This window comes from Amphibalanus amphitrite, unplaced genomic scaffold (assembly GCF_019059575.1).
Source record: "Amphibalanus amphitrite isolate SeventyFive unplaced genomic scaffold, NRLGWU_Aamphi_draft 001226F_arrow, whole genome shotgun sequence".
Taxonomy (NCBI): domain Eukaryota; kingdom Metazoa; phylum Arthropoda; class Thecostraca; order Balanomorpha; family Balanidae; genus Amphibalanus; species Amphibalanus amphitrite.
This window is the reverse complement of record NW_024882720.1, coordinates 87,194-158,432: the sequence shown is the minus strand read 5'-3', so window position 1 is coordinate 158,432 and position 71,239 is coordinate 87,194. Positions and strand designations below refer to the sequence as shown.

The 71,239-nt window shown below is 50.6% G+C and overlaps 2 protein-coding genes and 2 long non-coding RNA genes across 4 annotated transcripts in view; 1 reads left to right on the top strand and 3 right to left on the bottom strand.

The window, feature by feature from the left end:
- LOC122371278 overlaps positions 1-1,873 on the bottom strand; it is a 6,705-nt gene extending 4,832 nt beyond the window's left edge. The window contains exon 1 of the long non-coding RNA XR_006254707.1: positions 1,491-1,873. This is a non-coding gene — a long non-coding RNA (uncharacterized LOC122371278). The remainder of the gene's footprint in view (positions 1-1,490) is intronic.
- Positions 1,874-3,935: 2,062 nt separating this feature from the next.
- On the bottom strand, positions 3,936-7,363 carry LOC122371279. Its single transcript, XR_006254708.1, has 2 exons — positions 6,792-7,363; positions 3,936-5,215 (listed from the first exon to the last, which is right to left on the bottom strand). It is a non-coding gene; the product is annotated as an uncharacterized LOC122371279 (long non-coding RNA).
- Positions 7,364-21,665: 14,302 nt separating this feature from the next.
- On the top strand, positions 21,666-51,051 carry LOC122371283 (alpha-1A adrenergic receptor-like). Its single transcript, XM_043347464.1, has 2 exons — positions 21,666-22,637; positions 50,246-51,051. The coding sequence occupies exons 1-2, from the start codon at positions 21,716-21,718 to the stop codon at positions 50,503-50,505; spliced, it is 1,182 nt and encodes a 393-aa protein (XP_043203399.1). The 5' UTR covers positions 21,666-21,715; the 3' UTR covers positions 50,506-51,051.
- LOC122371284 (lysosomal acid phosphatase-like) lies at positions 26,914-30,560 on the bottom strand. The gene is made up of 2 exons (XM_043347465.1): positions 29,646-30,560; positions 26,914-27,265 (listed from the first exon to the last, which is right to left on the bottom strand). Exons 1-2 carry the CDS (start codon positions 30,549-30,551, stop codon positions 27,041-27,043), a joined length of 1,131 nt encoding a protein of 376 aa, XP_043203400.1. The 5' UTR covers positions 30,552-30,560; the 3' UTR covers positions 26,914-27,040.
- Positions 51,052-71,239: the final 20,188 nt, after the last annotated feature.

The window sequence follows — 71,239 nt, the reverse complement described above, 5'->3', positions numbered from 1 at the left end:
GACTCAGAATTGACCGCGCTATCAAACTGCTATCTCTGATTTTCAAAATTTTGAAAATTTCGAAAATTGTATATAATAATATTCAAATTTATATTTTTATATTTTTTCAAAAAGTTTTTGACTTTTCGAAAAAACCGGAATATATGTGACAGAATGCATGATTATGACTAACTCTAGCAAGTTTTAGCTAAATATCTTCAAAAATGGCCAAGTTATACGCATTATTGCAAAAAATTAACAATTATTAATTTTTCAAATCAATTTTTCAGTACGTATTTGACATCGTACACCAATATAAATGGCACCATCGTGTTCCTGAGCTCAAACTGCATCCAATAGACACCTTTTTTGTTGAAAAATGTTAACTTCAAAATTTGACCTTTTTTGACCTGAAAGTGACCTGACCTAAGCTAAATTCGACTCCAAATGACCTCGAATGACACAGACGACATCAAATTCGAAATCTATGGCCTAAATGGACCATAAAACATGTGTCACGTGACCGACGCATGATATAATATTTTCGTGACCTGTGATGACCTGACCCTGACCTGAAAATCAAAGTACAAGTTTGGTACCCTCAAGGTATCTAGAGCATCTGTTCACGAGTGTGGAAACCAAAAATGAGCCTGATCTGACTTGTAAGACGGCGGCCAGAGCCCAAAATGTGAACAAGCCAAAATGCTAATAATTTTTACTTTGACCTGACCTGTGACGTCATCGGTGACCTCGAGGTCAATGAAATTAGGTTTCGCTCGACAGTTTTTCCGGGGCTATCAGACGCCGTTTGAATTTTGACGATCGGCCCAGTAGTTTCGGAGTTAGGAGGGGGGGCTATGAATAGCCCCCCCCCCCCCAGTAGGGCGTGTTATACACAGACCCCAGTGGGGCGCGGGTTAAATGCCTATTGATGCTTTACCTAATATTTTGAAGCCTGAAATCTGATTAACCAAACATTTTTTTTTTCTTGTGTTGGCAGTCTAAAATTTGGCTGGCTTGAGCGCGATGCTATTGCTCTAGCAGAATCTCAAACGGATGTCTACCAAGTGCCACTCCCAAGAAAGTTTTTCAAGATTCTAAAACCACAAACTTAGTTGATGCCTGATCATGTGATGGTAAATCAAATACCTAATAGCACTCCATCTGAGGCCAGTTTTACAAACAGAAAATAGCCACCTGCCGGATTATTTTGCCTAAAGGCTAATTCACATATGGAGTATAAATGGTGAAGCCCTCCCTGCTTACCTACATGCCTATCGCGTTTACCCTCTGTATGTTGTACCTACGTGGAATGGATATATGAGGAGAAAAATTCCAGGCAGCTATTTTTGTTGGTAAATCGGGTAAAGTAATACTGGCCTCTGAACGAAAATTTGGACTGAGTGAGATCTGTCGTTTCTTTGGTGGTTTGGATAGGAGTTGATGATTTTAATTGGAAGATTAAAAGGAAAGGGTTTCAAGACAATCGGCATGACAAACCAACACCTTACCTGCAGTTCAAGTTTGTCGATTTCTTCATCAAAATCTAGTCTTCGTCTAGTCCACAAATCAAGATAAAATTACTGGATAGGTACAACTTCTTCTTCTTCTCCTTCTGCACCTCACCTGCCACCCCCTACACTTCTACCTTATTCTGATAAATATCTTTACATAATTTTCACAAGAATGCCACTCAACTGGTTACGGGGTAGATCTAAAAGAGTGCAGGGCTTCAGTTTTGAGCTATAGAGTTCTCAGTGATTTTGAGACACCCAATATGTCTTTGGCACGCCGTATTTGTCTCTCACCGCCTGCGAATTCGGCGATATGATTGGTCGAAGGCCGAGGCTATGGGTCCAAGAAAAGGCCAAGATTCCTGCCAAGATTCTTACAGATAGCCAAGGTCGATGACTGACGTGACTGACGGCATGTTACTGCCCTTGGCATATTGCCAATGCACTGCTCCGTCATATCCGCAGTAATGTCAACAGTCATATCGGAAGTAATATGGTAGCTATACGCAAAAACCATTTGATGTATGGCTACCATACTTTTCCGATAACGAGACATTCTAGATCAATCTCTCTACTGTTGGCGACATCTGCTGAGAAATCCCAAGACCGAACGCAAGCACATAAAAGTAATGCACTCTATGGATGCGTTCGAAATCTGGGAAGTGACGGATTTCATTTCTCAATGCGTGTCCCAGCCTTCCCCATGCTGTTCGTTCCGCCTGCCGCCATCTATTGCCATGTTTCGCATTCGCACTTCATGAATTGACCACCCCGCCAAGTAGGTTGGTATCAAGTTGGTATAGGTGTCGCATTGCTCTGGTCGATCAGGCTGAGCCAGCTGTCTGGAGAGTGGAGCCGATCAAAAAAAAAAAAAAAAAAACGCAGAAATTCAAAAGACCGACTCCAAAGCAATGGCAGCATGCATATCAATAGAACGTAATTCTGTCATGATTGCGTCAGAAGCAAACATAATGGCAAGAGTTTCTTGTGTGTCGGTAGGCGCGTGTGGAGCCGCTGGACCGACCGGGGACGTACAGAAGGGGGGACGGACGGGGTGCGCCTCCCTGTAGGGGTTTTCAGGGCCCATGCTGGCAGAAGGCCCACGTTGGCCAAAATCACGTCGGAGACGAACGAAATTCATGGGAATCCCCAAAAAAATTACGTCAGGACAATCAAGGCTCTCCGACTCGCCTGCCACCTAGGGTCCTTCAATTTACTACATGGGGCCTCCTGTGAATAACCGCTAGTGTCTGTGTCTGACCACTAGGGCCCCTCTGACTCCTCGGGTAGAGGGCCCTCTGTAGGTAGGAGGCTCTCTCTACGGGATTCCTCCGCTCCCCCCCCCCCCCTCGGCCAAATTCTAGGTTATACGTGCCTGCGCTAAGCCGGAGTCGGAGAGAGGAGTTGACGACCGAATGACAAGGAGTAGGGTAGCCTGGGGCAAGACGCCCCAGATAATTTATTTTGCTGCATAAATTTTGTCCCACATCACATGGAAGGCCAAATTTGTGCGCAATGCGTTCTTTGGACATTTTACTTTAAATTGCACCCCTCAAATTCATTCACTTATGATCGGACTCCAAGCTAGGAAGTGATTTATGAAGCAACTGCAAATGGAGCATTTTGCCCCAACCCCAGGGCAAAACGCCCCACGGCCTGGGGCAAGTAGCCCCATACTTTAGATTACAGATTTAACATGGTAGTTGGCTTAATCTTATGTGAGAGGTCCGTTAGACCTCTGGAGGCACGGCTCTTAAGTTAGCACATTCCATCCTGTCAGGTGTTCAGCTATGACACTATTGTATGAACAGGTTTTTCACCTGCCTCATAAGACCAAATAATAAATTATTGCAATGCAAATGTCTACAGAATGCTTCCTTTGCCATCCATTTGCTGAGAAAAATACACATAAAGGCATAGAAACTTACTGTTCGCCAGCTACCGAACATTAGAAAGTGGGTAGCCCAAACAACACATGAGGTAAAACGCCCCATGGGGCTTTTTGCCCCGCGACCTACTGGGGCGTTTTACCCCATCACGTAGTTCGATCAGAGAACAACGCTTTGCACTCCAGCAAGCCATAATTTAACACGAACCAACCCGGCATGATAAGCGTTAGACAATAGTTATTCAAAATACATAAAAGTCGTTAACCTGATGTGGACCATAAAAGAACGCCATGATGCATAATCTGACAACAAAACATAAAAATCGCTCAAAAAACACATTTTTGGCTATATCTCCCGAAAGAGTCATCACAATTTCTTTCCAGTCTGCTCATATAATGATCATATAGTGCACGTTTTATAGAAGAGAGGATGTTTCCCCAGAACTCTGCCAGTTCCGAGAAACATCGGTGAGGCGTTTTACCTCGGCGGGGCGACTTGCCCCGGTCTACCCTACTCGTCCTGAAAGTAAACATTTGGAATACAAACAATCCAAAGCTGTTCAGTATTTATTAGTGAAGTCAATTATAGAAAATATGAATACCAATTCCAAACCAAATACCAACATAAACCGTGAAGAAATACCGATACCGAACCAACTTCATAACATGAGGGAAATACCGACTTTTAACCAATTTCTCAGCCTCTTATACATAAGTGAGGGTTCATAATACCAAAAAATACCAAGTACATTAGGATTGAAATACCAAATACCAAGTTGGTATCGGTTTGGTATCGGTATACCAAAAAATTGGCATCCGATTGACATCTCTAGTATTTATATCATTCGAGAGCAGTGCCTTCAATTTGGATACACTTAGCATTCATTTCCCACACCCGTGTACACTCCACGAAGGCTTCTCCGCTGCGGACTCCCGCTTCCGCCGATGCGTCAGTTCATACCCTGATGGCTTGCTGGGGAGGGTGGCCAAGTGTCGCTGTGCCGCCAGGTGTAGTTCATCAGCCGAGGCGTCGCGCTGCAGTGTCCCGATGTCCAGCCTGAAGGTGAAGTCTGGGAAGGCGGCCACCTCCCTCGGCGGAGCACTGGCATGCAACCAGCGGGGTCGAGCGGCAGGGCGATCCCAGCCGCTCGCCAGGTTTCGTGCCCCACCCCACGCCAGCCCGTCATCGACTTCAGTCGGCTGGGCGGCCCATTTTCCGCGATAGTCCTGAGGGCTTGCCCTCGGGGAGCGCGTGCGCCTTGGCGAAGAGCTTCGCTACCAGCACGTCTCGCCGGGCGGCCAGCGGGCACCGGCATCAGTCCGGACTCCGCCGTCACTGCGTGGGCTGGGGGTAAACAAGGGGCAGCCGGTGATATACGGGTCACCGCCCGCATCTCCCTCTGGAGGAGTTCCACGTGGGATTGTGGCGTCACCAGGAGCCAGGTGGCGGCCGCGTGCACCAGCACTCCACGGACGTATCCAGACGCTACAGCGCAGAGCTGTCGTTCCTCTAGTCCCCAGCCCCGCGCTGTCAGCTTGCGAAGCTGCTGGATGCCGGGCGCACTCGGGAGCGGAGACTGCGGCAATGGGCCCCGAAGTGAAGGAGCAGGTTGAGGGGGTGGCTCCGAGTAGTTTGAGACGGTCGGCTGCTGGAGCCGACTTTTCGTCGACTTTGATGGCGCAGTCCACGGCGTCCGCGGCGCTCTAGGAGACGACGAGCAGCTGCGTATTTCACCCGCTACCAGCATCTTGGACTGTTTTGCCCAGCGCAACACAGCGTACGTCGCCTGCCGCGTCCGGCCCCAGTTCAGTATCGTCTGTTTCCATTAACACTCTGAAATGACAAAATAATTAGCCATTAAAATCAAAGTTCAGCACTGACGAAGTTTAACCAAACTTGCCATTTCAACATAACACAGTGAGCTGTCAGAATGCTGTTCTTTTGTGCTTTGACACAGTTGCAAAATAGGTACCTTCATACGTATATCATAGAAGTAATTACTGGTTATTATTATTGGAGGATTTTTTGCAGCATTCTCGTCAAGTAAAATACATTATCTTCTTTATAAGGACCATAGTGTGAGGTGTAAATACAGTCTGTAAGGTTGTCCAGACTAATTGTGCCCCTATTTGTACGGCCTGGGCTGGAACATGTACTGTTCGCATGTTTGCACGTTCACTTTGGATTAATCTGGCATGCTAAGCGAATGCGATGGCAGCGCCTTGCATTGCTTGCATGCGGTGGTTGGCATTGTTGGGAAGTGTTCTAACTATCTGTTTGTCCCGCTTTGCCCACAGCGTCGACTGGGTTGAATATACTTGTATTTCTGAGTGAACAGTTTCTCACATTTGGAGGCAGCCATTCAACCCAGTCTAGAACCCTTTCTTGCTTCCGAAGACGCTTGAGGTGGCAGAATTCCAGCAAGTCAATGAGTTTTTGTGATAGCGTGGAGGAAAAAGTTCACTCTCTGTAAAGTAGCGGCCAAGGAGCCACGGACACAGGACATGGCGTGTGCCCCTGTTAAGCCAGACAGATTTAATGGATCTGGTGATGTGGAAAGATTCTTGGCCCATTTTGAAGTGGTGTCAAAAGCCAATGAGTGGTCAGAACAAAAGCAGTTCCTGCAGCTCCCTGCCTGCCTGACTGGACCAGCTTTTGATTTTTATCGCCAGTTGCCTGCCATGGAGTGTACTGACATTCACACACTGAAAAAGGCGCTCAAAGCTGAGTATCATACACCAGCTCTCCCTACAGATTATGCCATCATGCTGTCCAAGCGTTCACGCATGCCTGGAGAAACTGTCATGCAGTATGGCGAGGCTTTGAAGAGCCTTGGCAGGAAAGCATATGCTGCCTTCAGTGAAGAACAGTTGGGAACTGTTTGTCGCTCCACATTTCTGAACAATGTTGATGAAGCTATGAGAGTGCAGTTGCTACTGACCCTGAAGGAAACAGAAAGTTACAGGGACCTACTGCAAGGAGCTCGACAGCTGGAGCAGGTAATGGGACCTCGTGTACGTCATATTGAGGAACAGTCTCAAGAGCACCGCCTGGAGGATGAGGTATCCAAGCTGTCCCTGGTTGTGGCGAATCTGGAGAAGAAGGTGGATGCACTCCAGGCAGGACGACAGGAAAGGACTCACAGACGTTCACCGCCGGGGCCGTGTCCGAACTGTGGCCTGGAGGGACACTGGCGTAGGGAATGTACCAAGCCCAGTAAGGATCGACAGCAGACAAGTGCTGCAGAGGTTATTTGCTTCAAATGCAATACGCCTAGACATTTTGCTAAGGGCTGCGCGGCCCATTTTCAGTAGGCGCGGCTGGCGGGGGTGGGCGGAGAGTGATTCGTACCTCTGTACGTCCGCTTTACCCCGAGTCGGCCGCGCCTTGCAGCTGGAGCGCGGATTACCTGAACGGTGATGTTGTGTCGTCCTCCGTATGGAGGCCGGCCGCGGCGGCCCGCGGCTCGTCGGTGCGTGGATCTTGGAGCCGGCCCGCTCCGGCCGGCGGCTCGTCGGCGCTGGAGTCCAGTAGCGCGCCTGCTGCGGCCGGCGGCTCGTCGGTGCGTGAATCCTGGAGCGCGCTCGCTACGGCCGTCAGCTCGTCGGCGCTGGAACCCTGGAGTCCGCCCGCTGCGGCCGGCGGCTCGTCGGCGCTGGAGTCCAGAAGCGCGCCTGCTGCGCTCGGCTGCTCGTCGGCGCCGTACCCCCGCGGCGCGCCTGCTGCGGCCGGCGGCTCATCGATGCTGGAACCCTGGAGTCCGCCCGCTGCGGCCGGCGGCTCGTCGGCGTTGGAGTCCAGTGGCGCACCTGCTACTCTCGACTACTCGTCGGCACCGGATCCCCGTGGCGCGCCCGCTGCGGCCGGCGGCTCGTCCGCGCTGGAGTCCAGAAGCGCGCCTGCTGCGCTCGGCTGCTCGTCGGCGCCGGACCCCGGTGGCGCGCCTGCTGCGGCTGGCGGCTCATCGATGCTGGAACCCTGGAGCCCGCCCGCTGCGGCTGGCGGCTCATCGATGCTGGAACCCTGGAGTCCGCCCGCTGCGGCCGGCGGCTCGTCGGCGCTTGAGTCCAGTGGCGCGCCTGCTACGCTCGACTGCTCGTCGGCGCCGGACCCCCGTAGCGCGCCTGCTGCGGCCGGCGGCTCAACGGCGCTGGAGCCTCGGGGCGCGCCTGCCGCGGCCGGCGGCTCGGCGCTGGAACCTCGGGGCCCGCCTGCTGCGCTCGGCTGCTCGTCGGCACCGACCCCCGTGGCGCGCCTGCTGCGGCCGGCGGCTCATCGGCGCTGGAGTCCAGTAGCGCGCCTGCTGCGCTCGGCCGCTCGTCGGCGCCGGACCCCGGTGGCGCGCCTGCTGCGGCTGGCGGCTCATCGATGCTGGAACCCTGGAGTCCGCCCGCTGCGGCCGGCGGCTCGTCGGCGCTTGAGTCCAGTGGCGCGCCTGCTACGCTCGACTGCTCGTCGGCGCCGGACCCCCGTAGCGCGCCTGCTGCGGCCGGCGGCTCAACGGCGCTGGAGCCTCGGGGCGCGCCTGCCGCGGCCGGCGGCTCGGCGCTGGAACCTCGGGGCCCGCCTGCTGCGCTCGGCTGCTCGTCGGCACCGACCCCCGTGGCGCGCCTGCTGCGGCCGGCGGCTCATCGGCGCTGGAGTCCAGTAGCGCGCCTGCTGCGCTCGGCCGCTCGTCGGCGCCGGACCCCGGTGGCGCGCCTGCTGCGGCTGGCGGCTCATCGATGCTGGAACCCTGGAGTCCGCCCGCTGCGGCCGGCGGCTCGTCGGCGCTGGAGTCCAGAAGCGCGCCTGCTGCGCTCGGCTGCTCGTCGGCGCCGTACCCCCGCGGCGCGCCTGCTGCGGCCGGCGGCTCATCGATGCTGGAACCCTGGAGTCCACCCGCTGCGGCCGGCGGCTCGTCGGCGTTGGAGTCCAGTGGCGCACCTGCTACTCTCGACTACTCGTCGGCACCGGATCCCCGTGGCGCGCCCGCTGCGGCCGGCGGCTCGTCCGCGCTGGAGTCCAGAAGCGCGCCTGCTGCGCTCGGCTGCTCGTCGGCGCCGGACCCCGGTGGCGCGCCTGCTGCGGCTGGCGGCTCATCGATGCTGGAACCCTGGAGCCCGCCCGCTGCGGCTGGCGGCTCATCGATGCTGGAACCCTGGAGTCCGCCCGCTGCGGCCGGCGGCTCGTCGGCGCTTGAGTCCAGTGGCGCGCCTGCTACGCTCGACTGCTCGTCGGCGCCGGACCCCCGTAGCGCGCCTGCTGCGGCCGGCGGCTCAACGGCGCTGGAGCCTCGGGGCGCGCCTGCCGCGGCCGGCGGCTCGGCGCTGGAACCTCGGGGCCCGCCTGCTGCGCTCGGCTGCTCGTCGGCACCGACCCCCGTGGCGCGCCTGCTGCGGCCGGCGGCTCATCGGCGCTGGAGTCCAGTAGCGCGCCTGCTGCGCTCGGCCGCTCGTCGGCGCCGGACCCCGGTGGCGCGCCTGCTGCGGCTGGCGGCCCATCGATGCTGGAACCCTGGAGTCCGCCCGCTGCGGCCGGCGGCTCGTCGGCGCTTGAGTCCAGTGGCGCGCCTGCTACGCTCGACTGCTCGTCGGCGCCGGACCCCCGTAGCGCGCCTGCTGCGGCCGGCGGCTCAACGGCGCTGGAGCCTCGGGGCGCGCCTGCCGCGGCCGGCGGCTCGGCGCTGGAACCTCGGGGCCCGCCTGCTGCGCTCGGCTGCTCGTCGGCACCGACCCCCGTGGCGCGCCTGCTGCGGCCGGCGGCTCATCGGCGCTGGAGTCCAGTAGCGCGCCTGCTGCGCTCGGCCGCTCGTCGGCGCCGGACCCCGGTGGCGCGCCTGCTGCGGCTGGCGGCTCATCGATGCTGGAACCCTGGAGTCCGCCCGCTGCGGCCGGCGGCTCGTCGGCGCTGGAGTCCAGAAGCGCGCCTGCTGCGCTCGGCTGCTCGTCGGCGCCGTACCCCCGTGGCGCGCCTGCTGCGGCCGGCGGCTCATCGATGCTGGAACCCTGGAGTCCGCCCGCAGCGGCCGGCGGCTCGTCGGCGTTGGAGTCCAGTGGCGCACCTGCTACGCTCGACTACTCGTCGGCACCGGATCCCCGTGGCGCGCCCGCTGCGGCCGGCGGCTCGTCGGCGCTTGAGACCAGTGGCGCGCCTGCTACGCTCGACTGCTCGTCGGCGCCGGACCCCCGTAGCGCGCCTGCTGCGGCCGGCGGCTCATCGGCGCTGGAGCCTCGGGGCGCGCCTGCCGCGGCCGGCGGCTCGGCGCTGGAACCTCGGGGCCCGCCTGCTGCGCTCGGCCGCTCGTCGGCACCGGCCCCCCGTGGCGCGCCCGCTGCGGCCGGCGGCTCGTCGGTGCTGGAGTCCGGTGGCGCACCTGCTACGCTCGACTACTCGTCGGCGCCGGACCCCGGTGGCGCGCCTGCTGCGGCCGGCGGCTCATCGATGCTGGAACCCTGGAGCCCGCCCGCTGCGGCCGGTGGCTCGTCGGCGCTGGAGTCCGGTGGCGGGCCTGCTGCGCTCGGCTGCTCGTCGGCGCCGGAACCCCGTAGCGCGCCTGCTGCGGCTCCAGCCGAGGCTGTACAAATAGGGGCACAATTAGTCTGGACAACCTTACAGACTGTATTTACTCCTCACACTATGGTCCTTATAAAGAAGATAATGTATTTTACTTGACGAGAATGCTGCAAAAAAAAAAAATTCTCCAATAATAATAACCAGTAATTACTTCTATGATATACGTATGAAGGTACCTATTTTGCAACTGTGTCAAAGCACATGTAAAACAACCATTCCCGCAATTGCTCCTTCTCGGTGGAATTGGGAGTGGAAAATTGGGCTTGAAAACTGGAGTTGAGAGTGGAAAATGATTTGCATTTGGATGTCGTTTCCCACCCACATCTACAAAGTTTGGGACACTGCGCAGCAGTCAATGCACATTATGGTTCAGTCGCAAGCCTTGCTTTAATCAACGAAAGAAAATTATTTGCTCTATCATGCATCATGAATTAACAAAATTTTTGTTCATTTTTTTTTTACCTTTTCTCATAATTTCATGCACACCTTAAAATCATGAAACTGTAGCGAGCAACTGATTTGAAGATAGAAAAGTCCTTGCTACATTTCTCGACATTATCAAAACATCTTTTTCCAAACATACCTATCAACATCCTGGAAATATGAGACTTAGCAATATATTGAGGTTCCATACCCTTGACAAGGCAAATGCACCAGCTTTTAAACCAAAACAACTTTACCAACTTTTAAATAAATTTGTGACTTCCATTGATACTCCCTTACAAAAAATCATTGTTGTTGCCTGCTGGATCGAAAAGCGAAAGAGCGCCCTCGCCCCTTCCGTGAGACCTGCACAAACTTACCAGGAGTCTGCAGTCAGAACACGACACCGTAATCATATTGAAAAAGGGCATAGCGTATAGAAGAGTAGCAACTAGCGTCTCACTGACCTTAGACCAAAATATTTCTCTTTATGACATCCACGCAAGACCAATGCAATGTATGTAGATAGGCATATCAATACAGAAATGATATGTCCAAATATGTCTTTGCCGCGTCATAGTTGTAACGCACTACGGGGATCTCCAGAGATCTGATTGGCTAATATTAGCCAATCAGTAGCATATGTTACTGGAAACTGTCATAGTGGAAGTAAATTGGTAGCTGTTTCAGCTACCAAATTGATGAAGGAAATAGGGAAAATTGCTTATTTTACACGAACACCAGTCATACGCTAATCAAAGTAGAGCTAATGAAAATGGCATTTTTCCACGAAGGAAAGCCAATTTGCCACGTAAGCCACCATGAATAGATTTGCTGAGCTTGTCATCACGTGTTTTTAACAAAAAAAGTCAATGAAATCATGTAATTTACGAATTTCTAGCACTCACATGCATATTTTCGTCTGCACACCGAATTGCGTCCAGGATATTGGCCATGGCGTATTTCTCGGGAACCCTCTGTTAGTGGAAATTCCACTATCTGGCAACTAGCCCTATGTAAACGCGGCTATTGACAGGGAATGTATATTTGACATCATTATTGCATGATATTTGCCGCGTACAATTAGAAAACTAACATTTTTTTTGGTAAAAAATATCTGCTCTGCTTATCAAGGGTTTTGAAATATTTGTATTGGTTACAAAGCCGAAATGATGGTAAGATGTGCGCCTAGGTAATCGAAATCCGTTATCGCTTCCGCTTGTTGTCTTATCTTCGTTTGATATGTCCACTGATACCTTGGGCCTAAGTTATTGCGTTATTATCTGACAGTTGTAGTCATTTCCTCGAAACAAACATGTAAAATATGGAAAATATAATGTATTTCACGAAAGATTAGCCATAGGGCATCAACAAAGTATAATTACATAAATAAAGAAAAGATTCTTGCAAGAACACTGGAAAATTTACGTTAATCACTAGGAATATTATGCCTTCTTCTTGTTCTTATGTCGTGGCAAATTATTCATGTATTATGTTCCTGGGATATTCCAGTTGTGCCATTCTGAGTTGATATTTTCACACACGATTCTTTTTGAAGTAAGGTGTTTTGATGCATTTTCTTCTATCAATTTCCTTTAGCTTTATCCACAGCAGTAGCGCAATCACTGTTGGGAAATTATGGACAAAACAATTGTATAAAAGTGTCACCAAAACCTGTCGAAACTACTTAGCATGCGGCATGTAGGAAAAATCTTACTGACCTCAGCCGTACGAAATTATTTGGAAACTCGGTTTGCAAAATTCGACTCCGGCCCTCGTGCTTCGCACTCGGGCCTACGTCAATTTTGCAAACCTCGTTTCCAAATAATTTCGTCGGCCCGGTCAGTAATATATAATACTGAACGAGGCCGGTGTAAATAAATTTTCAAGACCGAGGTCCTTACTGAATTTTTGAACGAGGCCGAAGGCCGAGTTCAAAAATCAGTAAGGACTGAGGTCTTGAAAATTTATCACCGGCCGAGTTTGGTATGTATTTTACTGTATGCCAACGATAAATTTATTTTCTGGACCGAAGCTCTTAGCCGACTTAGGAACGAGACCATCCCAAAATGTTGGCTTAAGTGCATTCTGGTAATGCATTTTTGACCGTGGTCAATTTGCTTACACCAGTTATTACCACACCCCTCTGGCTAATGTATTTGAATAGGCCAGGCATACAGTAATATATAAGAATCCCTAGGTATTCTATAGAATCCCTGACTGCTTAGGCATTCTATAGAATGCCTGGCTTAAGCTCCCAGGCATTCTATAGAATGCCTAAGTATTTTGATTGTCCGAAACACACTTCGAAAATTAGGGGTCAGTGGCAGTAATGCTATTTGTTTACCTAATTTTCATTGTTGGCCTATAGGCCGGTCGTCACCTCACACCATTTCAGGGCAATGAGCTGAGAGGAAGCGAGGGAAGTATTGGGCTATGCCGACCACCAAATGGTGCGCCGCAAGCAGCAGCTGATCCAATTCCGTTGGCACGGGAGAGCCACGGCGCAAGGCACGCGGGAGAGTCACAGACAAACCAGTCGCTTAAAGGTAGTGTGCCATCTTTGAAAGATTTCCCATTTTATTTTTCCTAGGATAAGAAGCTTCTGTTTTTACCTAATATCGCAAAAAAATCAAAAATGGGCCTGGAATAGTGCCTTTTTCGCCTAAAAGTTTTTCGGTTTTTAGATATGTATAACAACTGTAGTGGGCTCACCTGCAAACAGGCGTCGGGCAACAATCGCGAATGCGGCGCACTTGTGACAATAAGCAAAGGTCATTATAGTGTTACGACCATACGACGTACGGGAATGAGTTATCAGCTGTCTAATCGTAGACAACACAATGTCGAGCCTTAAACTGTAAGCCCGTATTGGTATTGTTTCTTTTATTTGGCTGTCGAACATTATTTATGGTTTGAAATATGATTTTATGTAAAATAATTGATATGAAAAAGCCGTCTTATAAGTTATGACCCCATTTCACCACACGCAAGTGGCAGAAATGACAATGATCAGCTGACGCATTTTTCTTGGCCGAAGTCAGAGCGCGCGGCCCGACGCACCACGCGTATTTGGAAATTCCGACCTCGACGAGCATCAGAAGCCACCTAACAGGCGTGTTCGAAACCGCAGGAGATGATGATGAACGGTTTTATCGAAACTTGATTGGATGAGCATATCGGTAATAGCGATTTCAGTGAGTGCATTTATTGTTCATAGTGGTGTGAAATGTGGTTGGGGTACGACCGACAACCCGTCGGGGCGAATTTCGCACTGGGGTACTCAAAATTTGAAGAATTTAAGACGTTTCCATGAGTTTTGAAGGTATGGATAAGTTCTAAAAATCCGGTTCTCCTTATCTGGGCCATTAACTCCATACGGTCCAAGAAAGCTGGCACACTACCTTTAAACGGTTACCCTCGGAGGATTATGCTGCTACAGATACGAAGCTGCATTAGAAGAGTGTTGGCTGGGAGGGTGGACCGTAGGCTTGAATCGAAAGTGATTGCGAATGACGATGGCTTTGTTCTGATGTTAGAAATGAAGGTGAAAAATACACCAAAGGTCACATTTTATGTCGTCATAAGCACTTTGTGTAACGACTCTCAATATACATACATGGACAGCTCAACCTACACCGTAATGTCAGGGAATAACCTGAATAAATGGTTCATTATTCCACGTCTGGGCGGTGGCCCGGCCGTAACAAGAGCCGGATTAGGTGTTGTTCGATCTCCCCTTCCAGCTTGACTTCTGGGCCATGCGGTATTCGAAAGGTCGTCAAAGACTCAAAATTATGAAATTTTACTTCAGTTCTTCTTTGGCAATGTTCGAAAGGGTGCCATTTCTAAAACAAATAGCTAAGCTAATTTTTAGGTCAGCCCAATTTTTGTCCATTTTTGGCTCGTAGCCGTTTTCTCCAGTTTGACCTTAAATCAATTCCTTAGAAGGCAAACACCTCCAAAAATGGACGATTTGTCAATTTTTTCTGTGTATTTTTTTTTTACCAAAGGCGTTTCCGATATTGACATTACCACCATCGTCTTTCTAGCGTTAAGATAAATACTCTGTACTCTCAGAATGAAATCCTGATACAATTTGACCTAATAAGGTCAGATTGAATACCTGACCGGAAAATTTGACTGAATGAACATTTGACTGAATGAACATAAATAGCTGAACGCAAGGTAGCCTGGCAGAAAATAATAATGTTACATGTCGGTCTGTGCTCATAATCTTATACAACATACACTTATATGTTGGAAAGATTCGTGTATTTCCTAGGCATTCTATAGAATGCCTGAAAATCAGGCATTCTTTAGAATGCCTAGGGATTCTATAGAATCCCTGGTGGGTCAGGCATTCTATAGAATACCTAGGGATTCTATAGAATGCCTGGTCGGTCAGGCATTCTATAGAATGCCTAGGCATTCTATAGAATGCCTGATTCCACACATTGCCTGTAACATATATAATGATTGTGAATGGGGTCACGATGACATTCTTCTGGTCAAATGGAAAACATTGATTGTTGTTGAGAAAGACGCACACCTACTGAATGCCCTTGCGCTTATCACATTGATGTGCTAGTGGCTGATTTCACATCGCAGTGTCACTCTATTCCGTTCCGTGTTGTCATCATTCGGTTTATGGATGATTTCGTGCTTTCAAAAGATTTGCTCATGAGCCTCATCCCTTTCAAGAAGCGTCAGTTTTTTTGGCTACTATAATTTATCTCCGACTTTCCTTTCCATATTTCACGAACGTTGGTCATAAACTACCGAAGGCGGGCTGCCAAGTTCGGCTAATATATGGTATGTTATAAGATTCTGCGCCCTTTGCAACCAGCTGGTTTTCCAATTTTATGCTCGTATTTGACGTTTCTGAGCGCGCCTTTGACTGGTAGCAGCTTTCCCTAGTATGTTAATTAGCTCCGGGCACCCACGATGTGACGATTCAAGTGCCTTCATTGGGCTCACATGATTGAGCTTGTGTGATCACGATCATGTGTCAGTGAAATGAATGTGTGATATCATGATAATGCACCTCAGATGAAACAACTTTCAAAGAGCTACACTGAGAAAAAATATTCCCTGGGAGTCCGTTAACCCACGCCGTGCTGGGGGGGGGGGGTATTTTCACGCCCCCCCCCTCAGGTTCACGGTCTAACGGGCCGGCCATTTCTGCCGTTCTCCACAATCATGGGCGTAACCACCGCGCTGGAACGCTGGAAATTCCAGCCCATTTTTGGGATGCTGAAATGCCGCCCCTGGTAGAGGAAGTCTGCAATTGGGGGGTTTAGTTTAGGGACTTCAAAACGAAACAAAAGAAACGGCACTGCTCGGTCCACTATACGCCTGACCTCAACGTGCCGTTCCTCACTAAAATACCTAACCTCTATACATGCCGCCCCTCCCAGATGCCCTGCCGCCCCTTCGCACCGACTCTCCTTCAATTTCCTCGGAGCTCTCTGTGCCGCCCCTTACAGAACCCCACCGTCCTCAATGTGCCGCCCTTCCGCATAATGCTCTATCGCCGTCTGTGCCACCCTCCCCAGATGACTTGCCGCCCCTTCCCAGAGTACCTCGGCGCTCTCTATGTGCTGCCCTCGCCACAACTTCCCGCCGCCCTCAATAAGCCGCCCCTCCCCACAATGCTCTATCTAGCAGTCGGCGCCGCCCTCCCAAGGCACCTTGCTGCACCGCTTCGTGGCGCCCCTCCCCAGACACCTTTCTGCTCTTACACGCCTCCCTTTCCCAGAACGTTTTATGATCCGTCCCTCCCAGGGGCGCGGGAACTACTTTCCGACTGGGGGGGGGGGGGGGCACACCATAATAGAGATTAATCTAGGGTACCCCCAAATCTAGTTTTCTCATCGGTTTTAGGCCACTTATTTTTCACCCCTCGGCTTTTTCAACAAAAAAAAGAAAACATTTGCAAAAAAAGTGTGGTATTCCGTCTCAAAGCTGTGGGGGCACCGCCCCCACGGCCCCAGAGTTGGGGGGGCAAGCTGCCCCCACTGCCCCCCCGGCTCCCGCGCACTCCCTCCCTATATAACGCTGTATTATTTCGCGTACGTACCTATCTATTATCCAGGGGCGTAGACAGGGGGGGGGGGGGCACTGGACCATGCCCAGCACCATTTGCGATTGAAGGCGCCGAAGGCGCCCTCCAATCGCGAATATGTTTACAGGGAAAATGCGGTTGGAGGGCGCCCTTCGGCGCCCTCAACCGCTTTGTAGGCTGTAGCGCTCTAGTCGTAGTGGTAGTCGCCAATTTAAGCCTGTTGATCGCAGCCGTCCTACCTACTGGCGCCCTCATTTTGATCGGAATACCCCTACCTATTGGCCTACCTGACCTTCCGGTGACCTTGACACCCACTCTTATGCATGGAAGCACCATCATATCCCATGTCTGAACGCATGAAACCACGAAAGACCGCAAACGCGCGGCTTATGCGAGCCGACATACGCCGAATCGCAATTCCTGCCAAACATGGTGTCGAAAAGTGGGTCAAAGGTCATTAGGGTCAGGGTCATGAAATTTTCAGGGCAGGTGTAAACTTCATTAACGCGAGGGTACTGAAAGTTTCGTCGCGATCGGCCGCTTTTTACGCGAGTTATCCGCGAAAAACCGAGGGGTGGTCCGTTCGACCCCCCCCCCCCCCCCGATGCGGGCGAGGTTAATACACAAACACAACGGCCCTCAAACACTCACCTCTGGCTCCCAAAATATGAGTGCCGCCCTTCCCTTCGCATTTGATGCCGCCCCCGGAGGGAGTTATTTCCAGCCCATTTTTTAAGGAGTGATTACGCCCCTGTCCACAATCACGATGAAGAAAACTGCCTGGAAAATCCTGCCATTTGGCGAGAAAAATGAAACAGTTTGAAAAATAGTCCGGTGTCGCTGACGACAATCCGCCGTTACTGGAGCGGTCTACAGAAGAAAAGCCACGGATGGCTCCGTTCCCAAGAGTAGCCGCGAGCGGGAGGGTGAGCTCGATTTCGTTGGAGTCGCTTTGACGTCAGATTCGGTTGTGTCGTGGCTGAGATGTTGTGCCGAACGCATGCCAGGCAAATGTCAAAGTCAGACGTGGACGCATGGCGGTGATAAAGTCACGCCTTTTGTATTCTAGCAAAGCTCTGGCGAATTGTTCGCTGTTGAGCTTTTATGCCAAGTCAAATCGTGTCCATATTTGGGAGCGCCTAATGTGACTCCGAGATATGCCACCCAACCGGGCAATAGGCGTTTTCACGATGGCCATCTGGTACACATTTGGTGTATATTAGGTGCAGCTTAGGTGATGGTTTGATCAAATTAGGTTCAGTGTATTTCTTAGTAGCTATCAGCTAGGGTTGCACTAATTGCTTGTGTACCTGCCTTGTCATATCATTAGACATAATCATCGATTAAAACACCGAAATAAACTCAATATATGAAGATATTTGTTAACAAAGAGACTAGATGCAGATTTGCTGAGAATTAGGTGCATTCCACAGATAGCCCGTCGTGAAAACGGCTAACATGGGCTTTATCAGAAATATGTGTTTTTAATTTGAACATTCAACTTGTCTCACCGAAAGAAACAGTGTGCCCAAAACGTCATATTTGCATGCGTCATATATACTTACTGAGGGAAATGGCAGGTAGTTAGGTCGGACTGCGCTCTTAATTTTAGGTCTACGAGTCATCCCACCTCGATAATGCGAAATTGCCAGTCATGTTGGCCGATTAGTTGTCACAGGTTTTTAAAAAAAATCTTATTTTAAGATATTTTTCGTATATGATCATTGCCATCCATAGCTGCTGCATCAATTCACGAAATATGTGTTGTAGAGGAGACCGTCGAAATCGTCAAAGAATGTGCGTGTAATAATTTCGGATTTATTCAACAGTTAACAGTTTCTTGCCGCTAACAAGAAGTTTGATAAATTGTGTGTAATTTCAACGATGCAGTCGGACAGCGTAAGTGATCTCGTGTGCGTGTGCTGTGTTATGATAAGTGTATAATGTGCGAGTATGTTTGCATGTGTGCTGTCATCCCTTCATCATTTAATGACTCGTGGCATAGAATAGCCGCCGCTTTCGGTGGATGTGCCCTTCAATGTGAAATAAAAAAGTCATTGATAAATGCTGATGGTGAGCATAAATCACTATCCGTCGTTTACGAATACTTTTTATATGTTTAAGATAAGAGTATGATTAGTTTGTTTCTGTGATCTGGCGCATTCTTGATGCAATCTCCGCGCCCACACTAATCATGAAAGGATCAACTCTGCTTTTTCGGTGCCATATATCACTTCGCCTTGGACGTATCCCCGTGCAACAGCGTTCATTTATCAAATCCAGCGCCCCGGAGCGCTGGAAGGCGTTAGCCCGGCAGCTGAAATCGGTCTGGGACTAATGTCGTAGTGATAAGACTGGCGCGGAGATTCACAAATGTCGGTAGGGATGATCACTCAAGGGCGTGGGCTGTCGTCACCAGTAGCAGGCGTGCCTGGGAAATAATAAACGGTCATTCCAATTTCCAAATGAGCCAACAGTCGCGAATCGTGAATCCGCCAATGAGTCTGATTTTGATGGCGATGCCGGAGCCAGTGGGCGTGGTCGGCGGTAGGGGCACTGAATAGCTCAGGTTACCTACAAGTAATTGACGCTAAGGTATACAGTCAGTCTAAAAAAAAAACGCGCATCGGTGCGGTTCTTTCAAGACTGACTGTACCAATCGTGCCTACATTTGAATGTGCTGCTCTATTTGTTTCTCAATTTCGGCGGTATCTCTCTGTCACGGGTTGTCAGCTCATTTTAAAAACGATAGATAATATAGTTCGTTTTTTTTCAAAAGGACGCTGGCTCCAAGTTCCTTATCGAAGCTCTCACGTGAGTTTTGGCAGCTTCAGCGTCTGGACAAGAATTTCTTACCGAAAAAATATTCGATTTCAAATTGTGCACGGTAAGTACCTGGAAATTGTGTCTTGAAAAATTAGCATACTATGATGACGTCACTGGCGGCAGCAGGCACTTAATGTCCGTACGATGGGACAAAGTTTCGACGAATTTGGGGGAAACTTCGTTTTTCACTGTTGCCGAGGTTATAATCGAGTAAGCGGTTTCGTCCATGATAGTTATACGCTACATTGCAAAACAAGTTCGACAGCATTACGTCACCACTGTTCTCAAATCTGGTTCCAAAACGCACATATGGAAATTATCGGGAATAATTCACATGTTAAAATAAGGCGACGCTCGAGTTTCTCAAGTTCAGTTTTTGCTCGTTTTGCTCGCTAAAACGCGTGCTTTTTCGAAAAACATACTTGGAGCCAGAGTCCTTTTGAAAAAAAAACGAACTATAAGTTTTTTATCACCAATGCTTCTCCAAAATGAGCGTTAGTTGGATCCATACTCACCCAATTAGTTAGAAGACAGGCTCATTACCAAGCCGATTAGTCGTGGACGAATGAATATACCTAATCTGTTTTTAACAGCATCGGGCTTATGCCAGGCGTGTCAGAACAGGGTATTTCATGAAACTGGTATTTCTGATCCTGGAGCCACTCAAAATCCGCTTAGATTCACGGATCGGCATATGTAGACTGGAGTGGATAAATATCCCCACCCCCACCCCACAACGCTACGAGCCCAATACATGGGACCAGCAGCATCACAGCCTGACCCGCTTGTCAGTTGTGTCAGCCTGTCAGTTGTCAGTTGTGTCGCCTCGCCCGTGCGTTGTCGGGACTCGGGAGTACCTACCTGTTGTCAGATGTGTCGGCCTGCACTGTGTCTCTCCCAGGATGTCGGCTCGCCTGTTGTCAGGTGTGTCGGGTTTGTGTCAGTCCCGACAAAGGCCTTATGTTGTCGGGACTCGGGGGTGCCTGTTGTCAGGTGTGTCTGCCCGCCTGTTGTCAGATGTGTCGGCCCACGATGTGTTGGTCCTAGGGTGTCTGCCGCGGTGCTGAAGCTCTCCTGTTGTCACGTGTGTCACGCCTGTCAGCCGGCTGTTGTCACGCGTCAGGTGTGTCGGGTGGTGTGTCCTCCCGCCTGTTGTCAGGTGTGTCGTTCTGCCTGTTGTCAGGTGTGTCGGGTGGTGTGTCCTCCCGCCTGTTGTCAGGTGTGTCGTTCTGCCTGTTGTCAGGTGTATCGGGTGGTGTGTCGGCCCGCCTGTTGTTAGGTGTGTCGGATGGTGTGTCGGCCCACCTATTGTCAGGTGTGTCGGGTGGTGTGTCGGCCCGCCTGTTGTCAGGTGTGTCGGGTGGTGTGTCGGCCCGCCTGTTGTCAGGTGTGTCGGGTGGTGTGTCGGCCCGCCTGTTGTCAGGTGTGTCGGGTGGTGTGTCGGCCCGCCTGTTGTCAGGTGTGTCGGGTGGTGTGTCCACCCGCCTGTTGTCAGGTGTGTCGGGTGGTGTGTCGGCCCGCCTGTTAGGCATGTCGTCTGTGTCCACCCGCCTGTTGTCAGGTGTGTCGGGTGGTGTGTCGGCCCGCCTGTTGTCAGGTGTGTCGGGTGGTGTGTCGGCCCGCCTGTTGTCAGGTGTGTCGTTCCGCCTGTTGTCAGGTGTGTCGGGTGGTGTGTCGGTCCGAGCTGTTGTCAGGTGTGTCGGTCCGAGCTGTGTCTCTCTCAGGGTGTCGGCCGCGGCTGAATGGGACAACAGTCGCCGTGGCGGCCGGCGCCGCGCGCTGGGAGGAGCCGGATCGGCCAGAGGCCAATATTGACAGAGAGGATTGACCAGCGTGGCGAACCCGGCGCAAATAACGCGCCGCCTATCGCCGCCACTGCTATGATATCCGGCCGTGCGAGAGGCTGCGTGACTGACTGGATGCACTGAGTGTACACAAACTGCCAATGAACCGCCCGATAACCCGTATAATATCCTTAAATATTAAAGGGAAGGTGAAGCAAACCAAAGAGTGGTATCCCTCGATGTATTGGAAACACCTGCCGAGGGCCTTATGACGCATAGATGGTGGTTTCGGGGAGGGTGTACGCCTTATCCCTTTTATTCACTTGCTGGATACTGTTACTGTTTACTGTTACTGTTTAGTTTGGCTTTACTTGATGATCATACCTAAGCGGGCTTAAGTGCTGTTAAATGTCCTTAAATGTCGCACAAGTCAGGTCCTACAGAAGAAAATTTTGAGTGCTATTTGTGGTTCCTTTTCCCTAAGCGTACTTCTAATGAAAAGCATGTCATAAAATCTAAGCAATGTACTACATCAAGGGCACGTATCCCTTGCAGATGAGTTGACCACATCTCCATGTGGCGGCGAGGTGACACGTCTGTCCCTCTGTCTGTCCACAGGCCACACCACTGCTCTGTATGAGCTGACGTCCGGCGGCGGCAGCGGCCGATAGGTCGGGGATGGAGTGGAGCACGGCCAGCTGGGCGGCGCTGAACGCCTCCCTGCCGCCACCGCTGGAGGAGGCGGCGGTATCCGCCGGCCCGGCGCTCTGTCTGTCCGTGGCCAAGTCGGTGCTGCTCGGCCTGGTGGTGGCGCTCACCATCAGCGGCAACACGCTGGTGCTGCTGGCGCTGGTGCGCAGCCGCTCGCTGCGCGACAGCACCGCCTACCTGATCGGCAGTCTGGCCGTGGCCGACCTGCTGCTCGGCCTGGCCGTGCTGCCCTTCTCGGCCGTGCTGGAGGTGTCGGGCCGGTGGTACTTTGGCGCGGCGTTCTGCGCCGTCTGGGCGGCCGCTGACGTGCTCTGCTGCACGGCTAGCATCCTCTCCCTGTGCGTCATCTCCGTGGACCGGTACATCGGCGTGACGCGTCCGCTCGGCCACGCGCACATTATGAGCGGCCGGCGCACGATGGCGCTCAACGGCCTGGTGTGGGCCGTCTCGCTGGCCATCAGTATCGGTCCGCTGGTGGGCTGGCGCGGCCCGCCCGACGCCTCCGGACAGCGCTGCACCGTCAACGGCGAGGTGGGCTACGTGCTGTTCTCGGTGCTCGGCTCGTTCTACCTGCCGATGCTGGTCATCCTGTGCGTCTACTGGCGCATCTACCGGGCCGTGGTGCGCGAGACGCGCTGCTGGCAGAACGGCCTCAAGGTGACCGACTCGCAGGTGGCCCTGCGCGTGCACCGCGGCGGCCGGCGGCCGTCGGACGACAGCGGCTGCAGTGCCGCCGACGAGACGCGCTGCACCGACCTGGAGCGCAGCGCCGTCGGCAGTCGGCTGCAGAGCAAGTTCCGCGTGCAGACCAGGGCGGCCAAGACGCTGGGCATCGTGGTGGGCGTCTTCCTGCTCTGCTGGTTCCCGTTCTTCTTCATCCACCCGCTCAGTGAGTGGCTGGGTGTGGGACGGGTTGCCCATACTGAGAGTTGATTGAATGGGCGAGTCAGCAGCCTTTTGTGGGCCCTTTTGTTTTGGAAAAGGCGGGTCAATCAAGTGACCTTGGCCAACGCTTCTCAGTGGACGTTCAGTGACGTAGTTGGTTGCGGGTCAGCCCTTTTGTGTAGGACTTCGATACGAGTTAACTTTTCCACAAGTGGTTTTTGGGGACGGGTCAACCTTCCCGTAAACGCATTTTTATGACTTCATATCCAGCATGCATTTACCACCGCTGTGTCGAATGTCATCGCCCAGAAACCAGTCTCCACAGCGGCAAAGACTAACGCTCACATCAGGAAGAAACATTAACCGTAGAATGAGCCATCCCGACAAGTCGGGGGCGTCAGGATCTGTATGGTGAGAGCCGGTACTCCTCTGACTTGGCAAGCTGCCATCATAGCCCAGATAAGTACACAGCACCGTACCACTGACAGGCAACACGGCTTATGGTGGTCTTAAGCTTGTGCGTCAAGATAATGGCCATTGAAAATGACCATAGTATATTGTTACCGTAGATGACGATGACGTTAACCCGTCGCCAATCCAACTCGAAGTACTTGGCTAGCCTATCACTAAAGGTTTTCGAGAAATTGTACAGTTTTATTATTCATACCAATTTGATCGTGACAGTCAAACCCTTTGGGATGGAGTTAAAATGTAATTAAACCCCATTGAAAGGTGCCGTCATCAATCGTGTCTCAAATTTTCATGAACACTTCGCTTACTTATTTCGTAACAGTATGTTTTCGGGACACGGATAGGTACCGAATGTACTTAAGTGTCAATATTGGTGACCAGTAATGCGACAAAAAGTTCAAAGTTAATGTTCGTAGATAATAAGTTTCAAAGACAAAGGTCACCAGCCATCTGTAATCAATTATTTGCTTATTACTCATAAGGCTGCGGACCAATGACATTTACTTATCGCATCGCACTGGGGTTTTTGTTCATTATCTATCATGGATTCATGTCTGTTAAATAGCTGTATTTCCTACAGGTCACTTAGTGTGTTTTCGTTGTTTTTTTTCCCTGTATTTAGCTTCACATTCCATCAAAGTGCTGATCACTCTGTCTATTGATTCATTATTGTCATCTTTACACGACAATTATAGGCTCCTCAGTAGGCATAATTCCGTACAGACGTGACGTGCGCATAATCAAATAATGCCCATAGTCTGTCCGGTTCATCACTAATGATGTGGCGTGCTCCTTTGTGCCGTTCTATTGTTGACTTTGTTACACAGACACCCTCGCGACACGTGATCCCCGGGAAATGCGTAGTTCTTTTGGCTTGTGATGGTGCCCTCGCCCCTCATTGTGGTTCGAGGTATTTTCGATGCGATTCCAACATAGGGGAGAGTGGGGCAATGGCGACACCATAAGCATTTTGCTCAATAGCTTAGCTATTTGAAGCTATTTTATGGTGATTTTGACTGTGGTTGTAGCCAAAGGAATAGGCTTTCAGATAGCACCCAGTTTTAGTATCTCAGATCACTGATGACAGATTCAGAGCCTACGCAAAAATGTGGTGAAAAATGGAGGTGCAAAAAAGCGAGGGGTAATGCCGGCCACTAAGTGCAATAGCACAAAAGTCGAAATATCGTCACTGGTATTCATCCTTAAACCGTTCTTTCGATGGAAATGTAAGTGAGAATTAAGAAACGACAACTGTATTCAGCAGTTAACAGTACACTGCACTGCAACACATCACTGCACTCGCTGCAACACAACAGCGCGGCGCCAACAGAGCAGCAAACTTACACAACCGTAAACACAGCAAGCAAACTAACACAGCCGTAAACACAGCAACCCGAAACGTTGAGCGTTAACGACAGAAGTCGCAAACAAAACCGCGTGGAGTCATTCCGGACACGTGTCCGGTATTACCCCGAGGTCAGCTTTATTTTAAGAAAGCAGGCAGCAGTCAAAGGCATTGCGCCGCAAACGCCTCACATCCAGCAGTCGCCTAAGAAAGGCTTAATTGAAGGTCATTGCAAAGCAGCACTTCTGAAAATGCGTTAACACATTTCACAGTCAGCAAATAGATGCAACAAAAATTAAAAATCAGATACGAAAAACACATTTAACGCTATAAAAATGAAAATAATGGAGCTACCGTGACAAACTTGCACCACGTGCTAGAATGGCGCTCAACTGAAATGTAAACAACATCAGCTGGTTAGTGATGGCCAAAGTACTCACTAGAGATGGGTGGCCGGCATTACCCACCGTCCGCCATTGCCCCACTCTCCCCTATTTATGGGTTCCTTTGATAAGTTAGTCAATTATCTTTTTGTCATACTATGCCATTTCTTATGCATTTCATCAGTCATGCACTGAAGGAAATAGTCCCCATCAGCAGCAGCAACTAAAAGTTCACTTCCCTGAAATTAGTTTGTACAATTGATTTATGATTTTTCATGCTCAAAATGATCAGAAACTAAAATGAAACCTTTTTATACAATGGATTTTTTCTATATTTTAATAAAGGAAGAACTATTTTCTATATAAAATACTGTTTGGCATGGAAGCTTTTTACGCGTAGGCCGTTGACCAATCATCTTGCGCAGTTCAAACCTACGCATGCTGCATTGGCTGTAAGCAGCATGCTGATTGGCTGACGATAACGTGGCTGCATTCCTCTACAAGGGAAACATTTCTCTACAGGGGATTTTTTTTCAGAACGAGAAATGAACGAGGGAATTTTTCAGAACGAGAATATCTTTGTCTAGTGTGATCGCTGGGATGTAAAAGCTCCTGATTTGTGCTAGCCTCAACTCAAGCTTCGAAACTGCTTATAATTAGAATACGATTTTAAGTCCGTAATCTCCCTCGAGCCTCTATTTTTCCTCCAAATCACTCATTCTCGGGTTTTTGATCACGAGAATTCGCGCGCGATAAAAATGCTGCGCTTTTCCTCACAAACAAGATAATAGAATGCTCGGCACTCGGCACTCGGCAATTTCCTTTAAGGGGTTTCGAATAAAATTTACTGGGGATTTTTTTCGTGATTCGAATTACATGTAAGTAGGAATTTCTGACAAATAATTTGAATATTTTCCCTTTATCCTCTTGTCGCTGTCTTTATTTCATTTCTTTTTGCGAATGAAAGGACATCGACTGATCGGTAAGTTACTTCACTTCAACCTACTTTTCTCGCGCAAAATGATCACAGCTTATTTTCTTTTATTTGGCTTGATCATGCCCTTTTTGTTGAAAAGGAGAGATGATACATATCCCGAACATTTTTACACATTTTTTGTCAATGGTTATTGCTTCCGAAGTAAGTAAAATATGAGAAAAAAATATAAATAGGATGAAGCTGAAATATGAAAAATGAAAAATCGTAATTAATGCCGATTTGGCGACAATGGTCAATGGTGATTGGTATCCCCAAAAACAATTAATTGCTTGCAGTTCTGCCTCTCTTCTCCTTCTGGCCTGTCATCAAGGCTTATCTCGCCATTTTAGAGGTCACCCTGTCTCGATCCGTCCAGTCAGACCACACTGCCTGTCCGCCAGTGTGGTCCACGTGCTAAACGACCACACTCGCCGCGCACAATACAAGCCACATTCAGCGCACACAGCAGACCTCTCTCGGCCCCTTCTGTGCAATATACAGACCACAATCTTGGCGCCCGCGATCCTGCAAACCACACTCTTACAGGCCACACTCGGCCCGTCCTATACAGGCCCCACTCAGCTCGTCCCACAGACCACACTCGGTCCGTCCTCGGCCCGTCCTTTAGACCACACTCGGTCGGCCCGTCCTACAGACCACACTCGGCCCGTCCTACAGGCCACACTCGGCCCGTCCTTTAGACCACACTCGACCTGTCCTACAGACCACACTCGGCCCGTCCTACAGGTCACACCCGGCCCGTCCTACAGGCCACACCCGGCCCGTCCTTCAGGCCACACCCGGCCCGTCCTACAGACCACACTCGGCCCGTCCCACAGACTACACTCGGCCCGTCTAGACCACACTCGACCTGTCCCACAGGCCACACTCGGCCCGTCCTACAGACCTTACTCAGCTCGTCCTACAGGCCACACTCGGCCCATCCTCGGTCCGTCCTACAGACTACACTCGGCCCGTCCTACAGGCCACACTCGGCCCGTCCTTAAGACCACACTCGACCTGTCCCACAGGCCACACTCGGCCCGTCCTTTAGACCACACTCGGCCCGTCCTTAAGACCACACTCGACCTGTCCCACAGGCCACACTCGGCCCGTCCTACAGGCCACACTCGGCCCGTCCTTAAGACCACACTCGACCTGTCCCACAGGCCACACTCGGCCCGTCCTTTAGACCACACTCGGCCCGTCCTTTAGACCACACTCGGCCCGTCCTACAGGCCACACTCGGCGCGCACGTCGCCGGGCACCACGTCTGCGGTGAGCTGGACGAAGCTGTCCCACGGGCAGCTGAGCTGGCAGCCGGGCAGCTGCAGCGGGTACGGCTCGGCGGTGGTGTCGTTCCGGTAGAACAGCTGCACGGTGGGACCGACCTCGGGCTCCTCGTGCAGCTCCACCAGCACGGCGCAGGCCAGCGGCGGCGCCAGGCCGTTGTAGAGCTGATGGGGTGGAGATAGAGGGGGATGTCAGTGGCGATCGGAAGCAGCGGCTCAGGGTGTGGGAAGCTGGCGGACGGAGGCCGACTGTGATAACGTTTGGAGCAGCCCATTGGGTAATGCTGAAAACAACCAATTAAAGCAAAATCTTTGGAGGTGCAGAAGAAACTGCTTTAAAGGTAGTGTGCCAGCTTTCTTGGACCATATGGAGTTAATGACCCGGATAAGGAGAACCGGATTTTTAGAACTTATCCATACCTTCAAAACTTATGGAAACGTCTTAAATTCTTCAAATTTTGAGTACCCCAGTGCGAAATTCGCCCCGACGGGTTGTCGGTCGTACCCCAACCACATTTCACACCACTATGAACAATAAATGCACACACTGAAAACGCTATTACCGATATGCTCATCCAATCAAGTTTCGATAAACCCGTTCATCATCATCTCCTGCGGTTTCGAACACGCCTGTTAGGTGGCTTCTGATGCTCGTCGAGGTCGGAATTTCCAAATACGCGTGGTGCGTCGGGCCGCGCGCTCTGACTTCGGCCAAGAAAAATGCGTCAGCTGATCATTGTCATTTCTGCCACTTGCGTGTGGTGAAATGGGGTCATAACTTATAAGACGGCTGTTTCATATCAATTATTTTACATAAAATCATATTTCAAACCACAAATTAATGTTCGACAGCCAAATTTAAGAAACAATACCAATACAGGCTTACAGTTTAAGGCTCGACATTGTGTTGTCTACGATTAGACAGCTGATAACTCATTCCCGTACGTCGTATGGTCGTAACACTATAATGACCTTTGCTTATTGTCACAAGTGCGCCGCATTCGCGATTGTTGCCCGACGCCTGTTTGCAGGTGAGCCCACTACAGTTGTTATACATATCTAAAAACCGATAAACTTTTAGGCGAAAAAGGCACTATTCCAGGCCCATTTTTGATTTTTTTTTGCGATATTAGGTAAAAACAGAAGCTTCTTATCCTAGGAAAAATAAAACGGGAAATCTTTCAAAGGTGGCACACTACCTTTAAAGGTAGTGTGCCAGCTTTCCTGGACCGTATGGAGTTAATGGCCTAGATAACGAGAACCGGATTTTTAGAACTTATCCATACCTTCAAAACTCATGGAAACGTCTTAAATTCTTCAAATTTTGAGTACCCCAGTGCGAAATTCGCCCCGACGGGTTGTCGGTCGTACCCCAACCACATTTCACACCACTATGAACAATAAATGCACACACTGAAATCGCTATTACCGATAGGCTAATCCAATCAAGTTTCGATAAACCCGTTCATCATCTCATGCGGTTTCGAACACGCCTGTTAGGTGGTGCGGTAGACCGCGCCCAAAGCCAGGGCCCCGGTAACGTGAGGTAGCCGAGTCGGGGCAGCGTGCGCTGACCCAAGCCGGGGCCGTGCGTCCTCCCGGTGTCATGTGATAGCCTGGGGCTGCCCGCGGGGATGCGGTAGACCGCGCCCAAAGCCGCGGCCACGGCTTGGGTCAGCGCACGCTGCCCCGACTCGGCTACCTCACGTTACCGGGGCCCTGGCTTTGGGCGCGGCTTCTGCTCATACTTTGTGGTGCGGTGGTGGTGCGTCGGGCCGCGCGCTCTGACTTCGGCCAAGAAAAATGCGTCAGCTGATCATTGTCATTTCTGCCACTTTCATGTGGTGAGATGGAGTCATAACTTTAGAGACGGCTGTTTCATATCAATTATTTTACATAAAATAATATTTCAAACCATAAATTAATGTTCGACAGCCAAATTAAAGAAACAATACCGATACAGGCTTACAGTTTAAATTCGACATTGTGTTGTGTACGATTAGACAGCTGATAACTCATTCCCGTACGTTGTAACTCTATACTGACCTTTGCTTATTGTCACACGTGCGCCGCATTCGTGATTGTTGCCGACGCCTGTTTGCAGGTCAGCCCACTACAGTTGTTATACATATCGAAAAACCGATAAACTTTTAGGCGAAAAAAGCACTATTTTAGGCCCATTTTTGATTTTTTTGCGATATTAGGTAAAAACAGAAGCTTCTTATCCTAGGAAAAATAAAATGGGAAATCATTCGAAGGTGGCACACTACCTTTAACCCCGTGTTGTAAATACTACACATCCAGTAAAGAATGATAAAAGACTTAAACTCAGTTAAGGAAAATTACCGTTTGGGATAAAACCTGACGAACATAAGGCACATTATATAACCATCATGAGAGGTGCGTAGGGATGAGAAATGAGAGTCAGAAACAAGAAATGAGATTCTAGCAACTGGTGAGCGGACGGCTCTTGAAAATGTGGTGAGCGCCGAATTCAGTGAGCTTTTCCCATGGTGAGCGATTCAGTGAGCTTTGAACAGCCTACCCCGAGTGTGGTGAGCAGACAGGCCACGTTGTTGTCGTGGCCCGAGTAGGCAAACAGCTTCCTGCTGGGCGGCTCGAGGCGGCCGTCCACGCTATCCTGCATGTGCTCCAGCATGTCCTTGAGCAGGGGCCCGCCGCCGAGCCGGCGCAGGAGCGGCGTGACGCCGTACAGGGCGAACTGCAGGTCCCGCAGCGGCCGCAGCAGGTCCGGGAAGGCCGGCGCCGCGCAGCCCGGCGGCACGGCGCGCGCCCACTCGGGCACCGTCCGGTTGTGGCCGTCGTCGATCCACAGCGTGTCGTACAGGTCTCCGGCGGAGTCCACGCTGCTGACGTCCAACCCGCTGTACTCGCTCAGGTAGGCGTACAGCGCGCTGTTGTCGGCGTCGATCGCCGCCATCTCGTCAGAGGCGAACACCCGGTCCCGCTCCTGCAGGTACACCGGGCACGAGACCTTGTAGGTCTTCAGCTTGAGGTCGTCCTCGACCGGCACGGTGTGCACGGGGATCGGCTGCCAGGCGATCTCGGCGTCCCAGACGTCCTCCCCCTGCGGCGGGAAGAGGCCGGCCAGGTTGGCCTGCGCCGACATCAGACACCGGTCCACGTCCGTGGCCTCCACGCGGGTGTAGTTCATGTGGTACAGCTCCGGCAGAAAGCCGTCGTAGCGGCCGCGCAGGAAGCGGCCCAGCTCGAGTTGGTTCTGCTTGCCCTCGTTGGTGAGCTGGCCCAGTCCGATCGGCCACGGGTCCGGGTTTGGGTCGGTTGGGTAGTCAATGACGGGACTGCGCGCGCCGTGTCGGTACAGCACGTGCACCAGCCGCAGGGTGTCGGGGACGCCGGCCGGCGGCGGCAGCGGGCCGGCGGCGGCCAGCAGCGGCACCAGCGGCAACAGGAGTATAGAGGTCTGCATCGCGCGACCCGGGCAGGGCGACTGGGAGACCGCTGCGGCGCACCGCGACTTGTAGTCGACCACACTGTGGACAGAGCGATTACGCTCGTGGTCCGCCTCCAGGTGTTAGATGCGCGACAAGGGACGGAGCTCCCTAGTAACGAGGAAGTTTCGACACGAGTTCCGAAGAAATGAAGATACGCGTGTTCACACCGTATGGTATAGCCAGTCATTGTGAGTTTTGGGATTTATGGCTTGCGAGTTGCGCTTATGTAAGTTATCATTGGAGACTCCACACAGAAATGTTGCTTTGATTTACACCTTCCTCTTGGTGCGAAGATGTAAGAATCTGCTAAAATGATGGTGACTGCGGAGCTATTTTTGTGTTCGTATTATGTCTCAGTAACCTATTTTGCCTTGTTATTGCCCATGCACGCGACCGCGCAGCTCCAGCCTCCTGTGGCCGCGGCTAATATTATACCTACTCGTGACAAATCAGATGGACGCATCACGTGCCACGAGCTGGTGTTACTCTCTGTCTTCTTCTGACGTCAGGCGGATCAATATCAATAGCCAGCCTCCCGCCGCGCGGACGGTCCTATGGTGGGGATTCGACTATTGTCGGACAGCCGTCCTCCAGTGAACGTTCACTGCATTTATCGTCACTGAATAGTGCGTCAATCATACGGTTGTCACGTGGTAGAAATCCAGTCACCATAGTGCAACGATCGCTTGTTGAAGGTCGAATAACTGCTGCACAATTATACCACAACAGGCAAAGGCCGTGCGACGGCCAGCGTTGGTCAAGCCACTGTTGCAAAAGCGTCACTACAGCCGGAGATCTCAAAACGACCTATAGGGAATGGGATTGTCGTACAACAATCACATCGTGGTTGTTCAACGATCGTCGTTGAACTGTCGCATGTTAGAGATATCAGCGGTTGTCGTGCATCTGTTACGTGGTATAAATTTGTCTCTTGGCTAGTCCTTTGTTTTACTAGCGGGTAAGCAAAATTCCACCGGCTGTTTTGTAATTACCATAATGTGCAGGACAGGCCACTGTCGTACCACCGCCATGTGGTGACGATTGGTCGACGGTAGTTCGTGTAGCAGCTGCCACAGGGTGTACTGGTGAGCTTATTCCTTTAGCCATTATCTTTTCAACGGTTGGTTATGTTTGACACGATTAGTTTCAGAGACTATTCTGTAGTGCTTTGTGCAAGAAAAAATACTGCCTAGCGCTCATTTGCTCGCAGCTTTGGTGCATATTCTTTTTTTCGTACAAGTGCGTATCAAAAAGTCTGGAAAAGTTGTGACTTATTTTGAATGGGCCTGAGATAGTCACCCGCGCCGTGCTGGTGGCCTGAACTTTCCGCCGAGTGCTGGGGGGGGGGGGCGTTTTCACGCCCCCCGTCTAACTCGGCTCCTGGTTCACGTAGCGAAACGTGGTAAACGGCAATCGAAAGAGAGTCAAAAGTATAAAGGAAGATTCTTTACTTGATTCTAAACTTGCGAAGCAATTCTAAGGGACTTGGAGCGATGAAATTGGTTTAGTCGCTAAGAATTACGAGCGGAACATTATTGAGTGAGATTACAAAAGGCTTCTGATAACCATATACCAAACGTTTATACATAACCGGCTGTTGCGGCATAAGAAACTAGATGCAAACATTTATGGGTGGTTTTAGAATTCAGGCCTATTGTTTCGCCAAAGTTTCTTAAACAGTTTATGGATAGGCATGTTTCGGAGGCAAGCAAATATAAAATCATACCTCTTTGTGGTTGATAAGAGCGTGTGAGGTATCCAAGAATACTGTTTAACTCATAGTTCATTTTTTGCCTAAGCAGTTTTCCCAAAAATGCCTATCACGTACTGTTGTTAACATTATATTTCGCTTTTCTTCTTTGAACATCATGGATGGCGGAAGCTTTTTGTTTTAGTATTTCTGAACTTAAGTGAATTGAAAAAATCGTCACTTCATTTTGAAGCAGTCAATTTTAGTATCTACAATGTAGAAGTCAGCTGCACCAGACTTGGTTAAATCACATCCGTTTGGCGGCATCGTGAATCGGCCGCTCTCCTAACGGCGGCCATTTTATCACCATTAGGCCGCGCGCGGTGCCAAGTTTCGCTCGTTTTGTAAAGCGGCGCGCGCGAGTGACCGCCGCTGTCGGCTCCGGAGCTGGCGAAGTGAGCGAGAGGAGGGACAGCTGGCGTCGCTCCCAGGCGGTGGACGGTCGAGGTCGGGCCGCCACGGCGCCCTGTCTACAGTGGCACCACGGCGCCGCTGATGAAGACAGCGCGATACACGCCGGGTGGAAAACGATACGATAATCATAAATAAGCTGCGAGACTAAGCAACACTTACCTCATTCAAAATTAAACGTGAAATGATATCGACTTCTTAGGATCTGGTTTAGTTGCTGTCGTTCACTGATCTGAGCCCAATAAAGTCATCGTGGCCAATCGACAGAGCTTGCCTGGACACCGAAGTCCGTAACTGAGGCGAAACGTGATTGTGTAATACCACACATCCCCGTTATCATCGGCCTTTTTTATCGTGATCCTCACATGCTTGATTTATTCGTAACTTAAATATCCTTTCAGTAGCTCAATGGGAAGAGCGTTGGACTCCCGGTAGACAGCCCGGATTCGAGTCGCTCCGGCTCTCGAGAAGTGAGAATCACGGGGGTGATCTGCGGTTGGTGGGAGCAGCTGCAGCCAGTTGAAGTCAGGGCTCTGTTTCATGGCACGCTGCTATAGCCGTTACTGTAGGCGCTGGATAATGCTTTACGGGTGGCTTGAGCTGAGTGATTTTACTCTGATTTATTTCAAACTAAAGTTGATCGGGATGTCGTAATATTTCGGTAATAAAATAAAATATAAACTCAGGCACAAAACAGCACACTTCACACCGGTTCTTATCACCGTCTTTCTCACAGGTTCTTCTTCTTTCACGCACACAATCTCAACGTCAAAAGCGATTTTTGGTCCGCGGCTACATGAAAGGCTTATCTTATTCTACACCACGTAAACTTAAATATCGCTTAACTTCTTCTTTCCTTGTCGTGCGGTTTCGATACTTATTTTCAAAACCCTTCTACTAAGCCTATTTTACTTGTTCAAAATTATTTCTGTCCTACCTTTCTACTTCAGCAAAATTTTATTTGGTGTAGCTCGTGCCCGTCACGAATGACGCCGCCGACATAGAAACGGCATCTACACCCCCGCCCCCGTCGGCGCACGTTAGCCCGAGCGTCACTTAGTGTTCGCTTCGACGGTTGTTATTCTCCTGCTTCCGCGAGGAGAACCAGCTTAGTCACCGGACGCTTCAGCACTGTGCTTTTCGTCTGCACGTCCGCCGCACGAACGGCTCCGCCCGCATCTGGAAAGACGCGTGTCACGCGCCCGATGCTCCATGTGCTCCTAGGAGCGTTCTTGTCTGCGATGATAACTACGTCTCCGACTTGTAGGTTTCTTTCTTCCCTCGTCCACTTCTGCCTGTGCTGCAGACTCTGCAGATATTCTTGGCTCCATCTTCTCCAGAACTCTGTTGCCAGGTGCTGAACCTGCCGCCATCTTCTTCTGGTGTAGTTGTCGCTGTCGCTAAACGCACCAGGCGGTAGGCGAGGACCGGCTCGAAGGAGAAGAAGATGGTTGGGCGTCAGAGGGTCGAGATCCAGTGGATCGTCAGACGCTGGTGTCAGTGGACGGCTATTGAGAATCGACTCAACTTCACACAGCAGTGTCGATAGGCCTTCTTCGTCCACGACTTGACTGAGCACTAGTGAGCTCAGTATCTTCCTGACAGAGCGAATCTGTCGCTCCCATACTCCACCATGGTGAGAAGCGCCAGGTGGGTTAAACTTCCACTTCACGTGATGCTGAAGCATTGCTTCATGGATCTGCTGCAGGTTCCATTTGTCTATCTCTTCACGCAGCTCTCTTTCGGCCCCGACGAGGTTCGTTCCATTGTCCGACCGTATCTCTTCAGCTTGACCCCTCCTGGATACGAATCGGCGCAGGGCATTAATTAACGAGTCCGTGGAGAGGGTGTGAGCCACTTCAATGTGAACCGCTCGGGTCGTTAGACAGGTGAACAGCACGCCATACCGTTTGACCATACTTCTTCCCTTCTTCACGAGCAGGGGGCCAAACAGGTCTACCGCCGAGAACGTGAACGGCGGCCGGTCGGGCGTAACGCGATCCACCGGCAGGTCGGCCATCTTTTGCGTCAGCGGTCTTCCTTGAAGTCGTCGGCATGTGAGACAGCGGGACAGGACCCGCCGAACAACTGCGTTTGCACGCACCACCCAGAACTTCTCTCTGAGTGAAGCTAGGACATGCTGACGGCCTAGGTGACCCACTGATTGATGCACGTCTTGGATGATGAGATCCGTTACGTGTGACTTGGCCGGCATAATAGCCGGATGCTTCCTTTCAAATGCTTGTGTAGACCGACCGAGACGCCCTCCGACTCGTAACACGTTCTGGTCTAGAACGGGATCGAGGCGGCTTATCGGGCTGGAGCGCTTGACATTTTGCATCCCTCTCAGTCTGCTTATTTCTTCTTTGTAGCTTTGTGATTGAACATAGCTGATCACGGCCGTCTCTGCGTCGTCAATTTCTTCCACAGACAGGAGAGCTGGTGTGGTCGGCTGATCAGCGCGAGCAGCTGTCCCCTTCTTGTTCGGCTTCTTCTTTTCGTTGGCCGATGTACTCGAGGCACTCGATCTGCTCCCGTCGTGTGCTGCTGTCCTCGTCTGCAGAGCCGAGAGCGCCCGCTCTGCCTTGGCCTTCAGGAGGCGTCTCAGCCGCAGGAAGAACGCCACCGCTCGCTTCAGTCGGTACCATGATGAGTACTGCAGTAGAAGTCTGTCTGTGGGGTTCTTCTCTGAGGTGCTTGTGACCGAAACTATCGCAGGTCGCTTCACTTCTGCGTCATTCTGGTCCAGTTGGACAGGTAAGTTCAGATCCACAGGCCAGTGCTCTTCGTTTTTCCACAGGAACTCCGGTGCTGATGTCCATCTCGAACGATGGAGAAACTTCTCCACAGAAACCCCACGGGAGGCTTCATCAGCCGGATTCGACTTGCCATCTACGAATCGCCACTGACTTGGGTCTGAGTGCTGCTGTATGACCTGGACTCTGTTGGCCACGTATGTATGAAAACGGCTAGTTCTGTTCTTGATGTAACGGAGAACGGTAGAGCTGTCCGTCCAGAATGTAGTGCTGTCTACCGCTACTTCTAGCTCCCTCTTGAGCTGTGCGTCTAGACGTACTGCTACCGTGGCAGCTGTCAGCTCGAGGCGTGGAATCGTGACAGTCTTCAAGGGTGCTACTCTTGCCTTTCCAGCCAAGAATGAGCAGTGGGTCTTCCCTTCGATATCTGTCATCCGCAAGTAGGCTACTGCGCCGTATCCTGTCTCACTTGCATCGGCAAAATAGTGAGCCTGGCAGGAAGTGATGGCCTTGAAGCCTGGGGGCTTGTAACACCGTCTTATCTTGAAGTCCTGAAGGTGATGAAGAGCCTGCGTCCACTCTATCCACTTCTGTTCCAGGTGCTGAGGAATGGGGTCGTCCCATCCCAGGTCCAGCTGACAGAGCTGCTGTAACAGGATCTTCGGAGCCATCAGAACGGGTGCTACGAACCCCAGAGGGTCAAAGAGCGAGCTGGTTGCCGATAAGATGCCTCTTCTTGTTGCAGGTTTTCTCATGTCCTGAACTTGAACTCCGATCGTGTCTGATGAGACATTCCAGAGGATACCCAGAACACGTTTTTCGGCTGAGTCCGTCTCCAGTAAGCTTTTACTGGCTGCTTCTACCGCTCTGTCTTCTTCTGGGATGTGTTCCATGACTGACTTGTCATTCGAAACGAACTTCGTGAGGTGAAAACCCCCCTTCTGACATGCTGAGCGGAGCGACTCGGTTAACTTCACAGCTGAATCTACGTCTGGCACGGACTTCAAGCAGTCGTCTACGTAGAAGTTACGTTCTATCGTGTTCTTCACTTCCGAGTGGTCTTCGGTCCCTATGTCTTCTGCAGTTTTCTTGAGGGCAAAGTTTGAGCACGCTGGCGATGACTTGGCTCCAAAAAGGTGCACCCTCATCCGGTAGTCCTGTGGCTCCTGGGATGTGTCACCTTTAGGCCACCACAGGAACCGCAGTAAATCTGCATCTTTCTCAGGCACTCTGACCATGTGAAACATGCTTTTGATGTCAGCGGCGAATCCGACTTCTTCCTGTCGGAATCTTATCAGTACACCGAGCAGACTGTTTGTCAGATCAGGTCCTTGTAGCAGCTGATCGTTCAGTGACACGCCGCCGTACTTTGCTGAGCAATCGAAGACGACTCGCGTCTTTTCTGGCTTTGCAGGATGGCTGACGGCATGGTGGGGCAGATACCATGTCTTGCTAAGTCGATGGAGCTGTTCGGGAGGGACAACTTCAGCGTGACCTTCTCGGATGAGTTCTTCGACACACTCAGTGTATCGCTGATGTAGACCTTCGTCCCTCTCGAGTCTTTTCTTGAGCCCTTCGGCTCGTCTTTCAGCCATCTTGCGATTATTCGGTAGGCTAGTGTCTTCGTACTTCAGTGGTAGAGCTATTGGTCTTTTCACGTCAGTTCCGTGCAAAATACATTAACGCTTGGCGTTAGAGGTGCAACCGGCCCCCCCCCCCCGTTTCCTGGAGGTGCCCGGCATATGAGGGAGCCGGCCACCAGAGGGTGCGGGCGCCAATAGGAGGCTAGATAAGCGCCAGCGGTCGGGTAAGCAAATACGGCCTGCACGACAGATGCGTCCGGTATATCGCTGCTCGTGACAGGGATCTTCTTGATTGTGTATGTACACGGCAGTTTTACGCTGCCGCTCCCGTCCAGGCTTGATACTTGAAGTCCGGTTAGGGCTTCGCTGCTGATTTTTAGCTCGTCTTGCTCCACGGTCGTTATAGCCAGTGACGTTTCTTCTCCCTTTAGCTTCAACTTCTCAGCGAGAGCGTTGGTGATGAATGTTGCCGAGCTGCCACTGTCAAGAAAGGCGTACGTTTTGCTTTTTTTCCGTTCCGGCCCGTGACCAGCACGGGTAGTATGGACATGACAGGTCCGGCTCGGTCCGTCGTCGTTCCGCCACATACTTTACTTCTTGGCTCGGGCAGCGGACCGGGTCTTCCTTTTTCTGAATTTCTTGGGTCCATGTGAAGCAGAGTTGTGTGACGAGAGCCGCACTTCGAGCATGTCTTCCTTTTGCGACACTGTCTAGAGCTGTGCCCGTATCGGAGGCATCCAAAGCATAGGCCACTTTTCTTGACCAGCTCCAGTCTCTCGCTGGTAGTTTTATACAGCATCTTCTGGCACGCTTCCAGGTCGTGACCTTCCTTGCAACACGGACAGAGTTCGCCGTTTGCTGCATCTTCCGTTGTTTTCGTCACATGAATTTTCGATTTCTTTACTTTTACATCTTCTCTTCTGTTTACAGGTGATGACTTTGTTCCACTGGAGATAGCAGCCATCTCAGCGGTTCCAAACACGGGATCGGCCGCCACTTCCACTTCCTTCTCCACGAACTCCACGACATCTTGAAAGCTGGGCTTCGCGTCCTGTCTTGTCAGAGAGAAGGCTAACCGTCGCCAGCCCTCTTGAAGGGCGGCTGGTAGCTTGCCAACAATCTTCTGCAGGTTCTTTGGGTGGTTTACCTCAGTTAGACTGCTGATGTCTTCCATAGCATTCAAACAGCCTCTCAGTTTGATAGCGAAGTCTTCCAGCCCGTCTATATCCGTGGCTCTGATCGCGGGCCAGGTGAGCAGCGTTTCCACGTACGCCTTAGATATTTTGTAGTCATCGCCGTATTTTCGGTCGAGAGCCTTCCGAGCCTCAGCGTAGCCCTTTACTGGATCAATGTGCATGTAGCTCCGCACTATGGTGTTGGGCTTTCCGTCTGTGTATTGATCCAGAAAGTGCAGGCGCTCCGCGCAGTCTTCTGTCCTTTTGGCTATCCTGCTTTCAAATGCGCGGATGAATCCTTTATACTCCAAAGGATCGCCTCGGAAAGTCTGAATCTGCAACTGGGGTAGCAGAGTTCTCTTCTGTTGAGTTAACAGTGCTTGAATAGCTGTCAGTTCTCGTTGCGAATCGTCACTGTCATCGCCATTCGCAGCTGAGCCTTGTCGTCTTGGAATGGTCTCTTCATTGAGGACACTCGCGCTCATCTCAAGTGCTTTTTCTCTTGCTTCAGCAAGCGCCATTTCTTCTCGCAGCTGTAGCCTCTCTCGTTTCATCTTAAGCTCCATTTCTTCACGAAGAAGTCGTTCTTTTCCTTCGAGTAGAGCTACTTTGGCCTCTAGCTCTGCCCTCTTAAGAGTTTCTTGGGCTCTTTGGCTTGAAGTAGAGGAACTTGAAACGAGAGATGCATGTGACATTGAGCTTCTGCATTCAATTGCCTCCGCTTGCTCTTCGGCAGCTAGAACTTTCTCCAGTCTTTCTATCAGAACAGCCTTGTTGCCGCTTGTCGACAGTCCTCTTTTTCTGAGTTCTTCCCGTAGGGACTTTGCCGTACGTAACGGTAGGTCGTTTGGAGAGTCAGCTCCCATCTTCTTATGTACTTTGACTTACACTTGCGTTGTTTACGTTAAATGATTCTTACGTTAAACAAACTTCATATCTTCATATCTTAAACTTGACTAAAAGTAAGAATCATAAACGTAGAAAAGCGCTTTTGACTAAGTGTAGGCGCTGGATAATGCTTTACGGGTGGCTTGAGCTGAGTGATTTTTCTCTGATTTATTTCAAACTAAAGTTGATCGGGATGTCGTAATATTTCGGTAATAAAATAAAATATAAACTCAGGCACAAAATAGCACACTTCACACCGGTTCTTATCACCGTCTTTCTCACAGGTTCTTCTTCTTTCACGCACACAATCTCAACCACAACCACCGTCAAAAGCGATTTTTGGTCCGCGGCTACATGAAAGGCTTATCTTATTCTACACCACGTAAACTTAAATATCGCTTAACTTCTTCTTTCCTTGTCGTGCGGTTTCGATACTTATTTTCAAAACCCTTCTACTAAGCCTATTTTACTTGTTCAAAATTATTTCTGTCCTACTTTTCTACTTCAGCAAAATTTTATTTGGTTTAGCTCGTGCCCGTCACGAATGACGCCGCCGACATAGAAACGGCATCTACAGTTAGGTACTATTAACCCGGCAGTTGCTGGGGTATTTCGCCACCCACCGTTTGCTGGGGGGGGGGGGGGCGTTAAACGCCCCCAGCCGATAACTCGAGAACCAATAGGCGCAGCGAAACGCACGAGGCGGCAAACAAAAGAGCGCGACGAGACGCTTCAGATGAGTACTTTAAAGTTGAGTTTTGAGGTCACAGGTCGGGTCAAGGTCAGGTCAAACACCTGAAATCGGCCTTTCAGTAGCATGGACTTCAGGACTTCGCAATGGGCACCTCTCGTCATAAACTCTGTCAAAATGGTGCACAATCCATCGTATAAGGCCTACAAGAGTGTCAGCTCCATGTAGGGGTCAGTCAAGCATAGGTCAGGGTCAAGGTCAGGTCAACCGGGTAGGCACATATCCCCGAAAATCAAAACTGATATTCGCAGCCCGTGACACATGTTTTATGGGTAATTTGGGGCGTAGAACACGATGGTGATATTCATTATATCATATGTGTACGTGTTTGGCTAAAAAAGTTTAATTTAAGAAACGCATGTATCATAGTCGTGAAGTAGTCACGAGAAATTGTCAAGATGCAGTTCAAGATTTTGGAAAATGCGGAACGATAATCAATAATCGAAGATAGCCATTTGATTGTTCATGGTATTGGCAGTCTAATGGCGTTTACGGCATGTCTGTATGTCTATTCTGTGATTTTATATGATTTTTTGAACATACGCCGTTTTTGGTCGAAAATTCAAAAATCATGACGTCACTAAAACCTCGATATCTCAGAAATGTTCCGACCGATTTTTTTGAAACTTTGTCACAATAAACTTCAATCAATTCCCTACAGGTACCAAAAATTTGGCGCGCCTGCGGCGCGCCGTTTTTATGCTATGGCCCGGCGAAAAAAGTGGGGGCGTTAAACGCCCCCCCCCCAGCAACTCGCGGGTTAAAGCGCTATTGCGCTTTGGTTTCCATAGAAACATAAACAAATTGACGTTTATAATAAAAATAAAGGCTAAATAATGAAAACCAAAAGCCCAAATAAGTATGGTACTGAATAACTGATAAACCGGCATTTCCCTGAGACATTTCGTCGAGTAGCTGTGCTGCTAATATGGTTACCTATTGGTAATTGGTATGGTAATTGGGAATGGTAACAGAGGTAGTTGTGCTTTGATACGATATTGAGGACACAATTTTAACCTGCTTTTACCAGAACTGACAATTAAATATGGATATTCCTACCGGGACTAAATAAGCTCTTGGTTTTATCAATGTGGGTACTTGAGTAAATACATGCGTGTCATAAAAAGTGCACCAATTCAGCTCTTCTCTGTCCATTTGTCTGCAACATTTGCTCATTATTTTGCTGAAAGGTCACCTGTACTCCGCGATCGTAATGCTGTCTCCCCATTCACGGTGGATGATTTCAGGCTTCCGTCGTCCTTTTCGGAGTTCCGATTTTCACATTGGTTACCTATTGAATGGGAGCGTTGATATACCGCCCTGACATCGACCGGGCTCCCGTAAATGTCACAGGGTCAGTCATTGATAACACGGACTGCTGTGAACTCTTGCTCATTTCACGGTGAGCGCAACGACAGAGGATGACTCGGACTGGTGTGAATTCCTGTTCATTTCACAGTGCGCGCTGTGACGGGGGCGGCGCTCGTCCCCTGACACGCGCTGTCACTGCTGCGTCGGTACCGTCTCTCTCTCGGCGGCCCGGGCGCGTCGGTAATGTCTCTCCTGGGCGCGCGGCGGCCGCGCGAGGACCGTTTTTCCGGCCGGCCGACCTGTCGGACTAGTTGGGATGGATGGCGCGCCAGGAGCCAGCCACCCGGAATAGTGACGCCGTGCCGATAGGCGGGCGGCGCGCACGGCGCGGCGTGCTCCGGCGTACCCCACGTCATCGACCGACCACCTCGTATATACGTCTGTATTACAGCGCGCAGCGGGCCCAGCTTTATGCCTGAAACAGACTCTTTCCCCAGTCAGGAAATCGCATGCGAGAGCTTATTCCAATACATGGAAGCACGCGGGAAGAATTATAATGTATTTGAATAGTCTCTCGCATGCGATTTCCTGAACGCGGAAAGAGTCTGTTTCAGCCTCTACAGAACAGTATTCACAGCTGTGATAAGGCTACCCCTGATAAATGGCCGAACTTAAACGCACCGGAAAAATAATCAGGGAGATAAATGAAGCAGCGAGTTTTCTGAGGCGGCCCGCCGCCGGCTAGTGAGGCGCACGCGCTCCCTGCCCGTCGCCGGCTGATTGTCTCAACATGGGGTGCCGCCAGTATCAACGTGCTATGAGCTCTCCCTCTTTTAGTCGGCTATTGTACACTCAGAAAACACTTTGAGAACATTTTTGAATAAGGGCTCATATGAGTGCCAAAACAGGGCTCAAATCTGTATGATTTTAAAATCGGGATCAGTTAGGCGCCCTTTTCGGGCTCAAAGTACATTAGCCCCGAAAGCGGCATCAGTTCGTCTTCCTTTTCGGGCTCAATTCGAGCTGCGTTTTAGGGCTCCATACGACATTCCGCCATTCCGTCTTTTGCTGTTTTCAGTGCCATGTGTTGGTGTACCTACCGCCGTGATTTCAAAATGAATGGTAAGTTATTAGTTATCAGTTATCGCTATCTTTTAGAAAAAATCAAGATGTTGATGCTCATGCCATTTTAATCCCTTATCAATTAAAATTGTGGTGGTATTTGTTCAGAAAAGGTCTGATCTACAATTGTGGCGCCGTTGATACGAATACGCACGGGTTTGATTATTCGTTTTTCTTATATTTGCGCCACATGAAAGCATCATATCTGCATTCAGGATGTCAAATAGTGTAAGAATGTGCAGAATTTTTGTCTGGTTCTTCGTGATGATGTGATTGAAGCAATACTTTCAAGGGTAGGTAAGGATTTTGTTACTTGTTCGTAATGGTTATCTTGATGCTCAACTAAAATTAATCCTAACCTTGCCTACTAACCTATTAAGTTAAACTTAGTACCAATACCTACCAACCTACAACCTATTTGGATCTTTCATATACTTATAACATGCTGCTGTTTCTGCTAACATGCTGCGGAATGCTGGTTGACATGATGGAATGCTGGTATGACAGTGTTCCATGTTTCAGAATTTTAGGTGAATAACCACACATGATGGGGAAAATATTTTCATCCTAAAAATATGACAAGTGGCTTTATTTCATCTTTGCTAAAAAAATATGTCAAAAGTTTGATTCAACAGCCAGCTGCCAGGTTACGCATGACTTGACAGTTGATGCATCTACTCTACATCATTTCATTTCAGATCCTTTGAAGGTTCTGACAAAATCTGAGGTAAAAAATGGCATTATGCAGTTTTGCGGAAAGACTAAATCTATCTCATTTTGTCTTCAGATTTTTTTTTTATTGGGACACCCAATTGAAATCCAATTTTAGAACACTGTGACACCATGCCTGTGTGCCAAGTAAGAGGAAGGGTCTACAAGTATACATCAAGATAACCAATTATGGACAAGTTGAGACTTGAGTCATGAGCTCTTATTTGTGGTTACAATACCTTCAACTGCATGATTTTGCACAACTTCCATACAGGCATCCAGACTGGAAAAGGTTCAAGTCCATACTTATTCTGGTGCTTGAATATGGCAGTTCAAAGATGGAAGGCATATGATGCTACAAAATGAAAAAAGTAATTCAACTTACAAAAAATAGGTATTCATATCTATCCTAAACTAAACTAACCTAAACTTACCTAACCTAATCCAACCCAACCCAACCACCCCAACCAGCCCAGCCCAGCCCAACCCAGCCCAGCCCAGCCCAGCCCAGCCCAGCCCAGCCCAGCCCAACCCAATCCAAAACCTACAGTCTAAAACCTAGAGCTAAAACCTGCAGCCCAAACTGGAAAACATCCATATGGTACGCCGGACGCCCGTGAAGCCGTCATGCGCCGAAGTTCGGCGCAAGCTATTTTGCAATTTGCGCTGAAATTTCTGCATTATTTGCGCCGAAGGTTAGTGCCCTTTTGCGTCAAAATTAAGCCACTTATACAAAAAGCACGTTTACATCTGCTGGCCAAGGTTTTATAAACCAGACAGAACGCTCTGGGCCTTAACCACTCCTGACTCCCATGTTTGAGCGTCCAAATTAGTTGATGTTTCCATGGAAGCTGAATACCACAATACGTGTAGCGCACTGTAGCATCGTGCCGTGAAATAAGGCTCGGGACGGAAGTTCCGGGGTCACAAAAATTGGTGTGGCGGTGTTGTCGCGGCTGGCGGGCGCCAGCAAGGGGTTTAAGTTTACGACACCACTCTTGTTTCAGGAGAGGTGTCAGCGATTCGAGACTACTTGGGCATGCGGGCAGCGGGGTCGGCGTGGCTGCCTGCGGCTGCGGCCACACATCTTGGCGTCCTGGAGGCGGAGATGCTGATGGTGGCATGAGTCATCACTGGCTGCCCGATTTCCATGCTCCAAGACTCGCCGTGAGGGCCGAGGCGGGCGTCGTGCCGATGGAGAGATGAGGAGGGATGCGCTGGCATCGCGCCTACTGGCGAAGGCGCTCTCCCTCCCGTCGGAGGACCCGCCGCGTCGTGGCGGAAGCCCCCCCCCCCCCAACCGTGACTGAAGTCAGTGACCGGCTGGAGAGAGCGCGGGGGAGCGGTGTGGGACCACTGGAGTGGCGCTGCCCGCCGAGGCGCGCTTATCCACGAGACTGCCCCCGTAGACGCCAACAGACGGCGTCACGGTCCACCTGGACCTGCTGCCGATCGGGGCGTCCGCGACAGCGAGGAGGAGTGCTGCGGAGGCGTGCCTGGGAGCGCTCCCCCAGCGTGCGACGTGGGCCTGGGTCGACGGGTCTGCGACCGGGGGAGTAATAGGAAGGCGGCGCTGGGGTCCTCACCGAGCACCCAGACAGTACAACATTGGTACTGCGGGAGGCGGCGGGGAGGATTTGCTCCATTTACCGATCTGAGATGGTGGCGCTCAAGACGGCAAAGCAACATCTCCTGAAGCACCCGTCCTTCGAGGAAGACCCCATAATCATTTGCTCCGACTCGCAGGCGTCGCTGGCGACGCCACGAGGTGGACAAGTGGCCCAGACACCCCCCCCCCCTCATCCCCTAGGTGCCGCCATCTGGGAGTATATGATGGCCCTAGTGGCTGTAGGGGGCCGAAGAATCCACCATAGAAGGAGGGCGGCGATAGCCCGATTAAGCTGGGCGTCCAGTGGAGCCTCGGCTCTATCATGGGCATTGGGCAAGGACTCTGCGAGCACCCCCGTCTCCTCCATCTTCGACGGCACTCCAGTCAGAAAGCTGTCCCCACCCGAGTTTCCCAGCAGCATGGGCCACATGAAACCGAACAGCGCCGAGCCGCTCGACGCTGAGGACCAGGCGAGAGTAACAGTGAAAAGGTGAAACGCTCGAAACGGCGCGCTGCCGGCCGAGGGCGCCGAGCCGGCCCAGGCCGGCTGCGGGTCAAACAGAAGCCGTCTCCGCGGCGGCCGCCCAGTGACAGCGACTCGGACTGACGTCGAGGCACCGCTGCCGCCTCCGCCGACCAACCCGCCGCCCAGCAAGGGCAGTTTGAAGGCGGCTGCGCCGGTGAAGGTGGCGCGGCCTGGCAGGGGCCGCGGCCGGCCCACTCCCAGCTACCCGTCCCGCGAGGTGCTCAGTACCACCGACTCGTCCGATTCTGAGGCAGCGCCGTCGGCGGGCCGCCGCCAGCAGTGACGACGACCGGCTGGCGGCGTTCGCGCGGGACTTGTCCGACTCCTGGTACTCGGACTTGCCGCCCAAACTGGACGCCGGCGGCGTGAGCACCAGCAACGCCAATAAAAAGTCCACCTTCATCCGGCTCTTCTCGCACCGTGTCAAAAGGACTACGCCGCGCGGCCGGCCGGCCAACTCGAATGAGCGCAGCGAAGGGCACACGTCCCCGACGGCGGCACTGGCGCCTCCTGCCGCGCCGCTGCCGGCGTTGCTGGCAACGCCGATCCAGGCCCATCGATTTCTACTGTTTTGTTGCCTACGTGCCGCTGCCGCCGCTCAGCCAGCACAATGGCGTGCCGGTGTTGCGCTGTCGGATCGAAAAGCGGCTCGTGCAGCGGACGGACGGGTGCGGCCCGCGCGATGAGCCGCCGCCGCACACCGAGCTGCGCCGCGCGGACGTGAAGGTGGAGCTGGCAGCGGCCTGCTCAGTCCCCTCAACGGCGTCGACCGGCTCTCCGGCGATTTGCGGTCAGAAACGCCGCCGCTTCTGGGACCAAGGTGTCAGAGCGCGGCGCTGCCCGTGAGACGTTAAGTTAGCACAGGCAATGTCGTCTGCACTCCTTGCAGTTCATGTTGAATACACAACCATGTTGCGAAGTAATAGGCGCCGGGTTTTTCAGTTCATAGAACTTTTTCCCTGGCTATTACACCCCACAACCGAACACTGACACCTTGCACAAGTATGACTGTGTGTATGAATGTTAATAAATACATGAACCAATGTTGTGTTTTCGGTTCCAGTACCTTCTTTGGGCACCTCGGCAACAAGTAAGTAATCCGTTAGCTTTGCCACACCTAAGATAGGCTCCCACGTTGTTATTTGCTCCCGGGTTAACATAAACCGGTTTAACGTAACTTTTGCATCCCGGCCAAAATTGCCGGGTTAACTGTCCCACCGCTCGAGACTGGCGCTAGGCTGGCCGAGCAAAAAAAAAGTTTGTCCGCGGCTTCGTCTTATTCGCAGCTGCTGGACACGGGGGAGGGGGGAGGAGGGGCTGCATCGGACGAAAAGCGGGCTCTGGTATTAACTGGATTTTTTTGCCAGCTGGCGCCGTATGGTGGCGCTAGCAGAGCTTCTTACATATCAATGCTAGATATAAAAGAATAAATATTTACCAATCAATTTTTCATTTAAAGCCATTTGAAATATTTATGTCCATCCTACTACCGCGCTTAGGTATATCTAAAATTAAATACCTTTCGTGCGTCGCCAGCTGGCCAGCCAGCTGACGCAATCCAGCTTTTACCAAAGCCCCGAAAAGCGATGACGTGAGCCCTAATATTGGCTTCACCACACAATTTGAGCCCTCAAACTGGAATCAGGTGAGCTCGAAAATGGGGATCAGGCTGAAAACTGGTATCATAGTGAGACTAGTTTTAGAGCTTGACACCGATAATGGGTACTGACTGAGCTCTGTTTCTGCGATCAATGATACCGATTTAAGGGATCGTATGAGCCCATGTGGCGTTGCTCAGAAAGTATTCTCGAAATGTGCTGTCTGTTTTGAATATGGTACATTAGCCCGAAAACTGGTCTCTGAGCCCGAAAATCGGGACACTGTTTTCTCAGTGTATCCATAATTTCACACAATCACCCCTGATACCACGAAGGCCTTTGAAAAGTGTAGGCGTTTTTAGATCGGTGAGGGAATCTCCGTCCATTGAGGTCAACTCGTGCCCCGCTGTATTATAGGAGTTCCTGTGGGGGTTTTGAAAGGCCACATCACGGCTATCGTTCTACCATGGAGGCTGGGTACACCATGATCCATACATTCATACAACGCGCGGGGTCAAAGATCTCAGTCTGCTGTGGGGCGGCAGTCGCCCTTAGCAACATACGATTATACCCCAAATGTTGTTTTTACATCAATGGCTGTTGCCATGACAGAAGCTAACATTGCTGCACGTTTTATACTGGTGTCAGTGTTCTGCAACCATCTGACATGATGGCGAGGGAGTTGGTACTTGCATGCAGTCGGAATTATGAAAATTCGCAGGTTGAATGAAGCGCATTTCTGCTGTCCGAATAGAGTGGAATAGTGGTGCCTGTAAGGCAGCGAAAAATCGGCACCGATTTTTCGCTTCTGGATAAATTCTGGTTCACCAACAATTCGTTTGAGAAATGTCGCATAACCAGTCAATGAATGCCAGTTAACGGTAACGCCGCATCCTTGTTCAAACACATAGCCGCGGTTGACCTCCAGAACCACGCCGGCCGGCACTGGCGAGCGGTGGCCCGACCTGACCTTGCTGGAGGGACCGGGACATCACCGGCGGGCGGCCAGAGCGAGGAGAGCATGAGGAGAGAGAGAGAGAGAGAGAGAGAGAGAGAGAGAGAGAGAGAGAGAGAGAGAGAGAGAGAGAGAGAGAGAGAGAGAGAGAGAGAGAGAGAGAGACAGAGAGACAGAGACAGAGACAGAGACAGAGACAGAGACAGAGACAGAGACAGAGACAGAGACAGAGACAGAGACAGAGACAGAGACAGAGACAGAGACAGAGACAGCCGATACGGAGTTGTGGAGTAGAGGATGTCAACGGCGTTACGAGGGTTAACTGAGGTATACGCCAGCTATCTATTTTCAACATGAGGTCCCGTAATAAGAAGGAATAATTACTTTTTGATAATAATCAAAGGAGGCCAGAAACTACTTTGGATTATTTTTCCATAAGGGTATTTTCCATTCTTATCGTAATCATAATCATGCTAAAAAACGTTTCAAACCTTGTTCTGAGGACAAGGTTTGTGGTATTTTAATATTATGTTGTTACCAAGGCCACATAAAATCGCGCGGGCTGGAAGCCCCTTTGTGCGATATTCATTGCTTGATTTCCAGAATTTATCGCTGCTCATTGGAGGCCCAGACGGTGAGATATTTACAGCGCACTGAATTGTCTCATCTATGCTGATGTGTCACAATGAACCAGAAAATGGCTCGTGCCACTTTATATTTCCGCTTGGGAAATTCAGCCAGTTCTATTATTTCGGGAGCTATTTCTGGGCCGACCCGACCCGTTAGGAAAGAATGTTCCTACGAATCTTTTGGATTTAATTAACACTAAGGCCTTGCGATAGGTGTCAGGCAATAGGTACTTCAAACCAGCTCCTTTACTAAATAAAGCAACCAGAACAAACGAAAAGCTAGAAAAGTCTCGTTTGGGCTGCTACACAATACACATGCCAAGTGCTCAGCACGCTAAGTGCAATGTTCATAACGTACCCGCCTTTCACAAAACTGCGTGAATTTAATACGAATGAAAGACCAATTATGAGTGAAATGTTGGAAGTAGCCAGTAACAATTTGAAGCGCCCCAGTCCGAATAAGATTTGCGCTTCGGTAACTACGTCATACCTTTTATAAAACGTCCGTCGCTGAACCTCTGACTGGAACGTTGAGAAAAGAAAATCGCGGCATACGCGGCCAGTTGACATGTCACTTGACCTCCCCATACCCAATCTACCGCGCCCAAAGATAATTCAGCCTTCAGCCTTCGATACCGCTGCGAATACCTGCTATTCCAGTCCGGACCGTTCTCCGCTACAAGGGGGCGGCACCTCTGTCGCTAACACAAATATTTTTTTTTTTTAACAGTATGGATTGTCTCTTTACCCTTTTCGTGACTCGTGGTGACTGGCGATAGGCAGTTTTGCGGCCGCCAGCGGTGCTAGTTGGCTCCCTCTGTCTGTGGTGCCGCGGCGGTCTGTGGTGGGCCTTCCTCTCTGTGCCGGGGCCGGGCTCGTTGGTGTCTGGTGTACCGTGCTCGCGGGTGCCGGGGCCGCAGCGGCGCGGCTTGGCCGGCCACCGCTGCCGGTGACAGGTCCAGAGCGACGAGTGACGTAGACCGAGCGGCGGCGGCGCGAGACGGAAACGGAACGACAGCCGACGACGGCCAACCATGGAGGGGGGAGCAGGGAGCAGAAGAGGGAGAGGGAGAGAGAGAGAGAGAGAGAGAGAGAGAGAGAGAGAGAGAGAGAGAGAGAGAGAGAGAGAGAGAGAGAGAGAGAGAGATCCTAGCTGTAGCCTGCCGTGGTGCCAGTGCAGCCATATTAAGACCATTACCGCTTCATCTGGCGTATCGATCGCTATCGGCGCGTTTCCTGAACGCCAGAAAATAGCCTCCATGGTCTCTACATACAACAGCGACTGGCGTCGGTAGCGCAGCCAGCAGCCGCCGCCATATTTCCTCACCGCCTGTCATGAGCAAATCGCTGGGTGTGCTGCCCGCGCCCGGCTGAGCCAATATGCTCGGCGGCGAGCCATTTACCTGCGGTGCCAGGCGTGGTCGCCGCGGATAACAGAGCACACCGTGATCGACGCTAGCCTCTGTCGTGGGAACTTGACAGGATTGACGGCGCCCTGTTCGCGTCGATAATGGCCATCGACCGGAGCTCGGCCTTCGACAGCGCTAATGACGGTCTAAAGGAGCTGTCATGGGCTGGGTGGGTGCATTCTTTGACGCAAATTTGCAAATGGACACTTTCAGAAGGCATAGTGCTAAGCTAGCCTGCTGCATCTTCTGCAGACGTTGGCAAAAAGCAAGCATGCGTTAAAGACTCAATTGCGATAGTTCCACGGAACCAGTGGCCGATGCCGGTCATTTGAAGAAGGAGACTCATGCATTTACTTTTGCACTTCTGAGTAAAAGCGGCTCTCCGACACAGCACTATTGCCGTCCCCCCCCCCTCCCCCCCGTCCTCTGGCCACTGTTCCGCCGTGTACCGACGCCTTCTGACGGACCGTCGCTGACCGTTTCAGGGGCGCTGTGCTCCGTCTGCCACGTTCCCGAGCCGCTGTTCGCCTTCTTCTTCTGGCTCGGCTACTGCAACAGCTGCCTCAATCCCTTCATCTACGTGTGCACTTCGCTCGAGTTCAAGCAGGCGTTTCGGCAGATTCTGTGCGGCGGCGGCCGGCGCCGCGGCCCGCCGCCCGTCGGCGCCTCGGTGGTGTCTCGCGCGGCGCGGCCGTCGGCGGCGACGGCAGGCCGGGCCTCGCCGCGCGCCGCCGCCAGCGTCTGAGCACCGCAGGCCAGCCAGCGAGCCTGATTGCCTATGAGACACAAGTACACTGGCAGCTGGCGGCCCCCGCCGCTCCTGATGACTCTCGGATCGAATGAATGACAAGGTTGGCATTGTTGACATTGCGCGTCATTTACGTAATTCCTGTTCTCGCCTCTCGATGGCATCATAGTTCAGACTGTGCAATATCAGTGAATAGACTATGCAATATCGATGACGTTTGCAGGTGCATTGACTTTCAGCCGTGCGCGGTGCACCACTGCCTTTGTTTGTTGTTCGCAGCTTCACTGCCCTCAGCGGCGCGCCGACTGTTAGAGAGTCTGTGTGTATCTCCCGTGGCGCTTCTGATACTGCCGAAAGCTAAACTCCTGCGGGGGCTTTTAGGCTGCCGCGTGGCTTTTAGGCCGAGGTGGCCCTGGAGGCGTCCAGTCTAGGTTTGTTGTTCAGCGGGGCCCAGTGTGTAATGCCTGTGGATAGTTGGTAATTGTTTCAGTGTTACGTGTATCTGCTGGTGTTTATTGTTTATTAATAAACGGAATCGGTGTACGTCAAACATCCATCAACCTAAGGCTAGTCATGAATGGGCGCATTATGGAGATGGGACAGCCGAGACTGTTTCTTTCTGACCTGAACGCGTCAACGGCCTGTGTTGTTCCCATCGCGACAAGAACGCAGGCCATTATTGAGGCAACTAATTGATGCATCAGTCAGGATGATTTAGTCGGCCTGCCCTCTCCCCGGTAAGCCGACCTGAAACGATCATATATGCACACTGCTCACCCCGTTCCCACGTTTCTTTGTGTGGCAGCCGACACGGCTGTGATTTTGCCTCTGCTCGTTGACGATCGACCCCCCGGTCGCCTCAGCACCTGTGGCGCCCGGGGCGGTGCCGGCGGCGTCCGACTCTGCGGCTCCACCTGTGGCTGCCGCAGAGGATGTCTCCATTGGCGCGGTGCAGAGACGCAGCGGACCAGTCCGGGCATAGTGATAGGTGGCGGCGCGGCGGCCCGCAGCAGGGCCGCGCGTGCCGTCACGGTTCATCAGCAGACATCATCGGCGAGGGGCGAGCTAACGACGCCTCCGGCAATGGCCAATGATCAGCCGCGCGAAACAAATGACACAACGATCGGCTCCGCCTGCCGCCTCCCCACTGCACCGTTAGCCCCGCCTGTCGCCGCCCCCCCCCCCCCCCACCCACCCCCACAGCACAGCCAGCTCTGTCTTCACTTCTTCAGCCGCCCCACCCCCACAGCGCATGGCCTAACAGGATGGCCTCCTAACAGGACAGCCTCTGTCGTCCGCCAAACGGCATTGTCACATCAGCCTGCCTCCTCAATCACAAGAAAAGTGAGGTAAATACGCCTGTTTGCCTCCCCATAACTCAGACAGCCGCCAAAAGGGTGTTGGCAATAATGAAAATGGTAGTCATTTCGTACTCGACTTAAGCATCCTACAAACTTGTCACTCCGAAGAATTACGCGTTTTACTTTCTCGTGCCAACTGTAGTCAAGGCCAAGGACAGATTCAATGTCATGTTTAAAATTGACCTCAAATTTTGCACTTCTTCGAATACCCTATATATCAGATTGCAGTCCATGTATTGATGTAAGACAAGATTGTGTGAAGGTCAAGGTTGTGTGACGAATGCGTACGTACCGCTGTTTTAATTAAGGCACGTAGCCAGGATTTTGCTCAGGGAGGGGCCACAGGTCACGGCCTAGTGTCGTATCCCCTCCAAAAAAGGAAAACTTCTCGGATTTGGTCCACTTGTTAACAGGGTTGTATACGACTCAATCAATAGCAATCAATTCAATCACGACAAATTTGGGAAACCAATCAAATCAATCAAGTCAGAGCAGTTTTCGGGAATTGATTCAATCGACTCAAACGCGACAATGAAAGGAATCAATCAACTCAATCAAACGACTCAAACCAAGATATACATTAGGTTTTTTGCCCCACCAACTTGGAAAAGTGTCCATAGCAGTCTGGTGTACCTACCTACCTACCTACCTACAGAAGAAACAAAAATATTGTCATTTAAAATTATAAATTGCCATGCCATTCAAAGTTTCTATGTAATAAGGAAGGATACCTAATGATGGACAGGTGGATCATGATATTGAGGTTCAATGGGTAGAATTGGAGCAGAAGTTTCATTTAATGGGTGCAAAATAACCCAGTAGTTGACTTCAACAAACGCCCCTTAACCCAAATCACCACCTTTTACCTAAAAGTTGTCAATTTAATTTTGGCCATATTCCAGCTAAGTCATCAGGCCATCTACCCCATGTAAAGCCCCCGTCTGTCTCTTATGTGAGTTATGCGGAGCTCTTCTGAATTGAACCCTGAACATAATGAACCTAGCTAGGTTACATGCCACACTGACACCATATTGATATGAAAGTGTTGAAAATGTGCTATAAATTTGACAACTTCATTAGGTATGCTTTATGAAGACAGCAGGAAAGCAGGTAGGTATAGTCGGTCAAATATGTATCTTTCCCGGCCGCCAAGTGGCGCTACGGTCTGGATTCGATAGTTGGCTGAGCCCACACCCCAGCTGCCCTGGCGGCTCTGGCGGCCCTGTGACGTCACGCGCGGGGGGCGGAGCTACACAGCGGCCGGCTGGAGAGTGACCGCAGACCAGCACTGGACGGCCTCGCCGCCGGGTGCTCCGGCGGGTCTGGCCGGGAGAGGCGAGCAAGCGGATGCGTTAGGAATCTAACGAATGTGAGGGCAGCGCGATGGTCTAATGATGGCTGTGCTTTCATGCGCCGTGTAAATTGTAGACTGAGTGCTATGAGCTATCAAAGGATTATCTGGTGTTTCAACAGGGGTCGCTGACCTAAAAATTAAGATGGTTGCTCTTGATACGATTGAATGCTTGGTGATATGATGATTAGCGCAAGAGAAATATTTAATCGAATTATGACCGGTTATTTTTTGATAAAGCAAAAACTTTTTTCATTTTTTTTTTGGCATTAACGGGAAAGCGTTAAGCCATATCTACTGAAAATCTTAACCTGCGCCGGGCCGGGGGGGGGGGGCGATTTGCGCCCCCCCCAGGTTTTTCGCAGATAGCCGAAAAACGGCGGCGTGCAGCGCCACCAAATTTTGCATACCTGTTTTTCCATCTATTGCGCATACTGTGTGCGAATTTTGACCTTATATGACTTAAGGTCAGGTCAACAGGTCGGTTTGAGTGACCTAACGTCACAAAAAGTTTGAACTTGCACCAAAGCTACAACTGTTGACCGATCGATATGAAACTTTCAGGAGTTAGTAAGGGTGACAATATCCACAAAATGTATGTCTCGGATTTTTTATCTATGACCTGAGGTCAGATCAATCTCACAACCTCCCCATTATAAGTCAATGGGATAAATTTCAACTTCATCTGAATGCCACCCGATCCACACAATATACTCAGGATCATGGTGTTGCAGGTCCCTGGTGGTCATTCTACCGAAAGATGTCACCGGTGACCTTTGGAAGGTGTCGCTAGGTCATCCGAGGTCACCTGAGGTCACCAGCGGGGGTTTTCTGCAATAACTTTTGAGTGAATAGAAATAGAGACTCCGTTCGACGTTTATCATGTTTGTCTGATCAATGCGGATCGAATGATATGCAACATGACCTATTTCAGTCAGGTCATGACCTTGACCTTAGGTCAAATTTTCAACTTGACCTTTTGAGGTCACATGATATAGCTTTCGATGCGCTTTGACAAGCTAAGAACGATGACGTTCGAATCGATCCTTTATCTTGTCTGGATCAAAAGCTATTTAAGAAAAAGTATCAGAAGTAAAAACGTTTTTTATCGCTCTTTCGAACGCCGCCTACCGCTTGTCTCTACGACGCTCAGGAGTCGAGTTAGACGGGGGGGGGGGCGTAAAACCGCCCCCTCCTAAAACAACCTCCTAAACCAACCCTCCTAAAGATTTCTGCAACCGTTCTACCCTCATCACTCAACTGAATAATTCTCCCCTTTTCAAAAACGGTGCAGTGATACGGCATCTCAAACCTAGAGCGACTACACTCAAGTTCAAGCTAACGGTCTCCACTCTCCAATTCAGATACCTATCGAAACCTTTCCGCGACCCGGTGCTGTGGCTCAGTCAGTGGGCCAGCTGGCCGCAGACCATACCCGCAGGGCATGAACCTTTGACCATATTAGGTCAACACGCCGTGGCCCCAGCCCGCTCGCCAGGTCCGCGCTCATTGGCCGACGCGGCAACCGCACAACCTGTCCCCTCCCCTCCGTAGTACTCGCAGCGGCCGGCGGATTCAGCCAAGTTACCGACCTGCCCAGCTTGGGGAGGGCCGGCCGGGAAAGATACATATTTGACCGACTATACACTCGGGGGCAGATTGATGTTCCACAACTCTTTATCCACCGGCTTCCTATGGCTCAGCATTGGCAGCAGCCGCCTGGTACCGGTAGACTGTGCCGCTTCACTTACTTGTCAAGCGGCACAGCCTACCCACACCGTATGACACCGGTCTGGGTCGGTGGCTGGAAGGCGATGTGGGCCGCCTGTGACGTCAGCGCAGCGGTGAGGGCCGAGCCCGGAGGCATGGCTCGGGTCGGCGCGGCGCGGCGGCTGGTGAGGGCTGGGGAGTGAGGTGGGGTGGGAGCACGGACCATATCGCGCGGCTGAGCGAGTGTAGTTAACTTTCGCGTCTCAAGGCGCCAATTATTCTACCTAACAATTGTGCTAAAGCAGTTGTTAAAATGTCCTATCCCCAAGACAGCGCCTATCATCATACTTGCCATGCACATTACGACACACTTAAACGTGGCATTGGGACAGCCGATAGAATTTATATCACACGTGCATCGAGTTGCAGAGCTACATTGTTTTTAACAGATAAGTATTAAGGCCTTGATTGAGCTCATTGGTGTCTATTATTTCGCACAGCAACCGTCCAGAGACGTGGGAACTGGTGTTTTTGGATAGCGCGGCGTCCCAACTTTAAGCAACTCTTCCTGTTCCTCTAATGTGTGGTCGCAGCCACCAATAGCAAACCGTTCCATCTAGGAACAAATAAGTCGCGCACCTGGGACGGTTCGAACCGGGTTTCTCCAACCGGTCACCGCACGACGCTAGCGTGTATCCACTGAGCTGTCGAAACCAGCAGCCACCCGCCGCGGTCAAACGCGATTAAATGTCACAATGCTGTCATTGGCGGTCAGCGGGTGAATGTCATTTTGTTTTGTGCGGACTAGGACCATTCTCGGTAGCTCAGTGGATGAACGCTCGTGTCGTGAGTTGGCCGGTGGGAGAAGCCCGGTTCGAACCCCCCTGAGTGGCCGAGTTTTTGGCTCCTAGTTGGAACGGTTTGCTATTGGAGGCTGCGACCATATAATAATCGCTTTAATTAGAGCGTTGGCTGCGGCACTACTCATAACCCCCAGTTCCCACGTCTCTGGACGATTGCCGTGCGAAACAATAGACACCAATCTGCTCAATCAAGGCCTTAATACTAATATGTTATACAAAATATAGCTCCGCACCTCGATGCACGACTCACGAGTGACATAAGTTATATCGGCTGTCCCATTGCCACGCTTAAGTGTGTCGTAATGTGCATTGCAAGTATGATGATAGGCGCTGTCTTGGGGATAGGACATTTTAACAACTGCTTTAGCACAATTGTTAGGTAGAATAATTGGCGCCTTGAGACGCGAAAGTTAACTACACTCGCTCAGCCGCGCGATGTCCGTGCTCCCATCCCACCTCACTCCCCAGCCCTCGCCAGCCGCCGCGCCGCGCCGACCCGAGCCATGCCTCCGGGCTCGGCCCTCACCGCTGCGCTGACGTCACAGGCGGCCCACATCGCCTTCCAGCCACCGACCCAGACCGGTGTCATACGGTGTGGGTAGGCTGTGCCGCTTGACAAGTAAGTGAAGCGGCACAGTCTACCGGTACCAGGCGGCTGCTGCCAATGCTGAGCCATAGGAACCCGGTGGATAAAGAGTTGTGGAACATCAATCTGCCCCCGAGTGTACCTAACTACTTACCTGCCTAGATGTGTCACTGGCTACCAACAGTACCAACGAAGGTAGATAGGTTATATGTGAAGAATTCAAAACATTTTATTGCAATACAATTTGAAACTGTTAGGACTGGGGGATAGGGATGAGCATTAAAAATATATTTAAAAGGAAATGGAATGGACAGGGACTCTGGAACCACAGGATAAGTTAAGGACAAAGGAAGAAGAACAAGGAAAATTAAATGCCGTTGGTGGACTGCGAAAAAACAAAGAAAACGTTTTGCCAAGAAATATGCTAAGCTTTTATAAATCCTTATTCTTCGTCTTTTGATTTTTTGGTAAGATGACGTCATTGATTATCATGTAGTATGGTAGATCATCATAAAATAAATCGGTTGTACAACACCAATTTCGTTTTAATTATTATTTCGATTGAAATAAAACCACTTAATAATATTCGGTAAAATATTTTAAGGAAAATGAAATATATTAAATATGTTATGCCTAGGCTCTCAGGAGAAAAGGATCAACAAACGTTCTGCTGCAAATTAAACAATGCAGCAAATTAGCTATTAATGTAAACGTAATTAGCGAGACGAAAACGGCGCTTTTGTTTCAGTTATTTTTGTAGGGGTTTCAGATATTTCATTATAGAGTTCAGTGAGATATTTATAGAGTTCAGTGGGTTGTTTCTGAGGAGATGTGGAGATGTGAATTAGTAATTAATCACACTTTATTAGTATATAGGGCCTTGCACTTTATCATCTGGATTAAAAAAAAAATTCCTGCTGAGTGCAAAAAGGTAGGTAGGTGCATCGCCAGGTTCTATCACAGGATTCAGAGCAGTTATTGCAGTTGAAAGTCAAAGTTGGCTGTTCATGTTTAGGCCCTGTTCTTTATTTGGCCATCTACTCCATATTGCAGTTGTGATGACAAGCAGTTTTCAGTGTAGTTTTGTGATCTTTGATGTCATCAATTGGTGTCATTATTTTTCGTCAACTAAAACTTATTTCAACTTTCCATTCAATCGACTCAATCATACGAGTCACTCTAATTTTCGGGAATCAAATCAGTCAACCAGTCGCTAAAGTCAAACGAGTCAGTCAACCAGTCATCTCGAAAAGTCAATCGACTCAATCCAATCAACTCAAAATACGCGCTGAATCAAATCAATCAATTCAATCGACTTGATTGGTATACAACCCTGCTTGTTAACCCGCGCCCGGCTAGGGGTCCTGGATTTCCACGCCCTGCTGGGGGGGGTTGAACACCCCCCCTTCTAACTCGGCTCCTGGGCCACGTAGCGATACGCAGAAGGCGGCGTTCGAAAGAGCGCCAAAAATAATGACGAAATCACTTCGGTCACTTTTTTGGTCAGGTCAAATGTCAGGTCACCAGAGGTCATTGAAGGCAAAATTTCGCCGATTTTCAGGTCGAATGTCGACAATTTCCAGGAGGCCTGAAGCCAACGCATAACTCGGGAACCAATAAAGCTACAGCGCCGCGGAAAAGCGCAATCGATAGCCCTATTAACGCCCTTTTTGAGTAATTCTCTCAGATTTGACCTAACGTCAACGGTTTTGCCTGCAGGGGGCAAAAACTTCAAAAATAGACGATTTTTTCGGAAACAGTTTTCAGCAATAACTTTTGACCCAAGCCTTGTACGAGCTTGCTTTTACCGGCATCGTGTTCCTCTGGTCAAGACGCATCGAATGAACTATAATTTGATCTTGAAAGGTCAACTTGAAAATTTGACCTCAGGTCAAGGTTATGACCTGACCGGAAAGGGTCATGTTGCATATCAGTCGATCCGTATCGTCGAGCTGAGCACATCTAAGGCGTTTTCACCGCTCTAGCATGCCTCTATCAAAAGTTATTTGCGAAAAACTGTTAGACACCATTTGTGACCTGAGATGACCTCAGGGGCATAAATAGGGGTCACGGACACCATTTTCATGTTCAGTGTGTCTAAACCACTTGTAATTCAGTGTTTGGGAGTGCTTATAATGTCTTTCGTCCAAAAGAGGCGCATTTCAATTTTCTCCCATTGACTTATAATGGAGAGGTCGCAAAATTGACCTGACCTTAGGTCACCGATATCAAAATTCCGAGATAAACATTTTATAGATACTGTTACCCTTATCAATCGCTGAAAGTTTCAAAGCGATCGGTCACTCGGTGTAGCTATGGCAGACATTGAAACTTTTTATGAGGTGAGGTCACTTCAAGTGACCTGGTGACCTGACCTTGAATGACCTTGGTCTGAAATTTTCACAACATGTGTAGAATTGATGTATGATAAGGTGTACCAAGATATTCGCGAAAAACTGGGGGGGTGTTCAAACACCCCCCCCCCCAGCAGGGCGCGGGTTAAGGGGGTGTGGTGCAGCTGTTGTTATCTATTTTTATTTTTATTAAATTGTATTTTATTTTTTCCTTCAGGGGGGGGGGCATGGACCCCGTGTCCCCCCCTTTGCTACGTCCCTGGCTGTTTTAGCTCTAGGATCATTTTTGTTTTAGTGATTCGCAAAACAAAACTAAAACCCCAGCTCGGGGTCTCCTGACCTAACCTCTGACCATAGGCACTGGCGGACTCAGACTTGCATTGGAGGGGGGGGGGGGGAGGAACTCATGAAGGAGCCAAACCTGGGGTACCGTAAACGGGGGTGACTTTGCCGTACTGGTTGACTTTGCCATGCTTCTAAAAAAATGCTTTAGGGTGATCTCCAGTGATATTCTACGAAGAATGTAATAATTTTTTATGCACAAATAAAATATAATTGATGGGCCTTCCAACATAACCAACACTGAGAGACGAGTTACCACTAAATACCTGACTAGACTTCATTTTATTGGAGTCATTGAAATGGTCAAATTTGAAGAGGTTCGAACTTTTTTTATTAACTAAACATGTCTCTAGACCAACTGCGATGCTGAAACTTGGTATGGTTGATCATGACAAGGCTGTTAAGTTAGCATATCCAACAAAACTGGCATTTGTCACTTCATTTACCTAAAACTTTTGGTTAGCGATTTTTCCAAGTGAATTGCAGGCCACATGGGGTGACTTGACCACCATGATATCAATGCAAGAATGAAATACTTCGGTATCCGATGCAATTCAAAATAAGTTTTTAATATAGCACGATTTTGATCTTCAAACTGGTTTTTGAAAAGTAAAAGTTTAGGTATATGTTGAACATTAACACAGGAATGCACAGTGGGAGTATAGAAAGCCAAAAATTACCAAAATAAAAACATGGATGAAGCTGGCCCCAACTTTTCAGCACAGCCATGATCATCTACAACTCCTGAGTTTGTTAGTAAGACTGGCCGAAGAAATCTGTATCATTTTATAGATCAAAACGCTGATGATAAAGGTGTCGGTAAGTTCCCGCAAGAACGTCCTCTTTCTGTTCCTCTTAATGCCGCTGGAAAAAGCGGCAAGGTCCTAGAGTACCGATACAATAATACGTTTGCTTATTTATCTATTCTTAGCCATTTTTCAGTTTCTATTAACTATCAAATAGGGTGAATAGGTCAAAAACGCCCCCCTTAAGCGCGAAACCTTCTGACACTCAACCCAATACAGATTACTTAAGCTTTCGGGCACCAGCTCATTCTTTTTACTACGCTTTGAGACCAAAAAATGACACCTGCATGTGGTATTTAACCCCCTAAAAAGGTTTTCGCATACCCTTACAAAAGGGCGTTTTGCCCCATACCCTGGGTAATACGCCCACACCCATGTGCAAAGCGCCCCCACCCCAACCATCAACAGAAAGTTACTTTCATTTTCTCTGATGCGTTGTTCTAATATGACATGGAATCATCCACCGATTCGTAAATAAATTCATTGCGATCTTTGAGCAAAAAGAAAAAAGAAGTTAAACCATAGGTATTTATTATCAGCTCGATAATATAGGTACTTACTACATATACAAAATTCAACGCACGGAACTTTCACTGCGATATCGCCACTTAAAATGCTCCTAAAACACAGAACATGAAACTAAGCGGTAACGGCACTAGCCATGTTGCTGTATCGTCAGAGGCACACTCAGCTCAGCGCTGTCTTCAATAGTAACGTACTTCCTGTGCAGAAAACACAAACACGGTAGTGAACCACTGCATCATCGCCGAATAATGCAAATCCCCCGCTTTGTACTCCTCCACACTACTCCCTACAAAGGTCACAAATGTAACCGCTCGATGGACCAGCCGCACTACTGTCAGTACAATCCTTGTGACACCATCCGCTGCATCTGACACACATGAGCCATAACTCATTTCTGCGGAAGACATTTGTCACATCCGTTTGTCATATCCACTCCGCACAGTAGACATATGTCGTTTCCGTATCGTTTGTCGTGTTTCTGTCTTTTTGTCCTTTGAGAGGCTGTTTTGCTGTTTTCCTCCCTTTCTTCATGCCGCTTTTCTTCTCGTTTGTCCCGCACGCATGTTTCTCGATCAGCTCTCACGTCGTGTCATCAACAGGGATTCCAAGCTCCTGTCCCCCTTCAAGCTGAGCCGTAACCTCTCGGATCTTCGGGTGGTCTGGATCGACTACAAGGATTATATCCTCTGCACCAACCGCTTTCTGTTCTCATGCGCTTGACTGCCGTTTCACTGGCGACTTCGTCAAGTGCTGGCTTTTTTCCACCCTCTTGCGACGCGCGCTCGGCTCCACCTTCGGAATCGGACTCATCTCCTGGATCAGGGGTCGGCAAATGGTGGGGCATGCCCCCTTTGGGGGTAATGGAGCCCTTTCGGTGGGGGTAATGAGGGATTCTGAGAAAGCCTATCTTTTTAGAGTTTGTAGCTCCAGCGATGGAGCCATCGTGACTGTTGCATCCCAGGGTTCAAAGATTAGCCCAGGCCAAAGGCACAGCACACATTGATTAGATACCAATTTTCACGTACCTGCTCGCCTCACCATCTCACCCCTCCGTATAGTCGTACAAAAGCAGCTGCAACTTTTAACCGTCGCCCGTCTGTTGGCGTTTCAACAGCCGCTAACGTAAGGGGGAGGAATCGATCGGACCCCCGCGGCCTCTCGGACTCTTGAGATGGAGCTGTGCATAAAAAAGACGAGCGTGCTAACCGTGACAATAGGAAGCCGCTGCTGCCCATTTTTAAGGTCCTTGGTCATTCCGTCTCATTCAAGAGGGCAATGACAAGTGTCGAGAAAATTGGGACCCGCTATAACTTCTTGAAGTGAGATTTTATGGCTCAAGATGATCTCCAGAAAAAGCTCATAAGCCAACAGTCATTATGGGTCCAGAGGGCAGTTTTACCAACAGAAAAATAGCCGCCTGCCGGAATTTTTTGCCTAAAGATCGTTTCACATATGGAGCGTAAACGGTAAAGCCCTATCCGCTTACGAGCCCATCGCGTTTACGCTCTGTATGTGAAGCGGTCTTGAGGCAAAAATTCCGGCAGGCGGTTATTTTTCTGGTGGTAAAACTGGTCTCAGGTCATGATATTTTCCGGGCTGGTAACAAAAAAAAAAAATGATGGGCTCGAGGGTACAATTTGGTCGTGATCCAATGCCTTTTACGTGAGCTTTTAACGAAAAACCACCCGCCACCCCTATACGTACAAGGGTTAAATGGGATATAGCATAGGCGGCGGAACGGGGAGGGCACCGGAGCACCGTGCACCCTTTGATTTTTGCATTTTAACATTAGCCCTATGGGCGTTGCATGGAAAGAATGGGACCAAAAGTCGGCAGTGGCCCCCCCCCCTTAATTGAAGGTGTTCCGCCGCTACTGGGATATAGGTATTAAATGTTTTGTGGAGCAAGTGTCATGTTTTAAATTTGATGCATTGGAAATGCACAAATACCCAAAGAGTTCCAGGACGGTATGGAATTTCAGTAAACTTGGTTGTGTCAGCAATGGGGTCTGGTAGGTGCGGGTAATGGCCCTGCCTGGCGCCCAAAAAGGGGGCACGACCCCGAATGACCTGCCGACCACTGGACCTGGATAATACCGCGGAGTGCAGTGATCTTGGTGACCTCCGAAGCTGGTTGTTGTGTTTCTGAGCGCCTTGCGTCACTTTCTTCAATTGCGGATGTGGACCCAGCCACATCCTCGAGCGGGTGATCCTCTGTGCGGCGCGCTCTGCCTTCACTGGCTGCGGTTGCAGTAGGAGCTGCAGCCTCGAGCTCTGCAGCCACGAAGTCGTCCTCCGTGAATACGGTCTCGTCCAACGGCCAGATGCCTGTCACGCGGAACCCGTTAACGGCCTTCTCCGGGGCGGCCACCTTGTTGTACTTTGGTTGTACGCTCTGCCGACGAGCTCGCCGATCTCGTACATGGTTACCTTTCGCCCCGGGTAGCTGGTCATGTACTCTTCTACTGCCAGCGTGTAGGCGGCCTTGAAGGACTTGAAAAATGTCCTGTCCAGAGGCTGCATCTTGTGGGTGCAGTGAGGAAGGAAGGTGATCATGTCTATCCCGTGCTCCTTGGCAAAGCAGATAGCTTCCATGGTCTTGTGACTGTGGTGTCCGTCGAGGAGAAGCAGCTGTGGGTTTGTCTTGCTGCTGTGTGTGTGTTCTCTGAAAGTGGTGCAGCCACTCAACGAAGAGGTGGGACTCCATCCAACCAGAGTCTGGGCACGCCCCTAGAGCGCAGGCCGGGGCCCCCTTCATCAGGGCTTCTTGCACGCGTTTTCGAGGCCAGATGATCATGGGCGGGACATACGAGCCTCCCGCACTCATGCACGCGACGAAGGTGACGTTCTTGCCCTTCTCTGCGGAGGTGATTACACCCACCTCCCTCCCGCCCCTCCCTGCCAGGACCTTTGAGGGATGTTTCGGCACTGACGTCACCCCCGTCTCATCCATGTTCCAGAAGCTGCTTGGGAGGAACTTCTTATTCGTCATCACCTCCCGGTAGATGTTAAAGAACCGCTCGACATTGGTCTTGCTGAAGGCTAGCGCTGGACTCAGGGGGGCGACACGGCTATTCGCGCAATGTATTCATTTATGGGCCGCGCGGGGCCTCGCGATGACGCGGCTGGAGGCAACTGCTCAGCGCGCTAGGATACTTCTGGCGGGGCCGGGCGCTGAACGGTGTGCAATGAATGGGTTATGGTCGGGCAGACAGAGATGAGGCATTGAATTTGAATTGACATCAGCAATCGGGTGGGGAAGGAGAACGTTTCTAATCGAGCTTGGGATGGGGAAAGCCGAAAATATCACGATCGGCTCATAGCTCCGACAGGGCCGGGTGCTGTACCATGTGTAGTATATTTAGGCGGGCAGACAGAGATGAGTTATTTGATTTAAATTCACCTTACCATCGGTTTCTGGCAGGGATGCGGAGCCGTGGAAATTTCAGACGGCTCCGGCTCCGGCTCCGGCTCCGGAGAAAAAAATCGGCTCCGGCTCCGGCTCCGGCTCCGGGTGAAATGTTATGGCGGCTCCGGCTCCGGCTCCGGCTCCGAGTAAAATGGTCCGGCTCCGGCGGCTCCGGCTCCGGCGGCTCCGGCTCCGACTCAGTACATCCCCTATGCAATCAATTAAATACGGGTGGAAGAAAAATTGGATTGGTTATACGCGTTACTCTTTGCCATGACCGGCTCATGACCGCGTCCCCGCGCAAACGCACCTCGGAGAGAACTGGCAGAACAAAGGACTAGGAAGCGATGGCATTGGAAACGCAGTCGCCGCGAATCGGAGTTCACTGAACCATCGTAAGCTGACACCCGTCTCGGCAGAGACGGTGCTGGGAGTCGCAGTCCACTGCACTGGCTTGAAAACAATGGCCGTCACCTGATGACCGGTCCTCATGTTCTGGGGATGCAGTAGACGTGGGGGGGGGGGGGGGAGGAGCAGACAGGAAGTTGATTGCGTACTGTGGGATACTGGGGATATTCGGCTTTTTTCATTCACTTGATGGCCCATGACGTAAGTACATACCATATGTTTCACTGCCTTGTACTGTCAAACCGAACTAGGTCAATTATTTTTTTCCTCTTCAAAAAATAAAAAGGAGCCGGAGTCGCCCCCTTTTTTGGCGGCTCCGGCTCCGGCTCCGGCTCCGGTCTATATTGTTTCACGGCTCCGGCTCCGGCTCCGGCTCCGGGCAAAATATGCCGGCTCCGGCGGCTCCGGCTCCGACTCCGGCTCCGGCTCCGCATCCCTGGTTTCTGGTGAGGTTTGAAGACGTCTTCAGTCAAGCTCGGAGTGAGGCAACGGCCACTGGCGGATCCAGGGGAAGGCATTTGGGGCAAATGTCTTCCCCAACAACCAGGGCAGCGCCCGAAATCGATTTTCGAGAATAAATGAAAACTTCACAACTTTTCTGAGGAAATGTTGGTTAATCACACCGCGCAGCAGTGCGCAAGGAATCGAAATCCGAGTTTTTTAAATTAATTCCGAGAAACCTTTTTGGGGTAAGCCCCCGCAGTGTCCAATACCGCTTCCTGGATCCGCCAGTTGTGAATAAGTCACGGTCGATACCGAGCTTCGGCGGGACCACGCGCTGTACACGTTGTTCTTTGAATGAAGAGGTGGACAGACACCTAGCCCCACATCCTACTGCTATGCCCGTGCTTCTGTGGGTGAAGCACTAAAGTATCACGGAATCCCAGAGGACCTGCGAGTCGACGAGGTGGCCGCTTTGGCCGCCGGATACTGCAGCTCCCTGGAGTTGCCTGGGACCGATGGCAAAACAACAGCTCCGGCGGTGCCCCTATGGGCCGTAGTAATTAGTGAATTCCCGTAATGTAGAGATCATATCCTCAATAATCTCCATTACCATTTTATATTCCTAAACAATATGACAGACCAATTATGCTTGCCTACGTTCAGGCATTACCTCTGATGGTCATACGCCCAGTACAACATGTGTTGTCTGTCAAACAACAATCGACGACGGGATCCCTTCTCATCATCTCTTAAGCCATCGGTTGTCAATTCACCCACCCCGTTTCCCTAAAAATAGACGGTCAGATTCGGCCTGGGTCCTTACGACCCCTCTAAATTCGCCAGAGACGGGATCGGATCGCCGTTATTGCACCCATCTTAGTGTCTTAACCCTAGAACGCCTAGGGGGGGTTGTATCAACCCCCCCCTGAGGTTTTTTCGAAGTGCACGCTAAACGGCTTGTCGTAGCGGGCTGAAATTTTCAATACCCTCTGGGGCAACCTTTGCGCATCTTTTGCCGAAAAAAAATTGATCGGGTCATGTCAGGTCACGGAGTTATGACGTCATAAGAGGTACAGCCTCCGGCCGGATTTTAACAAACTGAGTGCCAACGCCCGTGGTTTCCTGCCGGTGGTACGGACATCGGTTGATGGATCGTGATGAAACTTCCCATGCATGTTGGGGCAAGTATTGGCTATCATATGGTATAAGAAATTTGACCGGGTCAGGTCAGGTCACGGAGCTATGACGTCACAAGAGGAACAGCGTCCGGTACTATTTTTGAAAAGCGCCCGAACCACTATTTTGCTAATTCTTGTCACGTCAATGGGAATATGCAGCAATATTAGCTTCTATAGGGAGCAAATGGACCTCCCAAATCCAAAAATACAATCAGATTTCAAAAATTTAAATTTTGATTTTTCGAATTTCTGCCGCCGACTGTGACCTTGCCGACTTCCGGCGCTCCCAACGCGCCATTTTTAGAGCTAGGGAAACGAAATACATACCAAACGATAGAGAATTGATCAAGGAACACGATAGTGAAGGTTTCAAGTCGATATCTCCCACCGTTTTGCCGCAATCGCCACGGAAAGTTGAAAAAAAGTCTATTTTTCCGAAAATTTGACCTTTGACCGGTCAAAAGTAGGTCAAATGTTGACCTAGGACCAAAAAATATACCAACAATCGCGAGATCTCGTTGAGAGCAATCCGTTGGTTTTTTCCGCTAAGCTCTACGACCTTCCGTTTCGAAACGCCAGGGGGGGGGGGGTCGTAACAACCCCCCCCCCCCCCCTGGTCGTTCGTGTTATGAGAAATGGCCTGGTCGTGCGAGGGTTAAATACTATGACAGCTTCGACCACGGACGTCGGACGGGGTGATCGTTCCACGAATGTACGCACCATCTAGGCCTAGGATGCATCGAGGTTTAAAAGGATGCAGTCTGCAGATCAATCAACAAACAATGGTGGTATGCAACCACTTTAAAATATCTCCCTGGCTCCCGCAACGTCCCAACGCCCCTCCGTTATGCATTCGCCCTGTGTGTCCGCCGAGCCGGCTTGCCTCCAATGACGTCATCGGCCGGCCGGCCGTAATGTAGAGATCATATCCTCAATAATCTCCATTACCATTTTATATTCCTAAACAATATGACAGACCAATTATGCTTGCCTACGTTCAGGCATTACCTCTGATGGTCATACGCCCAGTACAACATGTGTTGTCTGTCAAACAACAATCGACGACGGGATCCCTTCTCATCATCTCTTAAGCCATCGGTTGTCAATTCACCCACCCCGTTTCCCTAAAAATAGACGGTCAGATTCGGCCTGGGTCCTTACGACCCCTCTAAATTCGCCAGAGACGGGATCGGATCGCCGTTATTGCACCCATCTTAGTGTCTTAAATACTATGACAGCTTCGACCACGGACGTCGGACGGGGTGATCGTTCCACGAATGTACGCACCATCTAGGCCTAGGATGCATCGAGGTTTAAAAGGATGCAGTCTGCAGATCAATCAACAAACAATGGTGGTATGCAACCACTTTAAAATATCTCCCTGGCTCCCGCAACGTCCCAACGCCCCTCCGTTATGCATTCGCCCTGTGTGTCCGCCGAGCCGGCTTGCCTCCAATGACGTCATCGGCCGGCCGGCGGCGTTCAAGGTCAAACGGCTGGTGTCCTTACCTGGAGTTCTATAGCCTTGGCTGGACTGAGTGAGTCGCCTTCAGGCTTACGAAGAGTCACCTGCGGGTTACGGGTGAGGAATGCCTTCAGCCAGTCTTCGCCCGCCTTGCCATTCTGAAAGGGATGCGGCAGTCCGCACTTCACTGCGAATTCAAATGCGAGGCGACGGACTGCGGTTTTGGTGAGGCTAAACAGTCTCTTCTCCATGTCTAGTATGTGGCCTGCCAGCTCAGTCTCCATTTCTTCAGAGAAAACCTGATTGCGTCCCAGCGATGTATGTACATCCTGGACGATATACACGAGAATCGCGATGTCGACGAAGGGTTCGTGCTGGAATCCCATACTTCTTTGCGACGGTCTTCAATGGCAGTCTCGCAGCTGATACTGCGTGCATAGCATTGCGGAGGTTGCCTCCCCCTACTGCGCTCGCTCTGTCTTCCGTCGGTAGACTCGGACCATCGTGCGGGAGCTGGAAGGTAGGGGAAAGGAGGTAAGGATTGGTGGGGACAGAAGAAAGGTGCATGCGTACTGCAAAATTACATTATAGCTGTACAAGGGAGTGAAGGGCCTTGCTATGAAAAATAAATGATGGTGGGGAGGAAAAAAAATGGGGAAAAACAAAGACCAAATGTTTGAACGCGTAATGCAGCATAATAAGTTCGTACGGCATAAGTAAAAATGATTACATAATTCACATTTAACTGTATTTTTTACGTGGTATTTAAAGGGAGATAATGACCTTTTTCCACAAAATCTGAGTTAGGCAGGGCATATTTTAACATACTGACTGCGTCCCATTTTGGGACGCAGCCCCCTGCCTTTGGGACATAGCCCTTGCGAAATTTGGACCACTGCGTCCCACACTGAAATGCCACGGTTTCAGCCGAAAAGTGCGAGCAAAAATAAGTAACATGCCTCGGTCTTTTACTGTGTAAAAGATGTTGGCTTTCCGATTGCTTTGTGCCCTGGGCTATGTACCTAAGCACATACATGCCCTCTCCAGTCCTTGTGCCCTGCCCTACCCTTGGTCATACACCTTATTATGTTCTTCCCTACTATACCCCTAGGATATGTGCCCTGCCCAGTGCCCTGTCCTTAGGTCTTGTACCTTGCCCTGCCCTTTCTTCAGTCCCTGTGCCCTGCTCTGCATTCAGACCCTGTGCCCCGCTCTGCCCTGCCCTCAAACACGATACTTTATATATTCTGCCTGGAAATTTGATGCGCTGCCTTCCCGTCTTTTGGCCCCGTGCCCTGCCCTACCCTTGTTTGGGGCCCTTGCCCTTCTCTGCCCTCAAGCCTTGTGACACGTCCTGCCATCAGACCCCGTGCCGCTGCCTTGTCTTCAGGCCTTCCCATGTCCTCATGCCCCGGCCCCGCGCCCATCCTCGAGCCTAATGCCTTGCCCTGCCTCAGGCCCTGTCCTGTCATGTTCTGCTTCCAGGCCTCATGTGCATTGCCCTAACCTTAGACCCTGTGCCCTATTCTGCCATTAAGCCTTATGCGTTGTATCGCCCTCAGGCCCGGGCCCTGCCTCGCCCTAAGTTGCTGTGCTCTGCCCTGTCGTCAGGCCTTGTGCCGTCCCATGCCATCAGACCCTGTGTCCTACTCTGCCCTCAAGCCCTGTATTCTGCATTGCCCTAAGGTCTCGTGTCCCATGCCCGCTCTCAGGCGCTGTGCCCTGCCCTGTCATCAGGCCCTGTGGTGTCTCCCGCCCTCAGGTCCCGTGCCGTTTCCCGTCCTCATGCCCCGTGCCCTTACCTGTCCTCAGAACCCGTGCTTTGTTCTGCCTTCATGCCCTGAGCCTTGCCCTGCCCTCAGGCCCCATACCCTGGCCCTGTTTCACCGGTGATAGCAGCACGCTGCTATTACACGTGTCAAATTGGGTTTCCATGGAGACATCAACAGGCCCATTGCTCAAACACTACCACAAGTATGACGTCAGCTCGCGGAATTCGATAGCAGCATCCGTGAAACACCACCCACGTCTTGTCATACCCTCGGGGCCCGAAGGTATGACAAGACGTGGGCGGTGTTTCGGGCCTGGTGCCATACCTGTGTCTTATGTCTTGCTCTACCTTTAGGTACTATTTCTTGCCCTGCTCTAAGATCCTGCTTGTTTCCCTGCCATCAGGTGTGTTGATCATCAGGTTTTCTAAGGCCCTGTGTCTTGCACTACTCTCCGGCCTTGTGTAATGATAGCTTCAGACCCGCGCCTTGCCTTGCCCTCGGACCCTGCATCCTACCCAGCCCTCAAGTATCCGTCTTATCTTAGCTTCATGGCCTGTGCCTGCCCTGTCCTTAGTGCTCAGACTCTGTGTCCTGCCCTTCCCTAAAGTCCTGTTTAGAGATATCAAGTTGGAGCCCGCAGGCCCGGAGCCTGGCCCAAAATCTGGCCCTACAGGGCTTTTGCATGCACAGTGGATTGTATCATTGTTTTGAGGTACCTCATCGAAACGCATCGACTGGTATGCGACATGATCTATCTTGGTCACGAAATGACCTTAATGTGAGGTCAAGTTCTGACCTTGACATTTCGAGGTAAAAATGAGAGAAGAACGATCGTGCAAACGAAAATTCTCTACCTTTTTTTTTAGTTTAAAAGCTTTTCATGAAACCTATATTGACAAAAATTGTAATTTTACCCGTTTTTGGCTATGGAGCCTTAACCCTCGCCCGCACATGCCATTTTCCCATCCTAGAACGCACATGGGGGGGGGGGGGTTGCCACACCCCCCCCCCCGCGCCATTTCGTTCCTGTTGGAGATAGAGCTTAGCGGTAAAGACCAAAAAGATTCTTTGGGAAGAGAAGAATCCAATGATACCCAGTTTTACCTTCTCAGGTCAGTCATTGACCTTCCAGGTCAGGTCAAACTAAAAAATGTTGCTATTTTGGGTCAACGTTGGATATCAAGTGCGCTGCTTACCATATACCGATGACGATGCTGTTTTCTGGTGCCAAGCCAGCTAGAACCTCTTTGTCACACTACCCGACCAGATTTTTGCTGCTGAGGTCATGCCAGGTCAAGTTAGGTCAAGGTCAATAATATGTGTTTGTATGTCTGTGTGTGTCTGTGTGTATACTTATGTGTGCACCGATTGTTTTTGTGTCCATATTACATGAAATCATGATCTGAGAAGCTTTTACCAAAAATGTAGTCAAAAAACTTGACAAAAAGTAATTTCCGCTTACCTAAAACGCAATTATCTTAGATGCCCTAGGTTGACCTTGACCTTGACCTTGACATCTGTACATCGTCGAACAACATGTTCCATGATAGTTGGGAGGTAAGACTGGCAAAAAAGGCCGAAATCAAGGTGTCAAAAGCTCACAAGGCCCAAACCAGCGCAAGATGCTGAGAATTGGCCATTTGGGTCATGACATGACCTGAAAAACAAGGTCATATCTCCGAAACCAAAAATCACAGAAACTTGAAATTTTCAGTGGACATCAAGAAAGAATAGAGGAGCAGCTATACGAAAAATCAGCCTTCTAGCTCTAAAAATGTTGAGTGCAGAGCAGAAAGACTACCTGGGGGGGGGGGTGGCAACCCCCCCCCCCCATGTGCGGGCGAGGGTTAAAGGTAGTGTGCCAGCTTTCCTGGACCGTATGGAGTTAATGGCCCAGATAAGGAGAACCGGATTTTTAGAACTTATCCATACCTTCAAAACTCATGGAAACGTCTTAAATTCTTCAAATTTTGAGTACCCCAGTGCGAAATTCGCCCCGACGGGTTGTCGGTCGTACCCCAACCACATTTCACAACACTATGAACAATAAATGCACACACTGAAATCGCTATTACCGATATACTCATCCAATCAAGTTTCGATAAACCCGTTCATCATCATCTCCTGCGGTTTCGAACACGCCTGTTAGGTGGTGCGG

Bases quoted from the DNA above. Each gene is read 5' to 3' on its own strand.
- LOC122371283 (XM_043347464.1), top strand. From the start codon at position 21,716: ATGGAGTGGAGCACGGCCAGCTGGGCGGCGCTGAACGCCTCCCTGCCG. The intron at 22,638-50,245 runs GTGAGTGGCTGG...TGACCGTTTCAG, and splicing joins CTTCTTCATCCACCCGCTCA to GGGCGCTGTGCTCCGTCTGC.
- LOC122371284 (XM_043347465.1), bottom strand. From the start codon at position 30,551: ATGCAGACCTCTATACTCCTGTTGCCGCTGGTGCCGCTGCTGGCCGCC. The intron at 27,266-29,645 runs GTAGGCTGTTCA...CCACCCCATCAG, and splicing joins GTCTGCTCACCACACTCGGG to CTCTACAACGGCCTGGCGCC.